The sequence below is a fragment of the Mesoplodon mirus genome (assembly GCF_964341445.2).
Source record: "Mesoplodon mirus genome assembly, contig: HAP1_SCAFFOLD_993, whole genome shotgun sequence".
Classification (NCBI taxonomy): Eukaryota; Metazoa; Chordata; class Mammalia; order Artiodactyla; family Ziphiidae; genus Mesoplodon; species Mesoplodon mirus.
Genome location: NW_028295057.1, coordinates 61,969 through 134,057, shown reverse-complemented (window position 1 = coordinate 134,057; position 72,089 = coordinate 61,969). Strand labels below are relative to the sequence as shown.

Below are 72,089 nucleotides of genomic sequence, written 5' to 3'. Positions count from 1 at the left end.
CTATTTCTTCCTGATTCAGTCTTGGCAGGTTGTGCATTTCTAAGAATTTGTCCATTTCTTCCAGGTTGTCCATTTTATTGGCATAGAGTTGCTTATAGTAATCTCTCATGATCTTTTGTATTTCTGTAGTGTCAGTTGTTACTTCTCCTTTTTCATTTCTAATTCTATTGATTTGAGTCTTCTCCCTTTTTTTCTTGATGAGTCTGGCTAATGGTTTATCAATTTTGTTTATCTTCTCAAAGAACCAGCTTTTAGTTTTATTGATCTTTGCTATCATTTCCTTCATTTCTTTTTCATTTATTTCTGATCTGATTTTTATGATTTCTTTCCTTCTGCTAACTTTGGGATGTTTTTGTTCTTCTTTCTCTAATTGCTTTAGGTGCAAGGTTAGGTTGTTTATTCGAGATGTTTCCTGTTTCTTAATGTGGGATTGTATTGCTATAAACTTCCCTCTTAGAACTGCTTTTGCTGCATCCCATAGGTTTTGGGTCGTCGTGTCTCCGTTGTAATTTGTTTCTAGGTATTTTTTAATTTCCTCTTTGATTTCTTCAGTGATCACTTCGTTATTAAGTAGTGTATTGTTTAGCCTCCATGTGTTTGTATTTTTTACAGCTCTTTTCCTGTAATTGATATCTAGTCTCATAGCATTGTGGTCGGAAAAGATACTTGATACAATTTCAATTTTCTTAAATTTACCAAGGCTTGATTTGTGACCCAAGATATGATCTATCCTGGAGAATGTTCCATGAGCACTTGAGAAAAATGTGTATTCTGTTGTTTTTGGATGGAATGTCCTATAAATATCAATTAAGTCCATCTTGTTTAATGTATCATTTAAAGCTTGTGTTTCCTTATTTATTTTCATTTTGGATGATCTGTCCATTGGTGAAAGTGGGGTGTTAAAGTCCCCTACTATGATTGTGTTACTGTCGATTTCCCCTTTTATGGCTGTTAGTATTTGCCTTATGTATTGAGGTGCTCCTATGTTGGGTGCATAAATATTTACAATTGTTATATCTTCTTCTTGGATCGATCCCTTGATCATTATGTAGTGTCCTTCTTTGTCTCTTCTAGTAGTCCTTATTTTAAAGTCTATTTTGTCTGATATGAGAATTGCTACTCCAGCTTTCTTTTGGTTTCCATTTGCATGGAATATCTTTTTCCATCCCCTTACTTTCAGTCTGTATGTGTCTCTAGGTCTGAAGTGGGTCTCTTGTAGACAGCATATAGATGGGTCTTGTTTTTGTATCCATTCAGCCACTCTGTGTCTTTTGGTGGGAGCATTTAGTCCATTTACATTTAAGGTAATTATCGATATGTATGTTCCTATTCCCATTTTCTTAATTGTTTTGGGTTCATTATTGTAGGTCTTTTACTTCTGTTGTGTTTCTTGCCTAGAGAAGTTCCTTTAGCATTTGTTGTAAAGCTGGTTTGGTGGTGCTGAACTCTCTCAGCTTTTGCTTGTCTGTAAACGTTTTAATTTCTCCATCAAATCTGAATGAGATCCTTGCTGGGTAGAGTAATCTTGGTTGCAGGTTTTTCTCCTTCATCACTTTAAGTATGTCCTGCCACTCCCTTCTGGCTTGTAGAGTTTCTGCTGAGAGATCAGCTGTTATCCTGATGGGGATTCCCTTGTGTGTTATTTGTTGTTTTTGCCTTGCTGCTTTTAATAGGATTTCTTTGTGTTTAATTTTTGACAGTTTGATTAATATGTGTCTTGGCGTATTTCTCCTTGGATTTATTCTGTATGGGACTCTCTGTGCCTCCTGGACTTGATTAACTATTTTCTTTCCCATATTAGGGAAGTTTTCAACTATAATCTCTTCAAATATTTTCTCAGTCCCTTTCTTTTTCTCTTCTTCTTCTGGAACCCCTATAATTCGAATGTTGGTGCGTTTAATGTTGTCCCAGAGGTCTCTGAGACTGTCCTCTGTTCTTTTCATTCTTTTTTCTTTATTTTGCTCTGCAGCAGTTATTTCCACTATTTTATCTTCCACCTCACTTATCCGTTCTTCTGCCTCAGTTATTCTGCTATTGATCCCATCTAGAGTATTTTTTATTTCATGTATTGTGTTTTTAATCGATGTTTGATTCATCTTTAGTTCTTCTAGGTCCTTGTTAACTGTTTCTTGCATTTTGTCTATTCTATTTCCAAGATTTTGGATCTGGGAAATAGAATCTTGGATCATCTTTACCATCATTATTCTGAATTCTTTTTCAGGTAGACTGCCTATTACCTCTTCATTTGTTAGGTCTGGTGGGTTTTTATCTTGCTCCTTCTCCTGCTGTGTGTTTTTCTGTCTTCTCATTTTGCTTATGTTACTGTGTTTGGGGTCTCCTTTTTGCAGGCTGCAGGTTCGTAGTTCCTGTTGTTTTTGGTGTCTGTCCCCAGTGGCTAAGGTTGGTTTAGTGGGTTGTGTAGGCTTCCTGGTGGAGGGGACTAGTGCCTGTGTTCTGGTGGATGAGGCTGGATCTTGTCTTTCTGGTGGGCAGGTCCACGTCTGGTGGTGTGTTTTGGGGTGTCTGTGGACTTTTTATGATTTTAGGCCACCTCTCTGCTAATGGGTGGCGTTGTGTTCCTGTCTTGCTAGTTGTTTGGCTCAGGGTGTCCAGCACTGTAGCCTGCTGGTCGTTGAGTGAAGCTGGGTGCTGGTGTTGAGATGGAGATCTCTGGAAGATTTTCGCCGTTTGATATTATGTGGAGCTGGGAGGTCTCTTGTGGACCAGTGTCCTGAAGTTGGCTCTCCCACCTCAGAGGCACAGCACTGACTCCGGGCTCCTCAATTTGGGATGTTGTGTTGTCTATTCATGTATTCCGCAGATGCAGGGTACATCAAGTTGATTGTGGAGCTTTAATCCGCTGCTTCTGAGGCTGCTGGGAGAGGTTTCCCTTTCTCTTCTTTGTTCTCACAGCTCCTGGGTCTCAGCTTTGGATTTGGCCCCGCCTCTGCGTGTAGGTCGCCGGAGGGCGTCTGTTCTTCGCTTAGATAGGACAGGGTTAAAGGAGAAGCCTCTTCGGGGACTCTGGCTCACTCAGGCCGGGCGGGAGGGAGGGGCACGGAGTGCGGGGCAAGCCTGCAGCGGCAGAGGTCGGCGTGACGTTGCACCAGCCCGAGGCGCGCCGTGCGTTCTCCCAGGGAAGCCGCCCCTGGATCCCGGGACCCCGGCAGTGGCGGGCTGCACAGGCTCCCGGAAGGGCGGTGTGGGCAGTGACCTGCGCTCGCACACAGGCTTCTTGGCGGCGGCAGCAGCAGCCCCAGCGTCCCACGCCTGTCACTGGGCTCCGCGCTTTCAGTCGCGACTCGCGCCCGTCCGTGGAGCCCCTTTAAGCAGCGCTCTTAATCCCCTCTCCTCGCGCACCAGGAAACCAAGAGGGAAGAAAAAGTCTCTTGCCTCTTCAGCTGCTCCAGAGTTTTCCCGGACTCCCTCCCGGCTAGCTGTGGCACATTAGCCCCCTTCAGGCTGAGTTCTCGCCGCCAGCCCCAGTCCTCTCCCTGCGCTCTGACCGAAGCCCGAGCCTCAGCTTCCAGCGCTGCGCGCCCCGGCGGGCGAGCAGACAAGCCTTTCGGGCTGGTGAGTGCCGCTCGGCACCGATCCTCTGTGTGCGGATCTCTCCGCTTTGCCCTACCCAGGTATGTGGGGAGTTTCTTGCCTTTTGGGAGGTCTGGGGTCTTCTGCCAGCGTTCAGTAGGTGTTCTGTAGGAGTTGTTCCACGTGTAGCTGTATTTCTGGTGTATCCGTGGGGAGGAAGGTGATCTCCGCGTCTTACTCTTCCGCCATCTTACCCGGAAGTCCCATCTGACGAATAAATTTATCTTTTAAAAAGTAATACTCAGGTTTGAGGCATGAGAAGTTTGATGAGGAGAAATTAGCTAATGTTTGCAGAACTTTTAAAATATCAAACTCAGTCTCTAAGATTTTAGCATTCTATACAACATCGGTTACTTATTAGTGGTTTGGGAAGGCCAATTTAAAATTTTCTCATCTTACTGTATTGAAATTCACGGCCCTAATGTTTTCCACGTTGACTATATGAATGATGAAGAAAAGTCAATCATGTATTTCATTTCCAACTGGACAGAAAACAATATTTTAAAAAGTGTTTGGCCTACTGACTTTTGATTTCTTCTAAGGCAAATGGATAGGTAATTTTTATTCCCTGATTAGGAGAAAAATGGTGGAAGAGGGCAGGGTTAAGAATTAAGATTTCAAGAGCATGAGAGGTAGATGGCCAACCATAGTTCCTAAGGTTCGGTGCCTGTAACTGTTGCCGCCGCTTACGCGTGCCAAAGCAGTGGTACGGCTGCTGCGCTCGTGTTTGCTACCACTAGAAACATTCTTGCCAGTAGTGGCGGCAGCGGGACTCCATTACCCCCTTTTTTCACTCTCTCCAGAAGCTCCAGATGGCGTCTTCCGTGGGCAACGTGGCCGACAGCACAGAACCAACGAAACGTATGCTTTCCTTCCAAGGGTTAGCTGAGCTGGCACATCGAGAATATCAGGCAGGAGATTTTGAGACATCTGAGAGACACTGCATGCAGCTCTGGAGACAAGAGCCAGGCAATACTGGTGTACTTTTATTACTTTCATCTATACACTTCCAGTGTCGAAGGCTGGACAGATCTGCCCCCTTTAGTACTCTGGCAATTAAACAGAACCCTCTTCTAGCAGAAGCCTATTCGAATTTGGGGAATGTGTACAAGGAAAGAGGGCAGTTGCAGGAAGCAACTGAGCATTACCGGCATGCATTGCATCTCAAACCAGATTTCATCGATGGTTATATTAACCTGGCAGCCACTTTGGTAGCAGCAGGTGACATGGAAGGGGCAGTACAAGCTTATGTCTCTGCTCTTCAGTACAGTCCTTCTTTGTACTGTGTTCGCAGTGACCTGGGGAACCTGCTCAAAGCCCTGGGTGGCTTAGAAGAAGCCAAGGCATGTTATTTGAAAGCAATTGAGATGCAACCGAACTTTGCAGTAGCTTGGAGTAATCTTGGCTGTGTTTTCAATGCACAAGGGGAGATTTGGCTTGCAATTCATCACTTTGAAAAGGCTGTCACCCTTGACCCCAATTTTCTGGATGCTTATATCAATTTAGGAAATGTCTTCAATGAGGCACGGATTTTTGACAGAGCTGTGGCAGCTTACCTTCGTGCCCTAAGCTTGAGTCCAAATCATGCAGTGGTACATGGCAACCTGGCTTGTGTATACTACGAGCAAGGCCTGATGGATCTGGCAATAGACACCTACAGGCGAGCTATTGAATTGCAACCACATTTCCCTGATGCTTACTGCAACCTAGCCAACGCTCTCAAAGAGAAGGGCAGTGTTGCTGGAGCAGAAGATTGTTATCATACAGCTCTCCGGCTGTGTCCCACCCATGCAGACTCTCTGAATAACCTAGCCAATATCAAAGGAGAACAGGGAAACAGTGAAGAGGCAGCTCGCTTGTATCGTAAAGCATTAGAGCTCTGCCCAGACTTTGCTGATGCCCATTCAAATTTAGCAAGTGTATTGAAGCAGCAGGGAAAACTGCACGAAGCTCTGATGCATTATAAGGAGGCTATTCGGATCAGTCCTACCTTTGCTGATGAGTACTGTAATATGGGAAACACTCTATGGGAGATGCAGGATGTTCAGGGAGCCTTGCAGTGTTATACTCGTGCCGTTCAGATCAACCCTGCATTTGCGGATGCCCACAGCAATCTGGCTTCCATTCACCAGGATTCAGGGAATATTCCAGAAGCAATTGCTTCTTATCGCACTGTTCTGAAGCTTCAACCTGATTTTCCTGACGCTTATTGTAATTTGGCTCATTGCCTGCAGGTTGTCTGTGATTGGGCAGACTATGATGAGCGAATGAAGAAGTTGGTCAGCATTGTGGCTGACCAGTTGGAGAAGAATAGGTTGCCTTCTGTGCAGCCTCATCATAGTATGCTCTATCCTCTTCCTCATGGCTTCAGAAAGGCTATTGCTGAGAGGCATGGGAACCTCTGCTTGGCTAATATAAGTGCCCTTCATAAACCACCGTATGAACATCCAAAAGACTTGAAGTTCAGTGACGGTCGACTGCATGTAGGATACGTGAGTTCTGACTTTGGGAACCATCCTACTTCTCACCTTATGCAGTCTATTCCAGGCATGCACAATTCTGATAAATTTGAGATATTCTGTTATGCCCTGAGCCCACATGATGGCACAAACTTCCGAGCGAAGGTGATGGCAGAAGCCAATCATTTCACTGATCTTTCTCAGATTCCATGCAATGGGAAAGCAGCTGATCGCATCCATCAAGATGGTATACACATCCTTGTAAATATGAATGGTTATAGCAGGTGTGCTCGAAATGAACTCTTTGCTCTCAGGCCAGCTCCTATTCAGGCAATGTGGATGGGGTACCCTGGTACTAGTGGCATGCTTTTCATGGATTATATCATCACTGATCAGGAAACGTCACCTGCTGAAGTTGCTGAGCAGTATTCTGAGAAACTGGCTTATATGCCCCATACGTTCTTTATTGGTGATCATGCTAATATGTTCCCTCACCTGAAGAAAAAAGCCGTCATCGATTTTAAGTCCAATGGGCACATTTATGACAATCGGATTGTGCTGAATGGCATCGGCCTCCAAGCATTTCTTGATAGTCTATCAGATGTGCAAATAGTCAAGATGAAATGTCCTGATGGAGAAGACAACGCAGACAGCAGTAATACAACTCTTCCCAATAGTGTACTGTGGCTGTTGCATTTTCCAGCAGCAGGAGAAGCTAATATTCAACAGTACACACAAAATATGGGCCTTCCCCCGAACCGTATCATTTTTTCCCCTGTTGCTCCTAAAGAGGAACATGTTCGGAGAGGCCAGCTGGCTGATGTCTGCTTGGACACTCCACTCTGTAATGGCCACACCACAGGGATGGATGTCCTTTGGGCAGGGACCCCCATGGTGACTATGCCAGGAGAGACTCTTGCTTCCCGAGTTGCAGGTTCCCAGCTCACTTGTTTAGGCTGTCTTGAGTTGATTGCTAAAAATAGGCAAGAATATGAAGAGATAGCTGTGAAACTGGGAACTGATCTCGAATACCTGAAGAAAATTCGTGGCAAAGTCTGGAAGCAGAGAACATCTAGCCCTCTGTTCAACACCAAACAATACACAATGGAACTAGAGCGGCTCTATCTACACATGTGGGAGCATTATGCAGCTGGCAACAAACCTGATCACATGATTAAGCCTGTTGAAGTCACTGAGTCGGCCTAAATAATGACTGTGTGCCCAGGAGAATTACCCCTGTAGCTGAGCCTCAACCTTCTGGGGGAAAGGGAACTACTTTTTCCATATCATGGTGCAGATGGGTGACAGACAATGATAAGAAATAGCACAGCCAGACTTGCTTCCTGCATGATCACGATAGGGAGAGACCCAAGAGATGCGAAACTGCTGTTCCACAAGGAGTCTCCATCGAATTTTGCAGCAGCCAGGTGTCTGGAGGGTCTGGAAGGTAAGTCTGGAAGGTCTGATCTCCCTTGGTCTCCCAGGGGATGGATGGTTAGTGTGGAAGGGAGATAGAGATTGCCCAGCCGTTTTGTGATTATCACGGATTGATTGAGTCTTCTGAATTAAGTTTTTTCTTTATATTTTGGGTATTGGAGCTTTTAAAAATGTTTGGTTTCAGGTATTTTTATTCATGTGAAGTGTATATGATTCTCTTGAGATAAGGTTTTAAGCTAAAATATTCCTTGTTTTAGTTTCTGAACTCTACCGATAAATGGGGACTTTGCTGGTGTAGTCTTTTTATAGGTTTTATAAACCACTTGAGCCTCTATCAGTCACTTTAGTGTCTGACATAATGTTTGGAACTCTCAGTGCTTTGTTGGTCTGTAGATGATGGCTTCAATTCTTTTTCTGGTCCGTTTCCTTCTTCCCTTCCCCCCACTTTAAAAATTCTCCTGTAACTTGGCTAACAAAATACCAAGTGTGATTCACAACCTCCCAGAGTGTTTCTCTTCAACACATCATCTGGTGCCAAATGAAGATTCTTAGGAGTGCTTATTAATTATGAAGGGCAGAGTTGTGGTACTGTCACTGACGATAATAATAATGGATTTTTGGCCTAGAGTTTTGACCTATTTCACCAGTGTTTTACCGTTGACTGCCCCTCTATGCTGCTTCCAAAAGTGAGAGTGTGTGATAAGATTTTTACTTTCATTTCTAAAGATTGTTTTTTTTTAGGTGAGTCCTGTTCTTCCTTTTTCTTTCAGCAGAAATGAAATCCCAGGTAAGTATAAGTATTCAAATATTTGATCAGTAAGTCACAGTTATCTCCAGTACATTAAATAACTTTCATCAAAAAACATGTTATAGGTGAAAAGCTCTGAAGGACCAGCTATGTATATGATAATTATGTTTCAGGCCTTCTAGGGTATTATATATAATAACTTGTCTTCTGGTCGTGGTCTTGAAGTCTTTATGGATTCAGCCTCAGTAGTAGCGAACTGCACTGCTACTTGGTTTGGAGTACAAATTAGACTTTAGCCCTCCTGGAGGTTGAGTTTTTGGTATTGAAAACCATAGGAATGAAATTATTGTATTTCCTCAAAGGATCGAGGGCTTGAGGCTTAAACAAGCCAACATATGTGTGGGAAGCAGTCAGCCTTGAGAGCAGGCTATGGACATGCCAGGCATGCCGCCGCTGCTCGAAGGGACTGTCCCTACTTGTTCCCCTCCTTGTTCCATTCCATGGGAGATAAATCACCAGGGCCCAGAAATCAGAAAGAATGGAAAATGAGACAAGCCAATCTGTCTCCACCCTGCACGTGCAGGTTATTTTGGATGATTCTGGGTTTATGGGTTTTCTCCCAGGGAAGTTAACCTTGAGCCGAGACAGTCATTAGATAATGTAAACCACCGTCTGGCAACCTTCCCTTTTCTAGTCTATATAATCTGCAACTGTAGCATAATAAAACTTGCCTTGCAACCATCAGTTGTCTTGGTCCTTCTGACCCCATTCGTCGGTGCTACTTCAGTTCCTTACCCCGTCCCTTCTGACCCTGGGCGGTGAAATCCTCTTTCTGAGGCTGGTCCGTGGCAAGTGGCGCCCGAACAGGGACCTGAAGCGTGAAGCCAATGAAAAGAGAAAGAAAGTGCAGGTAAGAGAACCCTTATGCAAAATATGTGTGGACACGAGTAAAAGTGAAACTAATAGAGGCATAAGGCAACAGTCAGAAGTAAAATAAGATGGGGCAAAAGGGCTCAAAGGAGCGTGAATTATTTGCTCCGGTTTTACTTTTGATGCTTCAAGCTCGGGGTAATAAAGTTTCTACCTCACAGTTGACTGAATTTTTGCAGCATATCCATGATGTATCTCCCTGGTTTCCTGATGGCGGCTCTGTGACATAGAAATCTGGCAGAAAGTTGGAGAAGATTTAAAAACTTATTATGAGTCTCGAGGGCCTACTCATACTGCCGTTGTTACATTTAGTTTGTGGAATCTGATAAAAATATGTTTAGGTTCTTCTCATGATAGTGTTGATTTGAATGTAAAGTTAGAAAAACATAAGCCTCTGACAGAAGAAAAGACTGTATTATCAGCTACTGTGTGGCCACTTCCTAAACCGAAAGAGCTAATCAATTTAAATATTTCAGATGAAGAGGAATATTTTGACTTAACAGATGAGGCTTTTAAACATAAAAGAGAGAAATATCCTGAGGATGATTTTCTAATGGCTATAATAGATAAGTCAGTGCAAAAGCTGCAAATTAGTAAGGACTGTCTTCCTCAAAATTCTCCATCTTTAAAAATGCTCAGTCCCTTGCAACGTGCTGTACAAGCAGCAATAAAACGAGGAGAAGATCCTATTTTCTGTTGTCCTGTCACGGAAAGACCTGATCCTAATAATCCTCAACAGGCTATTAGGGAGCATCAGGCTCTTCCTTTTAAAGTTTTGAAAGATTTAAAATCTGCTTGTGCTCAATATGGGCCCACTGCTCCTTTTACTACTGCTATGGTTGACACTATTACAGGAGAAGCTCTTCCCCCTGCTGATTGGCAGTCTATTGCACGAGCTTGTTTAAATGGTGGAGATTATTTAATATGGAAGTTTGATTTTTATGAACGGGCTGCTGAACAAGCAGAAAAGAATGCTACCCATGATATTCCAGTTGATTATCATCTGCTGATTGGGGAAGGACCATATATTTCTTTACAAGATCGATTAACTTATCCCTTTGTTGCTTATCCTCAAATAAATCATTTGGCATTACAAGCCTGGAGGAAGTTATCTTCTACACACAAAACTGAGGATCTTTCAAAAATTAGACAGGGACCTGATGAACCATATGCTGATTTTGTAGATAGATTGTTACAGCCGGTGGGGAGGCTCATTGTGGATGGACTCACTGGTACAATTGTAGTTAAGCAACTTGCTTTTGAAAACGCTAATAATGCATGTCAGGCTGCGATTCGACCTTGGAGAAAACGGGGAACATTGGAGGATTACATTCACCTTTGTGCAGACATTGGGCCTGCTTATATACAGGGTGCTGCTATGGCTGCAGCATTAACTAAAGTGGGGTTTAAAAACAATCCAAAGAGAACAAAGACTAGTTTTAAATGCGGAAAGGCAGGTCATTTTGCTGGAGAATGTAGATCTTTTCACTGTAACCCTGGTCCTTCCTTCCCTACTCAAAACCCTCCAGATGGTCAGAAAATCCCTGGTTTATGCCCTAAATGCAATAGGGGAAAACGTTGGGCATGAGATTGTCGCTCAGTGGCCCACAAGGATGGAACACCACTGTTGGGAAACTCCTCCCGGGGCCTTCCCCGGCCCCAACAGATAATAGGGGCAATGTCTGTGTATCCTCCTCAAACTATCAATCAGACATTAACCAAAAACAAAAACATTCCATATATTTGCTCTCCAGAGAAACAGCAGGAAGCGCAGGACTGGACCACAGTACCTCTGCCTGATATGTATTAACTCCTGAAATGGGTCCTCAGGCCTTCTCTACGGGCATCTATGGACCTTTACCCAAGGGTTTGATGGGACTATTATTGGGAAGAAGTAGTGTCACCATGAAGGGTTTAACTATTATGCCAGGAGTCATAGATTGTGACTACAAAGGAGAAATAAAAATCATGGCACAAACTATTAAAAATATAATAATGATTTCTCCTGGGGATAAAATTGCACAATTGCTACTTTTGCCCTTTGTACCTCATGGACAAATTTTACAACATCAAAAGAGAGACACAAAGGCTTTTGGATCATCTAATGCTGCCTACTGGATTCAGAAGGTAGGGAAAGAACGTCCAGAAAGGAAATGAACCATTAATGGAAAGGTTTTTTCAGGTTTGTTAGACACTGGAGCTGATGTCTCTGTTATGACACAGATTCACTGGCATAAACATTGGCCCGTTAGTCCTACTATTACAGAACTTCAAGGAATAGGACAGAGTTCTTCTCCTATGCAAAGTAGTCAGTTATTATTATGGCAAGATAGTGAGGGCCATTCAGGATACTTCCAGCCTTATGTTTTGCCTAGGCTGCCTTTAAACCTCTGGGGCCGAGATATATTAAAAGAAATGGGAGTATTACTTTATAGTCCAAATTCTCAAGTCTCTAATATGATGTTGGATCAAGGATTTCTTCCCACAAAAGGGCTGGGAACAAATCAACAAGGAACTGTCTATCCTATTGATGTGAAAATAAAAAATGATAGACAAGGTTTGTGTTTTTCTTAGGGGCCTTGGATTCTCCTCCACTCACTGCTGATCCAATTACTTGGCTGAGTGATGACCCTGTATGGGTGGGCCAATGGCCCCTCACAAAGGAGAAATTAGAAGCTGCAGAACAATTAGTACTGGAACAATTAGGGCATTTAGAAATTTCCAATAGTCCTTGGAATACTCCTATTTTTATTACCAAGAAAAAATCTGGAAAATATAGGTTATTACCGGATCTAAGAGCTGTTAATAAAACTATGCTAATAATGGGAGCTCCTCAAGCAGGCCTACCCTCTCCAACAGCCATACCACACAATTATCATCTTTTAGTTATAGATTTAAAAGATTGTTTTTTTCACTATTCCTTTGTTTCCTGAAGATAGAAAACATTTTGCTTTTAGCTTGCCTTCCTTAAATTTTAAGGAACCCATGAGGAGATTTCAATGGAAAGTATTGCCTCAGGGCATGGCAAATAGTCCTACATTATGCCAAAACTATGTGGCTCAGGCCTTAACTCCTGTGAGAAAAAGGTTTCCAACGTTATATCTCATACATTATATGGATGATATACTTTTAGCCACAGATAATATTTCTTTATTAGAGACTGCTTTTCAATTTTTACAACAATCCTTACAATCATTTGGCTTGGTCATTGCCTCAGAAAAAATTCAAAGACAATCTCCATTTTTCTATTTGGGAAAATATATTGATAACACTACCATTAGGCCTCAAAAACTGCAAATTCGAGTTGATAATTTAAAAACATTAAAGGATTTTCAAAAATTACTTGGAGATATTAATTGGCCAAGGCCTTCCTTAAAACTTACTACTGCTCAATTAGAGCCTTTGTTTGATATTCTTAAAGGTGACTCAGATCCTTCTACTTCATGCTCTATGACTCCAGAAGCACTTCAAGCTTTACAAATAGTTAATAGAGCTATCAGCTCTGCACAATTAACTCGAATGCATACTCACCTGCCAATTTCTTTAATTGCTTGTCCAACACCTCATGTGCCTACTGCCATCTTATGGCAAACTGTTGGAATTATTGAATGGATTCATATGAAAACTACATCCTCTAAGGTTATTAACCCTTATTTTGAACTTAGTAGTAAGCTAATAATGCAAGGTAGAACTAGATGCTTACAACTTCTGGGTATAGAACCTTCTCAAATTATTATCCCTTATTCAGTTAGTCAACAAAATTGGCTTTTTCAACATAGTAATGAATGGGGTCTTGCTCTTGCAGGATTTTCAGGTACCTTGGAATGCCATTACCCTGCTGATAAATTGATCCAATTCGACAAAGTTAACTGTTATATCTTTCCTTCTATAATTAGGCAACAGCCTATTCCTCATGTACCTTTGGTTTTTACAGACGGTTCTTCTTCAGGAGTGGCTACTGTAATCATTGACGACGGAACCAAACTCATTAAACAAACTTCCTTGACTTCAGCTCAACGTGTTGAACTGTATGCTGTCATTATGGCTTTTAAACATTTGCCTTCTATATCTTTTAATTTGTTTTCTGATAGTAACTATCTTATCAGCTTATTATTTCTTCTGGAGACTGCGACCAGAGGACATACTAATGACCCTGAATTATCATCCTCTTTTCGTTTGCTTCAACAGCTTATTCGTTCCCACGATGGTCGTGTTGCAGCTCTGCATATCCGTGCTCATTCTAACTTGACTGGTCCATTGTCTAAACTTAATGCGACTGCAGATGTTTTAACTCGATCTACACGTGATCTTTATCCTGTGTGTTTGCCTCCCAAAAATAAAGTTAAAGTTCCTCTTCCTCCTCAATCTCTTTTCCCTAAAGCAGGACATATCCCAATTTACCGTCCTCCTCCTTTCCGTTCGTCATGCTGTCAAGAATGGCTACGGTATTGCATTCATTATCTTCATACTGTTGATACTCATGGTCCATGTCCTGGACACCCTCATATCATGGTAAGTTATGATCAAACTGCTTCACAAGCAGCACAGCAATCGCATGCTTTACACCATCAGTCGGCGGCTACGTTACGCAAAGAATTTTCCCTTACTCGTGAAGCCGCCCGACAAATTGTTAAGCAATGCCCACAGTGCTTACCTCACCTTCCTGTTCCACATTATGGTGTTAATCCTCGTGGATTATCACCTAGTCATTTATGGCAAATGGATGTTACTCATATCCCGTCTTTTGGGAAATTACAATTTGTTCATGTCACTATTGATACTTATTCTGGTTTCCTCTGTGCTCCAGCACAGACCCGAGAAGCTACTAAACATGTTATCACTCATTTATTACACTGTTTTGCTTTCATGAACCTTCATTTTACAGGAACCAACATGACTCTTACAGGCCCGGCTACCAGCCGACGAGAGGATCTTAAGGATACCATCATTTGGTATAAAAATGGGCAAGCTATTAATATTAGAGGTCGAATCTCATATGCCTCACCACTTCGGGATTCCGCTATTACTATAGCCAAGGTTCCAGGTGAAGATTCAGGAAATTATTTCTGTATGAAGCATTTACTTGGAGGACAAGGGATACTTATAGTTGGACATAAGGTTACTATTCTTAACAGAAAATCAAAACCTCAATTTCCTCCTTTTATGACCATTAACTTTGCTGGATCCAATTTTGAATGTTGCAATGCATCTTGGAATAATAACCAAATATGGTGTACTACAGATCATACCAAGGGGTCAATTCTTCTCTCTTCTATTCCCATCATAGATAGGTTTATCACATTTCAAAAGAACTGGGATATATGGAAACTAGCTCTAACTTATTCCAATACACCTGTTATAACTTGTGTTGCTCCTCCATATACACTTTTGATTGGTTCTATTAACATTGGTAATTCTTCCAAAGGAGGATATAATATTAGCTGTGTTCATTGTATTTTTAGCAGTTGTATGTTCCCTTCTGCAGGAACACAATCTGTGCTTATACTAAGGCAACCCATATATGTTATGGTGCCTGTACATCTGAGAGAACCTTGGTATGAAGATACGGGAGTACAGGCATGGGTGGAACTCTCCAAAGCCTTGCAGAGAAGGAGACGCTTTATTGGGTGGCTAATAGTAAGTTTACTTGCCTTGGCTGCTCTGTCTGCTACCGCGGCTACTGCCCGTCTTGCTCTTTCACAGAGTATTAATCATGCTCACTTTGCTAATCAATTATCTCAAAATACCAGTCTTGCTTAATCTTTACAAAGTCACATAGATTTACAGATTAATAACAAGTTAGATGAATTTAAAAATGCAATTTTGAGGATTGGAGATCAGATGGCAGCATTAAAATTGAGGATGCGTTTAGCTTGTCATGCAAAGTATACGTGGATTTGTGTTATTTCTTACAAGTACAATGACTGTGTTTGGGAATGGGAAGAAGTAAAAATGCATCTGCTGAGTGTTTGGTCAGATAATATTAGTCTTGATCTTAAGAAATTAAATGCTGAAATTCAGGATATACAAAATGCACATCTTGATGATATTTCACCAGAAGATGTAATTCAAACTTTACTGGATCATTTAAAGTGGTTAAACCCTTAGTCGTGGATTACTAGAGGATTGTCAGGATTTATTACCCTGGCCATAATTTGCCTATTATTGATAATAATCTTCTCATGTCTGTTTCGTATCCTCATGCAACAGTATACTACTCTCGGCACTAAGGTTCATGGAATTATTTTGCAGCAAAACTTCAAAAATAAAAAAGGAGGACCTGTGGGAAGCAGTCAGCCTTGAGAGCAGGCTATGGACATGCCAGGCATGCCGCCGCTGCTCGAAGGGACTGTCCCTACTTGTTCCCCTCCTTGTTCCATTCCATGGGAGATAAATCACCAGGGCCCAGAAATCAGAAAGAATGGAAAATGAGACAAGCCAATCTGTCTCCACCCTGCACGTGCAGGTTATTTTGGATGATTCTGGGTTTATGGGTTTTCTCCCAGGGAAGTTAACCTTGAGCCGAGACAGTCATTAGATAATGTAAACCACCGTCTGGCAACCTTCCCTTTTCTAGTCTATATAATCTGCAACTGTAGCATAATAAAACTTGCCTTGCAACCATCAGTTGTCTTGGTCCTTCTGACCCCATTCGTCGGTGCTACTTCAGTTCCTTACCCCGTCCCTTCTGACCCTGGGCGGTGAAATCCTCTTTCTGAGGCTGGTCCGCGGCACATATGAATATGTTTCTGTCTTGCTGTCCTGCACACATGCTGTCTAGTAACAGATATTTTGTCTGCTATTAGTGTTTTAGATTATGTCTTTCCAAAGCGCTGAGGCAGTGCACCTATTTTGAAGTTGCAGCTGATGCCTGAACGTATCCTAGCTGACAAATTATTGATTAATAAAAACATGAATTTCTGAAAGATTTGTACTGTTAACCAAAATCTGGGCAAGGAGTCTCAAATGTAATTCTTAGCCAGAATTACATGTTAATGAACCATTTAACAGTGTAAATCAAGGAACATCAATGTAGGGATTTCTTTTCATTTATTTCTTACCTGCTTGAAATAGCAGTTAAAGGTTGCCAGCTTGGTTGCAGATGAACGGACGTTTGAAGTTCCCTGAACTACTTAATGTGGAATAGGATACTAGACTTCCAACGCCCTCAAGGCTGTGACCTTGCAGCCATTTTACATAGCACATCATCCTCCTATAGGGATGAACCTTTCCCTGGCCCGAAAAGTAGCCACTCCGTTGAAGCTTTGCTTATTGTAACAGGCTTTTGTTTCCAGGTTACATGTCTGTGGAAGACTTAATTCTGAATAGAGATATAGATATTACTGGAAACTAATTGTTTTTGCTATTATACTCTGCTTATACTCTGTTTTACTCTGTAAAACATTTAAATTGTGCTACAAAAATTCAGATGTTGTCTTGCAATCTTTAAACAATAAATGAATGAATTGCCCTTAAAAAAAAAGAATTAAGCAGTTAGTTAAGCTGTTGGTCCCACATCAGACAAATTATCCTTATACCTCCTGTCAATATTGTTAACAGAGACTGTTATTTTATTAATCCTTATGATCCCGTGATTCTTTCTTTCATGTTTCAGGGCACAGCAGGTGAGAGAGTGGGTTTGTTAAGCTGGGTGGGTTTATCCTTCTTTTATGCGTTCATTCAATTTTCTGTTCATTTACTTATTGTATACATATGGCAATAGAAGCTGCTAAGGCAATCATTGCTATTCTGCAAAACAACAAGGCACAGAAGCAGATGTCTTATTTCCGAGATTTCTCCCCCCAGGATTATTATTATTATTATTATTTTTTTGTGTGTGTGTGTTCACTTACTTTAATAACACTACATTTACCATGTTATCACCATGGAATGTAAATTCAGGTTAGACGAGAGAATTTCACAAGTACAACAAAGCATTCTGTAGTATACCAAAGTTTGTATAGTGTCTGACCAAACCAGCTTGCTCATAAATCACTTCCATTACAGGCAATTTATTTAGTTTAACATTTATGATTCTTTCAGAGAAAATAAACAGACTGCACACATTTAAAAAGTATTTTTCATTTACCTTTGCATTAGCACTTAAAATACACATTTCTATTTCAAAATGCCATTTAAAAATTATTCTAATATAACAGCAGCAAACTATAATTCTGCAATTACAAAACAGCTAAACGGGGATCTACAGTTAAGTTATTCTCATGTTTACAACTATGATTCTGAAACAGATACTACTTCAAAGCAGCTGTTACCAGCTCTTTAGGTTTGGTTTAAACACACACACATAGTTGCTGGGAGGTTTATAATTATTCCGTGCAGTGTTCTGAAAGGGTCCTTCAAGAGCCAACCAGACCTTAAAAACAGTACTCAGTCCACAAGGCAGTCAGAAAGAGTTAAATTAACTGGGGTAAATAGGATTCCTACATTACATCAAAAGCATATGATATTCTGCAACAACTGGGAGCATTTTCAGGTTTGGCATGTTGTCCTCTTTACAAGCAATTTTATCAGAAGAGTTTAAGAAGGTGGACACTGTACCACTATCAAATGCATTTAAAAGTGACATGTTTTTCTGCTAATCTGACTCCCCTGAATGACCTAGCGAGTGAACTAGTCACTAGGCAAATCAAGCCTACAAGAAAGGAAGCCAATATTCAAATTACTATGTTATTGTCCGACCCACAGAATTTATTTTTAACATAAACATATAACCTCAATATGAGATGTCTAAGTAAAGCAAGCACCACCAAGACCAAGACAGCATCTCCTCTTCTAAGGTTTAGGTTTTGCCCAGAATTCTTGATACATGGAATAGCCCATACCAAGAGTCATTGCTCCCACAACAAAGCCTTGGGCTGCCACGCGCATGTGGATCAGGTGAACAGACATTTTAGTATTGCCCCTGCTCTTCAATTTATATAATCCATATGCAACGATTGCTGCAAAACCTGCCACTCCAATGGGGACAAATGGTGCCTCTCTAGCTTTTCGGATAAGTTTAGATCCCTGATCTTCATCATATGAAGAAAGAGAAACATCTGTGTCACTTGACATAGTGATTGAAGAATCTTCAGACAACTAACTGCACGACGTCCCAGGATCCTACCGGCTTCTCCCCCCAGGATTATTATGATTAAAGATCCTTTCCCCCCACTCCCTGGAGAGGACAAGGGGCTGCTCGCTGGAGGATTTTTAATGACTTGGGGAAAGGCTCAAATATCCCCCCATTAGGGTAATCCACCCCAGGGGCAAACCACACAAGAATATTATGAATTTATTTTATTTTTCTATCCTTGCAAAGGTAATACTCAGCTCATTAGAATATGAAAACTATACTGTCAAATTTCAGAATTACATGGATGAAGAAAACCACCAAAGTGGCATCATATCATGTGTGTTATAGTTGTATTTACTATATTGACTATATTAAATATGTTGTGTTAACAATGTATTGTATAACTATATATTGAAAAGGCAAAATGCTGTAACGTATTTCAGAGAAAATAATGTTGGCCAACCCCAAATTGTACATTGTAGACGGGTCCTAGGAAAAGAAGATTTAATTCATAGTGAACAAGAGGTTAGCTTCTGTTTTCAGCCATGTGCTATTTCAAGAATTAAACATCATGAATAATACAGGATATAAGAGGAATAGTCTAAAGATGGAAAAGCACATTTTGATTAGGAAAGAGAATTTAAGGCTTAAGTCTTTTTTTTTTAAGGAAAACTGCCTTATTACTATGAGATAAGAAAATTGTTTCCTTCTTTTCTTCCTTGCTTTCTTCTTCTTTTTTTTTAACCTTTTTAATTTTGGATATTTGACCTCTAAGCTGAGATGACTGAAAATGCCTCCTCTGGGCATCAACCTTTTTGAAAGACTTTTTCCCCCTCCCTGAGGCCTATTTGTCTCTTGGAGGCTTTGTCTACATTACTCCTCAAGAGGCAAGCATTTGTCCTTGCACTAAATGCTGACATCTCCTGATAAGAGGGAAGCTGCAAAGTAGAAGAATTGAAGGTCAGTATGTTGATATTGGTCTCAAGCGCATTGATGCACATTTGTGTATTGGGGAACGGGAGTGAAGCTTGAGAGTGGGCCAGTGGGGAGGGGTAAATATTTTGTGATGCTGTCTACCTATGGGCTTATAAAGTTTACAGCTGCATTAGGAGGACAAGCATTACCATTAGCATGAAACCTCAGTTGCAAAAGCTTCTAGCCATACACATAGGGCAATACGTAAATGATACACCTTATTGCATTCACCCATTCACCCTCCCCTGTTCACGCTAATTGGAAATTTCCATCCATTTCAGAGAAGTAACACAACTATCAATCATTTTCCCTGGCACGAATCTTCCAGGAGGAAGAAAATGGAATACACCTAGCAACAGAGCTCACGCACTAGTAGTCCATGTGTCTTAGATTTAATATCTGATGACTAGCTGCATTGAAGCCAAGAGGTGGTTCACAAAGTTGCTGCACATTAGAATCACCTGGGGAACTCTGAGACCTCCCCGTGCCCAGGCTCCTCCCTAGACCTACTGAATCAAAATCTCTGGGGCTGGGACCCAGACACCAATGTTTTTCTTCCAAGCTCTTTAGGTAATTCAAACGAGCAGCAAAGCTTGAGAACCAGCCCAATAATGGGAACAAACTTATTTCACACAGATAAAGTGGGGCAATTCATATGTTAAAAGAACGTGAATATATGTATATATTTCTTTTTTTCGCTTTGTTGTGTTTGTATTTCAAATAGGCTTTTTTTTCCTTCTGCAAAAAACGTTACTGTTTCCATTTGGTCCAAGGCTTGGGAGAGGGCTCCAGGGCGGTTACAAAGCTGCCTAGTGGCTGCAGAGCGGGGCTTCAGGCAGAAGCTCTGACGCCAGAGGGTCTCCTCAGACGCGGCTGGACTTCAGAGACTCCTGTTTGGCTCAAGGGTGAGCCTTTCAAAGAGATACTCGCCCAGCACAGCCTGCGGACCAGCCAGCCTGCGGAGGTTGGTCAGGTGGTCGCCCATCTTCTGGATGAGTTTCACCTGCTCCTCCAGGAAGCGGCTCTCCAAGAAGTCACAGAGCTGGGAGTCTGCACGGGCAGGACCCAGGGCGCGCAGATCCGATAGTGCCTGGTTCAGATTCTTCTCCCTAAGAATGGCGGCTTCCACAGCATCCTGGGTTTTACCCCACTCATCCTGAGAAGGCTTCCGCGCCTCCTGGAAGAGGGCGCGGCCGCAGCACTGGTTTTGCATTTTCAAGAGGCGCTGGGCGCCCTCACACTTCTCCTTAGCCAGTTGGCGAAAAATGTGGCCCATACTGTCCAGAGTCCCATTGTTGCTGTCGAAATAGATGCTCAGAGAGAGGTAAGTGTCCACAGATGCATGTTGAACAGGCGGTGGGTGGCGGCTTCCACCTCGGTGGAATAATTCTGACGAACCTGGGAACTCGTGGTTGATCAGTGATAAGGAGCTAAGCTCAAAAACTGGTGTTGGCCTGTCCTGGAGGCTGAGGATAGCTGAGTGTCTGATTCCAAAGGTTGCAAAAGGAAGAAAGGTTGGAGGGTGGTCGGGGGCTGGAGCAAGGAGCGTCCCTGGGTCTGTTCATTCCAAACACTGTTGAAGCAAAAGACAGATCTGCAGGACTGCCGAGTGCACTGCCTCAAATAGGCTTCGATATAAATGAACAAGAAGTCCAAGCAAGGACAAAACTTACCCTTCCTCCCACCAAAATAGCTGGTGATACTAGAATCTAGATCTGGGAAGGGATTCTTCCATTACTTTCTTAACATTCCAAGCCACTAGAGCAGTGGTTCTCAAAGTATGGTCACCTTGTAACCAAGCAGTACCCTATGGGGCCTTCCTAGGACAGACCCATCCCCCATATCCTCTATTGTAGTTTCTCTCTGAAGTACTCAGATAATAGTATCTCAGGCATATTTCTTGAGTTTTCAGATGCTAAAAACCACCACCCAATGGAAGAAATGAACTCTTTGATGATCATGAGCATGTAGCCCCCAGACCTTCTGGCACCTAAGGATGGATAATGTTACCTGTCTTGTGGCCTCAACATCAGCCAGTCAGAGGATTGTGCACGAGCTGATCACATGCCCTGGGATGTCCCTCCCTCACCTGGCCTTTAAAAATGCTTTGCTGAAATCCTTTGGAGATTTCAGGGGTTTTGGAACACGGACCACCCCTCTCCTTGCTCGATCCTGCAATAAACCTTTCTCTTCTCCAGACTCCAACTTTTAGGTTTTTTTTTTTTTAATTTAATTTAATTTTATTTTATTTTTTTTATTAGTTTCTGCTTTATAACAAAGTGAATCAGTCATACATATACATCTGTTCCCACATCCCTTCCCTCATGCATCTCCCTCCCTCCCACCCTCCCCATCCCACCCCTCCAGGCGGTCACAAAGCACCGAGCTGATCTCCCTGTGCTCTGCGGCTGCTTCCCACTATCTATCTACCTTACGTTTGGTAGTGTATATATGTCCATGCCTCTCTTTCGCTTTGTCACAGCTTACCCTTCTCCCTCCCCATATCCTCAAGTCCATTCTCAAGTAGGTCTGTGTCTTTATTCCTAAAAAGAAATGAAACTGAGCTATTTGTAATGAGGTGGATAGACCTAGAGTCTGTCATACAGAGTGAAGTAAGTCAGAAAGAGAAAGACAAATACCGTATGCTAACACATATATACGGAATTAAAAAAAAAAAAATGTCATGAACAACCTTTAGGTTTGTTTGGCCTCACTGTGCTTCAGACACACGAACCTGCATTCGGTAACAACCTGACCAGCTTTACCAGCGTCCCCTGATAATGTGTCAGATATTCAAGTTTTAGGGCCCTATCCCAGCCCTATGGAATCAGCAACTCTAGAGGGGCTCAGTGATCTCTGTTATAACAGGCCCTCCATATGATTTTTATTCACCTTAAAGTTTGAAAATATCTGCATTGTCAGCTGGCCAAAGCGTCCACCAGCAGGTGAAGGGGAGTGACGCCTGGAAAAGATAGGGAGTAGCCAAGGCAAGTACAGCAGCATTTGCCGTGGTAGTAATGGAGAATGCCTTTTCTCCACTGGTTGGCACAGACTAGTATCTGGGAGCAGTGGCAGGGTTACTTAGGATGCTTTACAATTCAATGTAGAGTGACCACTGTCCTGGTTTGCCAGGGACTTCCCTTGTGTGAACACTTAAAATCTCATCCTGGCAAACCCCTTAGCCCTGGGTTTGAAAAACTTAGGGAATAACATGAAATTTAGGGGAAACATGATCTAGGATTTGGGCAAGTCACAAGTGCTAATTAAAGCTAAGCAAGTATGGACAACATCTAGCCTTCTTTACCCCTTTGTGGGAAGGTAAATCTGATTGGGTGAAAGGACTTATTGTTAAGAAATCTTTGTAGAAACATCCCCTTCTGCTTAGTCTGCTGGTTCTCAGTTCTGGCTAGACACTGGCATCGTCTGAGGAGATTTAAAGTTATTTTATTGGTCTAGGATGACCAACAGTCAGTGTGAGGGTTTTTAAAAAGTGCTTCAGATGATTCTAATATGCAGCCAAATTTAGGTGCCACTGCTTAAGCTTTTGAACCACTGCTACTTTTTTCACCTCATCTTCCTATGAGAATATCCAACTGTAGTTGAGGTGTGTTGTTTTTTCTTTTTCTTTTTTTAACTCTCTTATTATAAGATTTACTGTCTTAAATAAGATTGAATGTACAGAAAATCCTGCTAGTCCATCTGGTATAGCTAGATACTTAGAAAAATATCGTTAAGATATATACCATTTAAGTACTGTGACTGGCCTTTTTAAAATTAACATATGCATTGAATTAGTACAATCTCTTTTGAAGTTGTCATGTTGGGGAGCTATACCTGTAATCTGCTGCCATTGCTAAATATCTGGACAACTCTTATTAGGAATTGTTTTTTAAAATCTTTAGGGATTAAAACCAAGAGTGCTGTATTATTTGTACTGGGACCACAAAAACCTCACAAAGTTTCCCCACTGTACCTTCTACCCCCATCTCTAACCCTTGGCAACTTCTAATCTGTTCTCCATCTCCACAGTTTTGTTATTTTTTTTTCAGTTTTGTTATTTTAAGAATAATATGTAAACATAATCATGAATTACTTAATCTTCGGAGATTGGCTTCTAAAAACTTTTTCTTCGGCATCATTCCCTTGAAGTTCATTTTAATTTTTGCATATATTAATAATTTGTTCCTTATTGTTGCTCCGTAGTATTCTATCATAAGATTTTATCACAATTTGTTTCAACATTCATCCATTGAAAGACATTTGGGTAGTTGCCAGTTTTTGGCTATTATAAATAAAACTGCTATGAACATTTATGTGTAAGTTTCTGTGGGAACTTAATTAAGTTTTTGTTTCTTTTGGATAAATGCTCAAGAGTACAAGTACTGCGTTGTAGGGTGAATCTACTTTTAGGATTAAAAGAGACTGTCAAGCTGTTTCTCAGAGTGGCTAAACCATTTTATTTTCCCACCAGTGACGTGATATAACTTTTCTACGTACTCGCCGGCATTTGATGTTGTCACTATAATTTTAGTTATTCTCTGATATCTCATTATGGTCTTAATTTGCATTTCCCTAATGCTAATGATGTTGAGCATCTTTTCATGTGCTTCTTTGCCATGTGTATATGCTCTTCCATGAAATGTCTGTTCCTGTCTTCTGCCTATTTTCTAGTTGGATTTTTTTAAGTTGTTTGGAGCGTTCTTTGTATATTATAGATACAAGTCATCTGTCTCATATGGGATTTTCAAATATGTTTTCCCACTGTGTAATTTGAGTTTTCATCCACTTAAAAGGATCTTCTATGAAGCATTTTTAACTCATTTTGATGAGATCCAATTTATTAGTTTTTGCTTTTATTGATCATACTTTCGGTGTCAAGTCTAAGAATTATTCACCTAGTTCTAGATGCCAAAGATTTTCTCCTATTTCTTTTTCTAAAAATGTCCTGCTTTTACATTTAAGATTATGATCCACTTTGATTTAATTTTTGTGTAAGGTGTGGAGGTTTAGGTTAAGGTTCATTTTTTGTTTTTGTCGAGGGATGACCAACTGTTTCAGTACCATTTTTTGAAATGTCTATTCTTCCTTGATAGCTTTTGCACTGCTGTCAAAATCAGGTTAAATGTATTTATGTCAGTCTATTTCTGGGTTCTCTATTCCATTCCATTGATCTATGTATCTACCCTCCAAAATTACTGCAAAGTTTTGAAATTGGGTGGATTAATTCCTCCCATTTTAATCTTCCTTTACAAATTGTTTTAGCTATTCTTCAGCCTCTTCTTACCATATAAATCTTAGAAAAAGCTTGTCTATATCCGCAAAAACCTTGAGGGCATTTTAAGAGTAATTGTGTTAAGCCTCTTAAATTGGGGAGAATTGACATCTTTATTATGTTGTGTTCTCTAATCCATGAACAAGGTATGTCTCCCTATTTGTTTGGGACTTTAAAATTTTTCTTCATCAGCATTTTGTAATTTTCAGTATAGAGGTCCTATAAATGTCTTCTTGGGCTTGTATTTAAGTACTTATTTAGGTCAGTTGTAAATGGCATCACATATTTTAATTTAAGCTTCTACACATTTGTTATTAATATATAATGTGATAAAATTGTGTTGATCTTGTACTCTAAAACATTTACAAACTAATATTATTTCTCAAGCTTTTTGTGGATTCCTTGGTATTTTCTCCATTTAGATTATCATCTCATCTTCAGACACAGACAGTTTTACTTTTCCTTAGGCAATATAATAGGATATATTACTCTTCAACATTCAGTAGGATATATTCCTTCCTATTCAACATAGTAGGAATAGTCCTTTTATCTTTTAAATGAACTTTTTAAAAATTTAACTTTTAAATGTATGTATTTATTTATTTTTGCTTTATTTTCTTACTAGAACCTCCAGTAATATATTTAATAAAAGTGGTGAGAGCAGATATCCGTGCCTTGTTTCTGATCTTACAGAGAATGCATTCAGTCTTTCACAGTTAAATATAATGTCGGTATAGGTTGTTTGTAGATCATCTTTATGAGTTTCAGTATGTTCCTTTTCTATTCCTAGTTTGCTTGGAGTTCTTTTTCCTTCTTTTTTTAAAATCATGAATGAGATTGGATTTTGTCAAGTGCTTTCTCTGCATTATTGGATAGGATCACATGACTTTTCCCTTTAATCTATTGGTTATGGTGGATAACATTGTCTGATTTTCAAATATTTAACCAACTTTGCATAACTAGAATAAATGCCACTTGGTCATGGTATATTATTCTTTTTGTATATTTCTGGATTTAATTTGCTAATATTTGGCAGAGGATTTTTACAGCCAATTTCATAAAAAATATTGGTCTGTAGTTTTCTTCTTTCTATACTATCCCTGTCCAGTTTTGGTATCAAGGTAATACTGGCTTCATAAATTTAATTAGGAACTGTTCCTTCTACTTCTCTTTCTTATCAAATCATGTAAAATTGGTGTTAATTCTTTATGTCTTGGGTAAAAGTGAAATATCTAAGCCTGAATATTCCTTTTGGGAGTTTTTAAATGAAAAATCAGTGTTTCTAATGGTTACAGGAAAATTGAGATTATCTATTTCATCTTGGCTGAGTTTTGGTAGTTTTGAGTGTAGAAGCATTGGCCCATTTCATCTACATTTTTGAATTTATAGTGTAGACTTGCTCATAACAACTTGTTCCTCATTAACCTGCAGGATATGTCATGGTATCCCTGTTTGCATTTCTGATATCTGTGATTTGTGCCATCCATCTTTTTATCTTTATCAGTCTTGCTAGATCTTTATTGATTTGATTGTTTATTTCCAAGAACCAGCCTTTTGTTTCATTGATTTTTCCCCCCTATTTTCCTGTTTTCAGTTTCATGGATTTCTATTTCATCTTTATTATTTCCTTCTTTCTGCTTGTTTAGTGTTTTTTTCCTCTTCCTTTTTTACTGTTGTAATATAGAAAATTAGATTATTGCTTTGAAATACTTTCTTTCCCAATTTAGTGCTATAAACTTCCCTTTCAGCATTGCTTTCACTTCATTCTGCAAACTTTGATCTGTTATATCTCCATTTTCTTTTATTCTATGCATTAAAAAATATTTCCTTGCTGCTGTCTTTTTTACCCATGAGTTATTTGGAATTGTGATGTTTAGTTTTCACATGATTGAAGATTTTCCTGTTGTCTTTCTGTTATTGATTTCTAGTCTGATTCCATTATGGCTAGAGAACATACTCTATGATTTTAATTCTTTTAAATCTGCTAATTTTTTATGAATATATAAATGAAAGAAATAAGAAATCCTCTGAGTCTTAGCATCCAACACTTAGGCACATTACAATTTAAATCTGCTAAGGTTCTTTGTATTGTCCAGTGAATATTCCATGGACACTTGAATATGTATTCTGCTATTACTGAGTGTGTTCTTTAAATGTCAGTTATATCCTATTGATTGATGATGTTTTCATTTCTTCCATATTCTTGCTGATTTTTCTCTCTGGTAGTTCTATAAATTGCTGTGCTGAAGTCTCAAATAATAATTGTGGATTTAAAATTTTCTCCTTTTACTACTTTTTTCAGTGTTTGCTTCATGTATTTTGAAGTTCTGTTGTTTGGTGCACACACATTTAGTATCATTAGGTCATCTAGGTGGATTATTCCTGTTATCTTTATGTAATGACCCTGTTTGCCCCTAATAATTTCCTTTGCTCTGAAGTCGACTTTATCTGATATTAATATAGCCATTCCTACTTTTTCTGATTAACATTCACATGATATATCATTATCTTCCTTTTACTTTGAACTACCTATATCATGATGTTTAAAGTAAACTTCTTATAGACAGTATATAGTTGGATCATGCTTGTGAATTTTTAATCTACTCTTCCAATCTCTGTCTTTGACTTGGTTATTTAGATCATGTACAGTTAATGTAATTATTGCTATGTTAAAGATTAGGTCTACCATTTTATTTTTTGTTTTGTCTTTTACCTTAGTTTCTCAATCCTGTGTTTCTCTTATTTTGCCTGGTGGGTTACTTAAACATTTTTTAATAAGTCCATTTTAATTTACTTTATTTATAATCATTTGTGTATACTGTTTGTATAGTTTTCTTAGTGGTTGCTTTTGGCATCACAGTATACATATGTAACTTACCATAGCCTACTGGAATCAGTGTTTTATTACTTCAAGTGAAGTTCCAAAATTTTACTTCCATTTAGTCTCTTAATATTCCCCAGTTTTAAAGTATGATTTTCTGTAGTATTTCCTTTCTCTACATTGAGAACCACATCAGATGGTGTCATAATATTTGCTTTGACCATCAGATAGTATTTAAGAAACTCATGAGGCTAATGATAGTCTCTTATATATACCCCATTTGTTTTCACCCATTCCATTGTTCCCCTTTTCTTTCTGAAGTTCCCAGTCTTCTGTTATTGTTTTTTTTTTAATGTTTTCATAACATTAGGTGATATCTGGGCTTTCCAGTGCCTTTGGATATGAGTTTCAGGAAACACTGAGTCTGGCTCACTTAATGCTGCTGAGTTGGAGGGTTTGTATATGTTGGGCCTGTTGGCGCAGCAGGTGCTAGCAGATTAGACTAATGTTGATGGGACTAGTGCCACAGGAGGATGGGTTCCCATTCAGGCTATGCTGCTGCTACAGTAGATCGAGTCCCCCTCTACCCCAAGTGTGGGGCAGTGACCTGCTGCTGTCACTGCTTTGTATTAGGCTGCTTTTGCCTCAGGTGTGTGGTGGGATCCCTTGGAAGCTGCTGTCAATCACAAGGTTAAATTCATTTCAGAAATACTTAAGTATAAATATATAGCCTGGCTCCTGTAGGACCCCTGTAATAGTTTTTTATTGCTTCCATACAAATGACCACAAATATAGTGACTCAAAACAATGTAGATTTATTACCTTACAAGTCTGACATTGGTCTCAATTGAGTAAAGTAAAAGTGTTGGCAGGATCTACAGATGAATGGATAAAGATGTGGCACATATATACAATGGAATATTACTTAGCCATAAAAAGAAATGAAATTGAGTTATTTGTAGTGAGGTGGATTGACCTAGAGACTGTCATACAGAGTGAAGTAAGTCAGAAAGAGAAAAACAAATACCATATGCTAGCACATATATATGGAATCTAAAAAAAAGAAAAAATGGTTATGAAGAACCTAGGGGGCAGGGCAGGAATAAAGACGCAGCCATAGAGAGTGGACTTGTGGACACAGGGAGGGGGAAGGGTAATCTGGGATGAAGTGAGAGAGTGGCATGGACATATATACACTACCAAATGTAAAATAGATAGCTAGTGGGAAGCAGCCGCAAAGCACAGGGAGATCAGCTCTGTGCTTTGTGTCCACCTACAGGGGTGCGATCGGGAATGGAGGGTGGTAGGGAGATGCAAGAGGGAGGAGATATGGGGATATATGTATACGTATAGCTGATTCACTGTTATGAAGCAGAAACTAACACACCATTGTAAATCAGTTATACTCCAATATAGATGGTTAAAAAAGAAAAAGAAAGTGTTGGCAGAGCTACATTCTTTTCTGGAGGCTCTTAGGGGTGTTTCTGTTCCCTGGACTTTATCCGCTTCCAGCGGTCACTTGTAGTCCTTGACTCAGAGTCCCCTTTCTCCACCTACAAAGCCCAAAATGTTGAATCTCTCTGATTCTGCTTCTATTAGGACATCTCTCTCTTTCTCTTTCTACAGTTGGGAATGGTTTTCTACTTTTAAGGACTCATGCAATTAGATTTGTTCCATGAGGTAATCCAGGATAATCTTTCTATCTCAAGGTCTATAACTTCAGTCATATCTGCAAAGTCCTCTTCACCATGTAAGGGAACATATTAATAGGTTCTAGGGATTAGGGTGAGGGCATTTTTAGGAGCCATTATGCTCCCTACCACACCCTTAACAAGTGACCTTGAGAAAATTACTGAGATTTTTAAAGCCTTACTTTCCTCAAACATAAAATGGAAAGAAAGCTAACTAGTTAACATCATGAAAGTGAAACAGTATATATGAAATCAACTAATTCAAAAAATAAGATTTCTTCTTTTTCTTTATGATTTACATGATTCTCAGAGTTCAGTTACTTGAAGAGTTACTTTTTTTTAAACAGAACTAAGGAATTTCAGGGTTCAGGTGCTGTAAGATTGTCTGAATTATCTGAGTAACAATTAGCTAAGCACAGGTGTAAAGCATTTGATTTACTCCCTGGTTTTCTTTATCTTCTCATCCCAGTAAATGCATATCCTTTTCTAGCTCCAGCCAGTAGAGTCAGAGCTTGTTTTACTGTTTAACTAAAGTTGAATTTAAATTCTCTCTACATCTCCAGATTCTCAGCCCTGGTTGCATATTATAATCACCTGGGGAGATTTCAAGAACTACTGATGCCAAATTTCTACCTATCATGGATATTTGAGGAGGGACCTGGAATGAAATGCTCTAGCTTATGGTTTTTGGAACCAAATCATAGTCTACACTGAGCCAAATTATTTGCGAGATCACCTCTAAAAAGGAATTTATCTGTGGTAACTAATGCTCTTCCTTTGTCAGTATGCTTGATTTGTCCCTCTTTGGGGGAAAAAAGAGGGGGAAAAAACCCCCAGCACTTGTGCTCCCTGAATTATAACCTGATGCTGTGGAATTAGTGTTGGCTTAGAGCACACATCTTCGGATACCCATTCTCTCTCCTGCTTCCTTGCATGAACTTATATCCTTGGGCAGTGTTTCATCCACCACCCTCTTTTGCTTCTAATCTTAGCAAGTAAAGTCTCCCCTTAATGAAATAGCATTTCATGAGGCTTACTGGGAGCATAGGTCTGTTCCAGACCTATCCTATGTTAGCTAAAGCAGATATAAGTGATGTATTTTTGGCATTCATCCTTGTGGGTTGGAAAGAGAAGACAGAATTTTATCCTTTAGGTGTCATCTGACTGGACAAATGGGCTCTTTCCCTCTGCTGCCTACCATGTAAAACCCTGAGGGTGTTACCTCTAGACGGTATCTTCTAGTTATCAAAATAGTTCAGATAAGTCAAATTTCTCAGTAAAAGATGACAAAACTATGGCTTAGGTGGTTAATTTTCTATGTCAATTTGTCTGGGCCACCATGCCCAGTTATTTGGTCAGATATTATTCTGGATATTTCTGTGATGGTGTTTTCGTGTTTTTTACAATTTTTATTGATTGATTGATTGATTGATTGATATTTTTGGCTGCGTTGGGTCTTCGTTGTCACACGTGGGCTTTCTCTATTTGCAGCAAGCGAGGGCTACTCTTTGTTGTGGTGTGCAGGCTTCTCATTGCGGTGGCTTCTCTTGTTGCAGAGCATGGGCTCTAGGTGCACGGGCTCAGTAGCTGTGGTGCACGGGCTTATTTGCTCCACGGCACATGGGATCTTCCCAGACCAGGGCTCAAACCTGTGTCCCCTGCATTTGCAGGCGGATTCTTAACCACTGTGCCACCAGGGTAGTCTCTGTGATGGTGTTTTTGGATGAAATTCATATTTAAATTGGTGTTGGACTTTGAGTAAAGCAGATTATCCTCCATAGTATGGGTGTGCCTCATCCAATCAGTTGAAACTCTTAATAAAACAAAGACTGACCTCCCTGTCGCAAAAAGGAATTCTGCCAGAAGACTTACAGAAATTGAACTGCAACTCTTCCTAGAGTCTCTAGACAGCCTAACCTGCAGATTTTGAATTGACCAAGCCTCTATTATTGTGTGAACCAATTGTTTAAAATATCTCTCTTTCTCTATCTTTATATAGATATGGATATTGATCTAGGTATCAATATTGATATCTAGATCTAGATCTATCAATATATATGGGCACATTGTATACACATGCTGTTGGTTCTGTTTTTCTGGAGAAGCTTGACTAATATAGTGGCCCATATAAATAGAAGGATGAACTCAAGTTCACCCAGGTAGAAAGTAGTACAATGAGAACTGGAACTTAAGGCCTCATGACTCATTCAGCTGTGAACACTGACCCAGAACTGGGGTCCGCAAACTCTGGCCCACTGATCAGATCTCGCTTGACTCCTGGTTTTATACATAAAGTTTTGCTTGAACACAGCCACACCCATTCATTAACGTATGGTGCATGGCTGTTTCTGTGCTACAGCAGCAGATAGGCAGTTGCAACGGAGAGGTATGGTACACAAAATCCAAAATATTTACTATCTGACCCTTTACAGAAAAGATCTGCTCACCCTTGCTCTAGGATGCCATCTGATTTCTGATAACACAGAGGAGAATAATTCATGCACATTGGGGTTGATTGTTAATCTCCTGTCCTCCTTAGGTCAAAGATCTCTTAAATGCTCACCCTTGCAATAGCCAGCTTGGGGAGCATTGTCTGAGGATGCAGAAATATTTCTTGCCAGGTCTTTCCAATCCACACTGCTCCCTGACTATGGTTCTTAAAACCTATTTTTTAAAATAATTTTATTGGAATATAGTTGATTTACAGTGTTGTGTTAATTTCACGTGTACAGCAAAGTGAATCTGTTATACATATACATATATCCACCTTTATTTTTTTTTAGAGTCATTTCCAAATAGCCCATTACAGAGTATTGAGTGGAGTTCCCTGTGCTAATAAGAAGAGCAGGTTCTTATTAGTTATCTATTTTATGTATAGCAGTGTGTATATTTCAGCCCCAATCTCCCAATTTAGCCTCCCCACCACAATCCCCTGGTAACCCTAAGTTTGTTTTCTACATCCCTGCCTCTACTTCTAAAACCTGTCTATTTTAACCAACTACCACTCATTGCTTACTGTCTCTGGCTTCATGTACTTCATAATAAATCTACCTCTTGTTCAATCCTGGATGACATGTTCCAAAGACTGGGATAATATCTTATTCTACATAACTTGTCCTTGATATTGTCTAACTTGGGGTCTTTATCTATGTCCCAAAGAAGACAGTCACACTCTGTCTTCTAGTACTACTAATAATACCACATTTTAGGGCATGAATTTGACCCAATGCACTGAACTATCCCTTTAGAAACTGTATGCAACCTGTCACTGGGTTTTAGCACCGGGATAGAGCTCAAATTAGTGTTCATATTTAAACAAATCTACTTGACCAGAAACTTTTTGTCTCACCATTTATTTTATTACACAAGTAACTTCTCTCTTTGCATCTATGATGTAAATATTTTTAATTTCCTAAATTATCTGAAAAATTATTTAGAGCTTCCATTTCAGTAGGCATTGGAATTGCTGTGTTATGACTATTTCATTATTTTATTTCCAAATGCTAAATTAGGCTTCAAGCTTTGGCCAGGAGTAGACAGGAAAGGGTTTTAAAAGAAATGAAGAATGGGAAAGACTTCTGATGCAACGGAGACTTAATAAAGATTTGCTTTTGAATCAAGAATTTATAATAAAGGTTTGATTTTGAATCAATAAGTTATGTCATTGCAAAATAGCTCCCTGGTAAAATTCCATTCTTTTGTAATCATTAAGTACAGAAATTAACCATCAAAATATGCAGTGATCTTTTTCATTTTCTAAAAACAAACCTATATCTAGATGAGAGGAGAATTCATTTCATAACTCAGGCTCTGGACTTACGACTCCAAGTCCTGTTTTCTTTCAACCATGCCTGCTAAGTTTCTGTCTAACTTCTTGAGCATGAGGTAATGGCTTCAGCTTTCATCTCCTTACTCAGTATATAGCTTGGTGACTAAGAGTAAGGGATCTAAACCTTGAGAACTTGGGTTCCAATCTTGACTCTAAAATTTACTTGTTGAGTACTCTTGAGCATGTTATCTGTTTCTGCCTCAGTTTTCTCATCTATAATATAGAGATAACATTACTTCTCTCAGCGAGTTGCTATGAGGGTTAAAAGAGAAAATTCATACAATGCAAGAATTTATCAGTTCTTGGAACACAATAAATACTGAAAAGAAATGTTAGCCATTATCAAGGGCCCCTCATTTTATGGATAATATAGATTAGTTTATATAGGTCTAATATTTACATATACATAACTATTTTGTACCTATATGTGTGTATACGTTCTTCTTAGAAATTGAGCAGTCAACATTCACATCTAAAAGTATGTGCTCCAGGGAGATCAGCTCGGTGCTTTGTGACCGCCTGGAGGGGTGGGATAGGGAGGGAGGGAGGGAGACGCAAAAGGGAGGGGATATGGGAACATATGTATATGTATAACTGATTAAATTTGTTTTAAAGCAAAAAATAAATAAATAAATAAAAGTATGTGCTCTGTGAAATGTAGATCTCCTGTGTACAGACACAGTGCTGTAGTTATCTATTGCTACATAATAAAGAAGTCCAAACTTAGTGGTGAAATAAACAAAAATTTTAATATGTGCCCAGATTCTGTGGGTCAGCAATTCAAACAGTACGCAGAGGAGATGGCTTGTCTCTACTCTGTGACTGATGTCTGAAACCTCAGCTCAGGAGGATTCAAATGGCTGGGGCTGCAATCATCTAGATAATTTTAATTCACATGTCTGGCCCTTGAGATGGGATGACTTGAAGACTGGGCCCAACAAGGACTGTTGCCTGGAGTGCCTATAGATGGCTGCCCATGTGGCTTGGACTTCTCATAACGTGGTAGTTAGGATTCAAGATAGAGTATCCCAAGAATGAGCGTTCAGGGTTGAAGCATTCCAGGAGAATCATGCAAAAGCTGCATGACCTTTGATGACCTAGTCTTAGATGTTACATAGCATCACTTTATACTATTGCAGGCGTTGGAGACCTTTTTCCCTAAAGTGTCAGGCGGTCAGTATTTTAGGCTTTACACGCCATACAGTCTCTTTTGCAACTACTTAGCTCCGCTGCTGTGATGTGAAAACAGACACAAACAATACATATACTAAGGAACATGGCTGTGTTCCAATCAAGCTTCATTTATAAAAGCCGGTAGAGGCCTAGATTTGGCCCACCAGCCATAATTTACTGACCCCTGCTCTACTGTTTGAAGCCATGGAAAGCCTGCCCAAATTCAAGGGGAAATGCCCATGTCTGGATGTGAAGAATGGCAACGAATCTGAAACCCTGTATTAAAACCACTACATATGGGATGCTTAGAAGAAGATCTGTCTGCATACCTTGTTTCTCCCATGTATGGTGGATATGAGGTATTGGCACATGTTACATCTCTGTAAGCCTGGGTCAAGGTCAAAGTTGGAATCTGAACTCAATGACCTTGATTTCTGGAAGAATTGGTAACTCTACTTATGATATCCTTACACTCCTTACCCATATAAATACACCACAAAAGATAGATTTCAAGTAAACAGTTGCTTTATGGCAGATTTTTATTATGTCTCCATTGACTGAATTATTCCATTTTGGTTAGAAACATGAGTTTTGGTTCTTTCCTAAAGAGATCTGCAACTTTTCAGATGTGGCATTTCATTCTAATGAGAGGATGATGTAGGTTTTTATAAACGGAAAAAGCAGGGCAGGCTGAGTTCACTCAGATCATACCAATGCTTACAGGAATAACCGAAACTGGAACACAGGCTTCCAGGTTTTCCCGTCCTGTGCTCTTTCCGGTAGGTGCCATTGTCTGCTGGGCCTGGCAGTAATAACTCTTGACCTTTACCTCTCTACACTCTTGTGAAGTGGTTTTGGGCTTTGTTAGCTTTCTTATGAGTTTGTACTAAATTGTGTCCATAAAGTAGGCTGAATTCCTCAGGGAAGGATGATAGCTGTTACTGTGTTATTACTGCAGATGTTGTGTTGGTTACTTTTTTTTTCTTTTCTTTTGTCCAGTTGTATCCTGAACTTAAAAGTTATATTATCTGAAATGAACGATGTGCCTCTGGTGGAAAACACTAATTTAAGGGATGAAAATTCCTGATGATTGCTTCAGTCAACCCTTAATACACACTGAGCTTCATTAGTAAATAGACAACTCTCAGACCTTTCCCTTGGAAGAGGTCGCATAATCAGGCTTTGTGTTGATTTCGCATTCTGTTCGTTAGAGACAGAACAAAGTAGAATAATTGGCTGGTACAGGGAAAGCAGAAAGAACTTTCTTCTATTTTGGTGATGCATCCCGTAATAAGGGTTGAAAATGAGACTGGAGGTAAAAACGTGAAACTCAGAAGAGCAAAGGAGAGAGGATATTGTTTCTTTGAAAATATTCTTTCAGTGTTGGCCCAGATGAAATATGAAGCTGAAGAAATTTTTTTTAAATGATGATTTTTGTGTTAACAATGTGAGTGTGGAATTAGTAAGAATCAGAAAGCAAGCATCCTTTTCCACCAAGGACTTGGGAGCAAGTGAAACCATAAATACTCCCGGTTCTTGGAAACCCTTTTGGCGCAGTAATCAGAGAAGGGTAAAGGCAAAGCCTCAGAGCAGAGGTGTTCAGAGCAAAGGGATAGGAGGAGAACAAAAGGAGAGTGGATATTTTTAGAGCTGTCATTTTGAAATTTACCTGCTTCTGATTCAGTGCTGCTTTGCTACTGTGTTGATCCCGTGGAAATCCTCAAAGCAGGAGCAGCCCTATTTTAAAATAATAAGGTTAGAGCAAGTGACTTGAATCCAGGTCTCTTTAGCTCAAGAGCACAGAGGAGAGTGTGAGGAAAGAGTGAGGCCACAAGGAATTGTTCACTGGGTACATTTTCCCCAAACCTCACTAACTGGGAGAAACTGACCACTGGATTATGTGGCTTGAAGGAAAGCAAAAATGTTGAAAGCAAAGAGTGTGGAGCTTGTTTAGAAAGCAAGCTCTATCGTTTGGTCACCTGCTGATGATAATAGCATTGGCTGAGTCCTGACCATTTACAATGAAGGCACTTCTGTAGGTCATAAGTTCCAGGAGGGCCAGATCTGAGTATGTCTGTTTCAGCATTTAGCATGGTTTAGCATCTTAGAGCCCGGTACATTATTGGCATATAGTAGACTTAAAAATGAATATTTGTGGATTGTCTGAATGAGTGGATGGATGTGTGTGATTCATATCCTATTTGCAGGTCCTATGCCCTACAGTGGATTTTCAGTGTCAGATTGGGAACGTATTTATGATGGGGATTGGCATTGTTCCCTATCTAATGGATAAAGATTACACATCAAAGGACTTTACATTGACATCCCAAAAACCTCATAGGAATTACTTAACAAAAAAATAAACTTGGATTCTGTATAATTTCTAATTTATAAGCTGGCCAGACCACTGGTATTTCTGCCAGTCCTCTGGTAGTTCCGATGATGTCCCCATGATGACCCAGGCATAATCAGAATGGCTTTAGGATTTGGGAGCCAAAATGTTCCTCAGTATTTACTGCTTTGCTAGTCCATTTAAGAAAATGGACTATTGAAAAAATAGCTTCAGACACAATATGGCATTTTATGATTTAGCATAAAATCTGAGAAATATAGAGGTTATCTGAAGCCTGCAGTGGTAAAGTTCCCTCTGCTATTGAAGTTATTGTCTTTAAATAAAGATTCTACATCAGTAATGCTATATATATATATATGTTTTTTTTCTGATATTCAGGTTAATTTCCTATTCTCTATAAGGAAGTAATTAGTTGGTTGGTATGAGAGATAGTGTGGCTTCCAAAAGTGAAAAGTATTATTTTGTTGTAATTTCCAGCTACCTAAGGATGGGAGAGGCCCAGGACACTGCAGTCAGTATATTATGTGGAGCAGGTTATATTGTGGTTTATTTATGACCTTTTACATGTTTATTTTCTATGCAATTTTGTGTGCTCCTTTTTGAGTTTTGGTAGATAAGTGTTTTGTAACTTCAGAATACTTGGAGTTATATATATATATATATGACATATATATATATATATATATATATATATATATATATATATTTATCATAGTAGTTAAAGCCGTGGACAGTGTACTAGTCTACCTAGGTTCAAATTCTGGCTTTACCCTATGACTTCCCTGTGGCTTCCTCTGCTCACCTATTTAAAAGGAGTATAATAAGACTGCTGTGGTGAGTTATATACTAAGTGCTATTTAAGCATTTGCTATAATGATTATGTATACTCGAAGGCAAGGAACTTGCCCCTTGATTGTCTCTGTATTCCTAGTGCTTAAGAATTCCTAGTGCTTTCCTAGTGCATTGTCTTAGGATAGAGATAGCTCAGTATAGTTCTTCTCACTATAAAGTACTGTTACGTTGAAAGTCTTTGCTTGTGTACTAATAATCTATGACATATCTGCTGAGGACAAGGAAAGGAATAGTTTTAAAACTTCAATGGATAACAAAAGATTGTATGATGTAATGCCTTTATTATGTAATTATAAAACTAACAAATGATCATGGTAGAAAATTTGAAAAACTCCTAGACAAAATAGAGATCAATAAAATTTGGAGTAGCGTTCAGAGTGTAGAGTTGTCCATGAATATTAGTGCTTTCACATTTTCCAGGACTTTAAGTAGACTCTGCTTCTTAAGAGTCTGTTCATGATATTTTATTTTAATGATGTTTTCATCATGGGGACACACACACACACACACAGAAATCTGTTAAAAAAAAAGAAAGACATGAAAATCACTGATGTTTCAGATAGCCACATGAAATAAAGTGAGAAAGGTCAACAAGCTGAAAGAATGTGGAGTAGCATCTCCTTAATTGCTTACATAATTCTGATAATTACCTCTCTGTGGATAATGTAATTAATGGGGAATCTAATTCAAGAAAAATGTATGAACTTCAAGCCTTCTCAAAGCGACGTATTTCTTTCCACAAAAGTTTAATTTCCACGGTCGTGCTTCCTTATTACCTGACAGGGAAAGTGTATTGTATGGCAAAGGATCTTCCCGAAGGAGGGTGCTTCCCACACTGATCGTCATAAATGACTTCGGAATTACTGTTGCTATATTACCAAAATCTTAAACTAGGGTATTTTTGACAAATGTGGTCCTTAGTTAATTTTTAGAGCTACAAACTGTCAGATGGCTCTGCAATAACAATTGTCTGGCTGTTCTTCAGGGTGATCACAATATGGTAATGACCTTGAGGTACCACTAAAAAGCAGGAAGGTGTGAGTCTTCCTTTGGTTCCAGAGTGAAATGCGAGTTGGAGTTGGAGTTGGAAAAGAGGCCGACAACCAAGTGATAGAGAAGGAAATGTGAGGTCATTAATGAAAATCCAGGTTTAAGTTAAGGTGAAGAGGCATGAGGATATGGTCAGCTGTTACAGTATTACAAAGATCAGGAAGAAGCATATCCATGAATGTGGTTTGTATTGCAATCTGCTGAAAAAGAGACAAGTATCCTGGCCTGGCCTTCATGGAGATTATTTTTATTGATTCTGATAATAGATTATTGTTGAAAAGGGCCTCCTATAAATTATAACCATGCAAAGGCAGCAAGATAATTTGTTTTTTCTTTATGTATGTGTTTCTCATTCCTACTCACTTCTCTCTTAGGGGAAGAGAAAATCACAAAACACAAAAATGTCAAATCTCAGCTATTCTTTTTCAAACTAATTTCTTTTCCAAATTCCAAAGGAGGCAATAGGTTAACTGTTAAGATTTGTAAGCCTCAAAAAACTAGATTTTTACAAAGTGTAGCCAAATTTTATTCCATAAATAGTAGCTTTGGAAAGAATATGTGATGATGCAAAGTTGGAAAAAGCTGGTTTTTCTTCCATAAATGACTTCACCGTGTGGGAGAAGAGGCAGAGAAGAAATCAAAGTAATTAAACATGGGGTGAGTTTTTCTGATAGGGGACTCTAGTGCTTTAAAATAGACTAGATAATCCTTGGGATAATCTGAGGGTAGAACAGACCAGTGCCTCATTTCCAATCTGGTACCCTGGAAGAAAACAGTGTATTTCCTTTGAGGTCTTGAGAGGTTTTTCTTCTTCTTTGTTTTGTTTTTGGTTCATTTTGTAATCAACTTTATTAAGGTATCATTTACACACAATAAAATGCAGACATGTTTAGTCAATGGTTCAATGACTTTTAATTAATGTACACATTTGTATAACTACCACCCCCATAAGATCGATAACAATTCTAAAACCCTAGAAAGTTTCCTCCTAGGCTTTTGCAAAAGTATCCCCATCTCCCACCCCAAGGCAACCACGGATCTGATTTTTATCTTTAGAGATGAATTTTGCCCAGTTTAGAATTTCATGTAAGTTGAATAATACAGTAGGTGCCCTTTTGATCTGGCTTCACTTGCTCAGCATATGGTTTTTGAGATTCATTCATGTTGGGATGTTTTAAAACCAGGACTTTAGCCTGGGTGGCCGATGTTGTCTGAAGGCACCTATAGGTACATCTGAGTCTCTGGCATTGTCACTGTCTGTTCTTGGCTCAGTATTTTCAACTTTACTAAGAAGCACAAGGTTGAAGTAAGGAAGATCATTGTCAGTATAATGGAGGTGAAGTGGGTTCTGTTATATAATATTCTCAGCATAAATTGACCTGCTTGGAATCATTGTGTTGATAATCGACAAGAATACTCTTCCTCCAAAAACCTTGATACTATAAAACTTCTAAAGGACGCTGTCCTAGGACTCTTTTAGTTTTCATTTTTTGGGAAACATTTCTGGAAAATTGAAATGCTCACAACCTGAAAGAAGCAATTATTCACCTGAAGGCTAACTCTGCTAAAGTTGAGTTGTCCGACCTTTACATGCTGATAGAACCCAAATAGCCTTGCAAAACAATGCTCTCTTATTGGATATAAGCATATAGATTGTTTAAGACGGACGTGTATATGCAGTAAAGTGAAAAAACAAAGAATCTTTGAGTTTTCCTTGCTGTTTTTTTTTTAATTTTTCATTTACGCTTCTATATCATACGCTAATAGTTTAGGGTAACCTCAGGTTAGTTTTAGGTCCACTCTTTACGTAAATGTTGATGTACTCCATACGCAACTTTTTTCTACCTTCCTTCTTTTCTTCCATCTTTCCTTTCTAACTTCTTATAATCCATTATACTTAATCCTGCACTTGTTGAGGTGGCAAGTACTGTAGGAAAATTGAAAGCAGTGTGAAATTTTGCTGTTCAGAATGCATGTTGACCAAATTCTATATTGAGAAAAGGTCTGAATTTACCCACAGTATCTGTTTCTCAGCGTCTCTGAATAAAGGCCATAGAAACTGGGCTCTATATAATATCCTGACAGGTATGTAGAATTCATAGCAATTGCCCTCAAAGAGCTTACCTAGCGTAGATGCACATGAATGCATTTAATGATTGCTTTATTGGCATCAGTGCCAACATACACAGTCTATTTTGTTTTATATCATTATCATTACCTGCTGTTTACCACTGTATACATTGCTAATGGTGTGGTTTCTATGGCTTGTGAATTTCACGGCCCAATATTATGTAATTTATTGCACACTTTAGTGTAGAAGATGGAGACTCCATAAATTTTCGTGTGCTCTTTGGCCCTTTGGAATGTATTACACTGAGATCAGGCAAAGTAATAAATTTATTTCAAATGTGCGTGATAGCTAAACATCAATTAGGACTTGATGGGAAATATTTCTTCTTCCAGCAACATAACAGTTTTTAAAGACTAAGCCATTGAGCGTGGAGTTCCTGAACATGGGACTCAGTTCACTGGGATCCCTTCTTAGAAAAATAAAGGAAAACTTGAATTGGATATGTGTGGCTTATTCAAGTAGTAACTAATCAGCTACATCTTTGTTAACTTAATTTGTCACAATGGTTTGGTATTTTATTAACTCTCTTCCCCTTCTTCCCCTGACTCTCACGAGAATGGATCATGAGTATCTTAAAACATACTAAGTCGTCTTCCATCCCTGTTAATCTAACTACAAAAACACACTTTCCTTATCCAATGTAACATACTGTCTTTTAGAGTAGCTGTGGTTTTAATTCTCTACAAAATTAAAACCAGCAAAGAGAAACATTTTCAAGGAGCCACCACATTGTAGAGCTTTAGAAAGAAGACTTTAGAATTAAGGGCAACTATATCATTTTATAGCTAAAGCACCTGAGACCTAAAGTAGGAAGGTAACCATCGAGGTCAGGGAAAGGGGTTGAAGATCAGGTTTCAAGCTGAGAAAGAGTCTACAGGGACTCAATCTGAGCAGGTCAAAAACTGAAATGAGACCACGAATGTTCTGGGAAGGGTGGCACCTGGCCTCGAGGGTGGGATTCAGACAGGGAGTGGGCCTGGGGGAACTGAGCTTCTGCAGTAGGCAGAGAAGTCCACCTCATCTGTGGAAAGTGCCACTGACATCAGGGAGTTGAGGGGAAAGAGCAGTGAATTCCAGTCCCCCTGAGAAAGCAGGCCAATCTGATTAACTCTGAATTTAGGCTTATTTCAGATACTTCTCGAGAAAGAACTTGGACAAGAGCAAGTCCCACACAGCCTCTTTAAATCCATGCCCAGTATTTTCTGGTGGAGCTGCTTAAACCCTCCAAGTGACTCCAGTATTTTAATTTCACGTTATATTTAATTCCGACAGTTCTATGATCGATTATTTAATGGGCAAATAAGTAGGGTCACAAAAGAGTGTGAATGTATTTTACAGGATGAGGATGGGCGGAGTGGAGCAGTCTGGAATAGGACACCAATAAAAAGGGATCTTGGTAAATAAGAACGTCTATTAGAAATGGAGAGGAAATTGCAAGGAAATTAGTGCCTGACACCACGCCCTTCTCTCTGCATGTTTAGAAGCTAGTTTCTAATTTTATTTTCATAGGAGATGTCCCTGTGATGAATTGTCTTTTACTTCCACACTATTTATCACGTGACATATTGTGAAGTTTGTGTGAGAGAAAGTAAGTATTAGCATTTGTCTTGGAAGCAGCTATAAACATTTCCTGGAACAATCTAGGGTAGAAGGAAAAGGAAAGGAAGGTGGAAACAAAGGAGAAAGACAGCTAATGCTGCTGGAGTCTCTCGCTGGGATTTGTGGTGTCTCTTTTTGAAACTAAGTACAGAAAGTCAGAACTTGACCGATTGTTTCTTGATCACGGTTTGTTTTCATTTTTGTTTTTTTCTTGCTCTCTCATCAGTTATTCCAGCCAGTGCTATGTCATTTTCAGTTTCATTAAGCATGCCTGTCTTGTTTCCATTTGCATTATTCATGCAAACGTTGATTGAACTGATGACCCCGAGTTATCACGGAAACATTAGATACACCAGTGGATACATTTCTTAATTTTAGAAAAAAATTACTGAGTGAAGGTTAAAATAACTCCTCTTAAATTTGTCATTTAAAAAAAACTTCTCCTAACATACAATACCTCATTGCCTAATAATGTCAGATAAATGAAGAATTCCTATGTATTCATGAATGTAGGCTAGTCTGTATATTTTTCGGCAGGTATGACCATTACCGAGGGTAACGGCCTGGTTTGCTAGCCATGTCCTGTCTCCTAGAAAGTTGTAGTTTCTGTTGTCTTTCAGTTGGACCATTGGATATCAGAGGTGAATTTATAAAACTATACTTCCCTTTACACTTACTTTGTTTTGTTTTGTTTTTTACTTGAAGTATAGTTGATTGACAGTGTTGTGTTTCAGGTGTACAGCCAAGTGATTCAGATATATATATATATATATATATATTTTTTTTTCTTTTTCAGATCCTTTTCCACTATAGGTTATTACAAGGTATTGAATATAGTTGCCTGTGCTATAGAGTAGGACCTCGTAGTTTATCTACTTTATATATAGTGTACACTTACTTTGTGTGATCCAGGCTGGTCAGACCACATAATTATTTTCACTTCTGATATAATTTTTTCAGGTTCAACCTCAAATCTTTGATAAGAAGATATTTTAAAATAAGGTTAGCATGTGTGTGCTCTAAATCCAACAGTAGTTATTAGAGATATGGTTTTGCACTAGGTATTCCTCTCTTTTTTGTTCTTGGCCAACCAATTGAAAATTAGCTTTTATTTTCTGGTTGGTTTGCTAGATGTTTATGACTATAATAAAAGTCTTAAATTTTGTCTCATATCTTAAAACACAATCTGAATTAGCAATGGATATTGTGCTATACATAGGGGCTGTGATATAAATATAGTTTCTAACTTCAAAAACATATAACCTAGAAGGGAACACAGACACATATGCAGCAATTATGGCAACTGCATTTGTTTACTAAGTGAAGTAGTACTGAGATGGATAAAGTGCTAGCAAGCCTTGAACAGACAAATCAGCTTCAAAAATAGATGTGCAGTTCTTTAAAAATATTTTTAACATTTTTCCAGCTACATGTAGAATATAACAGCATAAAAATGGTATGGGTTTTATTTTAAGTAATTAAGCATTTTGACATCCTCATAATGAAATTAAATCCAGAAGGAGGTTTCTCTCCATGATCTCTTGAAATGGTCCTTGATCATCCACAATATTTCCCATCATCACAAAGGTGATACCAATGGCAGGGAGCTCCAACATTATTAAAGTTTCATAAAGCAAAGTCAATTTTAAGAATATAATGTCCCCAAACTGATAAAGGTCTTGACAGATAATTTCAAGGGAAGCATAAATTATTTTCTGTTTGTCAGAGGGCAAAAATATTTAGATTGAGTTAATGAATGGTAGAGTTTTTGAGTGGAGAGTGTCCTTAAAATATTATGCAGATCTGTACTGTCAACAGATGCTCGCTATGTGGCATTATTTATATGTAAACAAATTTAAAAATAAGATTAAAAATTCAGTTCCTCAGTTGCATTTGCCATATTTCAAAGATGTTTATTAGCTCCATGTAGCTATTGAATACTGCTTTGCATAGCACAGATATAGAATATTTTCATTATCACCAAAAATTCTATTGAGCAATACTAAAATTATACCCAGGTATTCACAGAGAAGGCAACCAAGTCTCAAGGAAATAATATAACTTCCCCAAGGTCACACAGCTATGTTTTTAAAGAAAAACAAAATGACACAAAGGAAATAGTAACAGAGGCATTAAAGAAACCTAGTAAGTTTCTGGAGCAGTCAAAGTAGGGTTTAAAAGTGCATACTTAGCTGTTAGCAGGGTTGAAGCTCTTGATGGTTGGTAAGATCTACCTGCCTGAATTTGGACATTAGCATTTTATGCAATGAATTAAAAGCAAAAAATCATTTCAACGTGTGGCTGCCAGTTCCATATTTTTAGCCACTGCCATGCTTCCAGATTATGTTTATCACTTTCATATACAGGGCACCACTGTGAAATGTGATGGTTTATCTGACCCCAGAGAAATCAAGAAATCTTGTGGGGGCTATGGCTCTATTTGAAAAGGTTGATTTTTAAATGCATCATGCAGACTGGCCCTGTTTTAAAAGGGATTCCTGCCATCAATAATCACAATGTAAACTCTCTTCTCACCTTGAAAAAGTCAAAGATAGTCCCTGCATCTTTATTATTTCATTGAAATCCAAATATTATTTTTCCATTCTCTAACTTGTTTTCCTCACAGTGTGATCAACTATTGCCAAGGAAAGAAAGGTTAGATTTATCAATCAAAGTTTGCTGAAGGTCCCCTAGGTAATTGAACGCTCAGGAAAAACAATCCTCATGTATTCTTTTTCTGTTGTTTCAATAGCTTTGTTTCAGTATGTTTTGTTCTATAGCAGAGGTTCTGTGACGTGCTTATCTTCCTCAGAGGTCCAGAAAGCGTGCGAGTCTGTGGGTAAAGAAGGGTAAGGAGAGAGAGGGAAGGAGGATAGAGAGAGGCTCAGGGCTGAGATAAGGACAGTGATCTACAGCCTCCTGGGGGTGAGGCTGGGGTGCACAGACACCCACGACTAATCTAGACAGAAACTGAGTAATCAAGGGGACGACCACTGTGAGGTCATGTGGTCACCTCTCCCTCTAGAAATAAACATTGCCTTCAGTAAGTCTCCTCCCACCCCAGAAGAGAATTAGGAAGGTCTGGAGAGGGGGCTTATTGGCAGAAATGGAAAAAGCAGGTTGAAGGGATTAGCCTGGAGCAGAGAGACCAAGAAACCCAAGCCAGTAGGTGGAAGGCAGACTTTTCATGGAAGTCTCCAAGCCCAAGTCAAGTTCTGGGACCACCAAGTACAAGTCAAAGAGTGCTCATTTAGCCCCTTTGGGCCCCCATGGGAGTGGAGGAAGACTGGACAGAGAGGGAGAATTGGAGGTACAGTATATACTAAGGGATTTAACTCCTGAAAGTTCTCCCAGTAGCTTCAGATCTGCTCAAGAATCCTTCATGTCCTGCTGGTTTGCAGTGAGTGGCTCACAGCTTCAAGGCCTCCTCTGCCAGATGGAGAACTATTTCAAATATCCTGCCTCTATTTTGGACTGTAGCAATGCAGACAGGAAACCTGACCCCATTTTCAGGTTCTAAAGAGAAATTCTAAGTACCTGAAAGACTGAGGAACATGGTGGCTTTTATTTAAGATGGGGAGCTAGAGAGCACATACCTGGACTTGGGCCTGCAGCAGCACCAAACTGCACCACGAGTTCCCTTTAGTTTCTCTCGCATCTGTTTCTCCTTTTCTCTCTGCTGGATTAGCCACGGGGACTCCAAGTTCTTCATTGTGTGGTCCTGGTACCAAGATTCTCCTGGGAATTGTAAAGCTATTCACCTTCTACATCGAGCACTTATTTTTTCCCCAGCAAAGTTAAGTCATCCTTAAGAGGAGTCAGGGTGCTAGCTCTTAAATATATTTTAGTCATCCCTTTGTACATTAAATGCTCTTTCTTGGAGACTGCTCCTGATGTGGCGTTCACCATGCTCTCAGCTGGCCTCCTGAAGTTCTGCCCTGCCTTCCCCACCAGGTACAGTTCAGGAGCTGCCTACCTCAGGGTTATAGGTTATCTTCTAGTTGCTTTATTCCTTTCCCTTTTACATTTAGAAAATATAATTTGAATACATAACCTTCTCTGTGACCACAGCTTTATTTCTAACCCACAGGTTTGGTTATGGCATATTTTCATTATCATTCAATTAATAAAATTCTAATTCCCATTGTGACTTTATCTTTGACCTACATAATGATCAGAAGTATGTTTTTAATATCCAATTATTTGGTAAAATATTGGTTATATATTTTTAAATTTCTTGCTTATTCGGAGTCTTGTTTTATAACTGGAATATAGTCAATTTTATAAATGTGCCATGTGCACCTAAAAATTTCTGCGAAATATATATATTCCATCATTGTTGGTGCAGTTTTTTATGTAAATATAGGCCAAAGTTATTAATGATGGTATTCAGATCTTCTCTAATCTGCTGATTTGTTGTTGTGGTTCTATATTACTGATCTAGGTAATTTAGATTTTTCTATTTCTACTTAGATTTTTGGAATTTCCCTTCACCTATTGCATTGAAGTTTAGATTTATAATATATTCCTTGTAAAGTAACGGTGGGTTTTATTATCCTGCCTTATCGCCAGTGATACTTTTTGCTTTCAAATCTATGTTAACATTAAAAAATCTTCTTCAATTTTACTTATTGTTGTTAGGACATAAGCTTTGAATCCTTTGATTTTCAATCTGACTCTTGTCTCTTGTAGGTGGCATAGAATTAGGTTTTTTGTTTGTTTCAATAATGCTTGTCCTTTAATTTGAGTGTTTACAGTTAATGTATTTTCTTATAGACCGTTTACTCCTCGTTTACTATTTGTCCCACCTTGTTATGTTCTTTTTCCTCTTCTTTCTTCCTTTTAGATTTCTTCAAATTCCATTTTCCCTTGTATTAGCTTGTTATTTTTACATAAGTAGCAGTTACACATGTACCATGACTTATTAGCTCTTTTACTGCTTCTCAAGCAATGCTGAGATCTTAAATTTCTTTTACTACTTTTCCTCTTCCATTTGTTTTAATGCATTCTAATTTTTGATATATTTTATTATTACTCTTTTGTGCAGTTAGATTTTATTTAGGTTTATCCACTTATTTATCCTTTCTGTTATACATAATTCTTTATAAAGTCCTTATTTTCATCTGTGATAATCTTCCTTCTGCCTGCTGGTCTCTCTTTATAATTTAATTCAGTCAGTTCTGCTGAGAACATATTTTCTAAATTTTCTTTGTCTGCAAATTTCTTATTTCATCTTTCCTTCCAAACAACATTTTCTCTGCCTCTAGAATTCCCAATGGGCAGTTCTTTTCTTGAGCACTTAAAAATGTTATTCCATTATTTTCTAGTATCCAGTTTCATTGAGAAGAAAGCTGTAATCTTAATCCTATTGTTCCTTTGAAAGTAATCTCTCTCTTTTTCGTTGGGCTGCTTTTAAGATGTCATGTTTTTCTTTACTATTCATGAATTGTACTGTGGTGATCTTAAGTGTGCTTTTCTTTGTATTTGTTCTTGTTGCATTCTTTAGTGCTTATTGAATTTATGGCTCCACATATTCTTTTTAGTTTTAGAGAACTCTCAGCTGTTAATATTTCTGAAATATTGTCTTCATCCCAATCTCTCTCTCCTTTTTTCTGTGGACTCCAGTTTACACATATGATAAAAATGTTTACTGTGGCCCATATGTCTCAAATGCGCTTTTGTGTACTTTTTATTCTTTTCGTTTCCCATGTTTTAGTCTTAATATTGTTACTACTCTATCTTCCAGTTCACTTACCTCTCTTTGCCTGTGTCCAATCCACTACCGAGTTTTAAATTTCGTATAATTTTTAATTCTATCAGTTCAAATTCAATCAGTTTATAGTTTCTAGTTGTCAAGTTAAGTTCTCCACCTTGTCATCTATTTTCTTGAACTTGATAATATTTACCAAAATATGTATGAACTTTAATGTTTAGGTCATCTGTGATTCTGATTCTGTTTTGTTTTTTATTCTAATTCTCCTTTTCTTTGTAGTCTTCTTGGTTCTTCAGTGAATACCAGACTTGGGATATGACAAGTTGTAGAGAATCTGAATAACATTACCATCATTAAACAACCTGGGTTTGAACTGCACAGATCCACTTATACATGGATACTTTTTCAATAAGTAATACAGTACTACATGATCTGTGGTTGGTTGAATCCTCAGATTCAGAACCACAGATAAGAAGGGCCGACCATAAAGTTGTATGTGGATTTTTGACTGCACAGGGAGTCAGCGTGTCTAACCCCTACATTGTTCAAGGGTCAGCTGTATTTACTTGAGGAGAGAATTTCCTGTTCTTAGGTAGGGAGCAGAGGGGAAGATCACCTCAGTCACTGGACCAACTTCATACTCATTTTCCTTCTTTATAAGGTTCAATGTAGATGTTGCCTCAACCTTCCTAACACACAGACACACACACACACACAAACACAGAGACACACACACAGACAGACACACACACATATGTAGAGACTTTCAATGTCCTAGTTCATATCATTCATTTTCCATTGGGCCACAAATCTTTCATAGGTTCTGTACCCCAATTTTGTCTCTTCAGCATTATGAGCCAACTAAGTCTTTGCTTTGACTTCAGTTAGCTTTTGTTTGACTTCTTAGCATCTTGCCTTATCTACCTATTATACATGGAAAATACTGCAAGGGAACACTGTTGCTGAATCCAGCTCTGTTCTCTGAATCTTTACTCTCTCTGTGATTTTGGTCCTTAAAATTCTAGCTGCCTTGTTATTTCTCAATTCCAACTCTGGTTTCCTTAATCCTATGACATTGTCCTAAGATCTACTGGTTTTTCTACCTCTTAGGAACCACATTTGGTTTCTCAGACATTTGCTCTTCATCAGTAGTTTCTAAATGACTGGGCTAGAAAAGCATGTGCTGAATATTGTTCTCACTTCAGTGAGTTTCTTTCTCTATTTTAATTTTCTAGGTCATGGCTACCTCAGTAGCTTTCTAACGCTCACAGTCCAATGTTGCTTATGATTTATCTGGCCTTTCTAGTACGTTTTCCTAAGGTAAACTGACATAGTTGGAAACAGAAGTTTGTAGCCACCATTTAAAAAATGCTGTTTTGTCTTTCTATGAATTCTTTTTTTGTCCCATCTTCTGTCACTTTTTCCTACCCAAAATTCCCATTCTCACAGATAGATTATTTTAAGATTAAAAATTACGATTTTTAATTTTATTTTTAATTATTTTAATTTTTAATCTTATTGTAAGATTAAAAATTAAGGTAATATGATAATTTTGGAAGGAATTAATTTTGCTTTGAACAAGAACACAGATTGTTGAATGGAATACAGAAGGTTCCTTAAGAGGTTTTTCATCTCTAAGAGTAGTATCCAACCATCGGTACCATTATAAGTTTGTCAACTATGGAATAAAGCATTCTTTATAAAATCAGCATTATTCAATAATCTCAAAAACTGCTTCACTTTCCTGCTCATGCCACCAATTTCCAAATGTTCAATAGGAGCAGAGAATCATGGGATGGGACGTGGAGAAATGGCCTGTCATAGTAACTATCAATATTGGAAGAATGAAATTACAAATATAGAGGGTTTTCTATGAATATATTTGAAGTGTTTGTTCCTAAAGAACTTCTAGAATAAGACTCAAAAGTTTAACATAGAAACACCTCTTGATAAGTATGAAACTCAGTAAAATTTATCTCATCATAGTTTTTTCTTTTGTATTATGTGATTGTCAGAGTCACACAAAACTATGTTTTTCTGGACTTCACAGATCTTCTTATTTTTACTATGGGATCAGTGACCCTACATTTTTCAAACGTGGTAAAATCGTTAAAATTGGAACATTTCCCCAGAATCCAGGGCATATCATTACATTTCTGTAGAAGGCAATATTATATTTCTGTCTAGTTCTGGGGTAAACATTTTCATAACTGCCAATCCAATTTGACTAATGTATCGTTTTTACAGTGCATTAGTGTAAATTAAATGGTAAATTCTGTCACAGTCATTTCATACATCAAAAAGGAAAATCAGTCAACACAACTGTCTGACTGAAATGAATGAAGCAAACAATTCAAGGCAAACAACTGTCCCAGTAGACTTGTATAAACACAGTAGTGGTGTCATGTGCAGAATTAATCTTCCCTCACCCTTAACTGGAGAACACTCTGCCAGCCAATTCAGTCACTCAAATGATACTGAATTATAATATTCCAGTTTCATTTACTCTCAGTTACTGCTGACTGCCCTTCCTTCTCCTTCATCTGTCCATCAGTGGAGAATGTCAGAGCAGGAGAATAGTAATATTGGCATATTGTAATGTACTGTCTTGAATTCTACAGCTTCAAAATTCTTAGGCTAACTCAATGATCTTAAGAGTCTGGTACAGAAAGGATATGTGAATTAAATCGCAGACCACTGGCTGACCCTTCCAGCACTAACATCCCTTATTCCTGGTTCTAATATATCACAGAATACTCAAGAGGAAGGTTTTGAGTGGTCAACAGAAATATGGCTCCAAAGCAGGCACATGGAAAAGAAATGTTGTCATCTATGATCCACTTTAAAGTTGACTTGTCTTTTACTCATAAACCAGATTCAGTGTGAATTCTGTTCTGCTAAAGGTTAGAGAATCTGTTGGAGGAGTGTGGCCAATTCTTTTGAATTTTTCTACTCTCTAACTTTTTGTTTTTTTAACATCTTTATTGGAGTAGAATTGCTTTACAAAGCTGTGTCAGTTTCTGCTTTATAACAAAGTGAATCAGCTATACATATACATATATCCCCATATCTCCTCCCTCTTGTGTCTCCCTCCCACCCTCCCTACCCCACCCCTCTAGGTGGTCACAAAGCACCGAGGTGATCTCTCTGTGCTATGCGGCTGCTTCCCACTAGTATCTATTTTACATTTGGGAGTGTATATATGTCCAAGCCACTCTGTTACTTCATCCCAACTTACCCTTTCCCCTCCCCATGTCCTCAAGTCCATTCTCTATGTCTGCGTCTTTATTCCAGTCCTGCCCCTAGGTTCTTCAGAAGAATTTTTTTTTTAGATTCCATATATCTGTGTTCGCATACGATATTTGTTTTTCTCTTTCTGACTTACTTCACTCTGTATGATAGTCTAGGTCCATCCACCTCACTGCAAATAACTCAATTTCATTTCTTTTTATGGCTGAGTAATATTCCATTGTATATATGTGCCACATCTTTATCATTCATCTGTCGATGGACACTTAGGTTGTTTCCATGTCCTGGCGATTGTAAATACTGCCGCAATGAACATGGTGGTACATGTCTCTTCTAATTACGTTTTTATTAGGGTATATGCCCAGTAGTGGGATTGCTGGGTCGTACATTAATTCTATTTTTAGTTTTTTAGGGAACCTCCATACTGTACTCCATAGTGGCTGTATCAATGTACATTCCCACCAGCAGTGCAAGAGGGTTCCCTTTTCTCCACAGCCTCTCCAGCATTTGTTGTTTGTAAATTTTTTGATGATGGCCATTCTGACTGGTCACACAAAGAACTTTGGCATGGTGTTCATCATCTAGCTTATCCTAACATGCAGACATTTATGAGAGTAAAGTCAGGTCTTTGCCAGAGTGGGTTGCTTATTTGGGCAACTGGGTCAAATCAAGAAGGACAAATGTAGGCTGCCAGAGTAAATAAGGAGAGGAAAAACAAAAAGAATGAGACATATCATTCAGCAGTGATTTTCCCCCAATATTCTTAGCCTCCACCTATCTCCATCTTACTGGTAACACAGGAACTAGACTGAACTATCAGGTAAAAGGTCTCTACAGAAACTGAGGTAATATAGAAAATAAAAAAATAAAATATAAAATTGTAAACTTTCTTCCTAAGGATAATTGAGATGATACTTCAATAATAACATAAGATCAGGGGAAGTCTAAGGAAATTTTAGAAAACTTGGATAAAGTAAGAAAACATCTGTTCACCAGCATCCGAATGTTTGAGAGACACCAAGACATGTGGGCCAAGTTCTGGAGAGAAGGGAAACACAGACACAAGCTTGACATTTGGTGCAGCTTTTCTCCTTGGGGCATTTGCTGATTCAACTCATACAGCCTAGGAGCTGAAAAGCCAAGGAGTTCAAAAGACTGTAACCACAGAAGCCAAACGGCAAGAGCTCAAGCTAAAGGCAACAACTAATGGAATGACAAGCTACACGTATTCGTAGTCTCACGGGGCTGGGGGAACCATTACATTTAAAGCCTAACAAATACCAGTGTAGTTGGGAATAGGGAGAATACAAACTTTCACATGGTAATCCCAAAGGGCAACCAACACCTGTAGAGGAAGGACAAGACAGAAATAGAGCACCCTTCACACAGACTGAAAAACAGCTTTCAATGAGCTCAAACTGAGAATGGACTAAGGTTTCCAGTCCCTACAGTAACTGTCTGCCATGGGCAAAAGGAAATCTTTTCAAGAGAACAATAACAACGTCCAGAATGTGGAGGTATCTTTATAGTTTCCTAAAATAAGTTAAGCCCAATTTTAATAGAAAAAATAATTGGACATACCAGGAAAAAGACTAAATGATCAAAAGCTCAAAAAAAAAATAAAAGAAAGAAAGAAAAAAGACAATATAAATAGAAAAGGAGGACAAGAGTTAGTAGGCTTTGGTTAAAAAACAAAACAACTATGATTAAACAAAGAAAATAGACACATGGCAAATATGCATATGAAAAGATGCTACACATTCCATGTCATCAGGGAATTTTAAATTAGAACAATAATGAGATACCACTATACACCTATTCAAATGGCTAAAATCCAAATACTGAAATACCAAAGTTGTTGACGATGCAGAACAACTGAAATTCTCATTTGTTGCTAGCAGGATACTTGGCAGTTTCTTATAAAACTAAACATACTTTTACAATACAGTGATTGAGTAATCATGCTCTTTGGTATTTACCCATAGGAACTGAAAAGTTATGTCCGCATAAAACCTGCACATGGATATTTATAGCAGTTTCTTTCATAATTGCCAAAACTTGAAATCAACCAAATGTTTTCCAATAGGGGAATGGATAAACAAACCATGGTATATTGGTACAAAGGAATAGCATTGAGCAATAAAGAGAAGAGGCTATAAAGCCATGAAAAGACATGAAAGAAGCTTAAATGCATATTGCTAAGTGAAAAAAAAGCCAATCTGCAAAGGCTACATGCATATTATATGATTGCAGCTATATGAGCTTTAGGAAAAGGCCAAAGTGTGGAGACAGTCAAAAGATCAGTGGTTGCCAGAGGTTGTGGGGAGGGAGAAAAGGATGGGTGAAGCGCAGAATTTTAAAGGCAAAGAAACTCCTGTGTATGGTTCTGTAATGGTGGATACAGGTTATTGCACATTTGTCAAAAAATCATATAATGTACAAAACAAAGAGTGAAGTCTAAAGTAAACCATGGACATTAGTTAGTAATAATGTATCAATATGGGTTCATTAACTATAACAAATGTATTACGCTAATGTAAGATGTTAATAATAGGGGAAACTGGCTAGAGAGGTAAGGAGGTATGAGAACTCTGTCCTTTCTGCTTAATTTTTCTGTAAACCAGAAACTGCTCCGAAACAGTCTGTTAACTGAAAAAACAAATCTAGACCTGCATACAAAACTTGCACGTAAATCCAACCACAGCAGCATTATTCATAAGAGCCCCAAAGTGGAAATAACCCAAATGGCCATTTACTGTGAATGGATAAATGAAACATAGTAATATCCACACCATGGAATATTATTCAGCCATAAAAAGACATCAAGTACTGATGCATGCTACAACATGGATGAAACTTGAAAACATGCTAAGTAATTGTATGATTCCATTTGTATGCAATGTCCAGTCTAGACAAATCTGTAGAGACAGATTAGTGGCTGCCTAGGGTTTGGAGAAATAGGGGAGTGAGTGACCTATAATAGATTCTTTTTCTTTTGGGGGGTGGATGAAAGTTCTAAAATTGATTGTGGTGGTAGATGCATAACACATGAAATTGTACACTTTAAATAATATGGAAAGTAAATTATATCTCAATGAAATTATTATTGAAAATTATGATTAATGTATTAAAAGAAGGGCAACATGTACAATTTAAGCAAAAATTATCTGTGAAATGCAACCAAAAGAAACTTCTAGAATTAAAAAAGCTGAAATTAAGCACTCAGAAGATCAGTTGAACAGTACCTTAGTCAAACAAAAGAAAGGATTACAAATGTCAATTAAAAAATAAGTACACAAAAATTTGGAGGGAAAATGATGGAAACCAGAGAAATAAGTACTTAAGACATATAGAGTATATGTAAAACACTGTGTCTAGCCAGCCCCAAGTCACACAGCCTAGGGAGGAGACACACAGCCTACCTGAATCACAAGGACTTCTCCAAAGTAAAAATGAGGTTCTGATGCCAGAAGTGGAAGGAATGAATTACAAAGAAAAATAACAATGGTAAACTATAATGTAGATATACATCGGTAAATACATAGGTTCCCTGGGGTTGTGATCTGGTACAACAATAAAAAAAAAAGATAAGACTCATAGTAGAGGCTGCTAGATTCTGCTGAGGAAAATGTCCACAGAGGGAAGAGTTGATTTATTTCATTATTTTTTAGAGTCCACATATAAGTGACATCATGCACTATTTGTCTTTGTCTTATTTCACTTAGCATTGTGTCCTCCAGTTTTCTACATGTTGACTTAAATGATAGGATTTTCTTCTTTTCTAAGGTTGAATAATATTCTATTGTATATATATACCATATTTCCTTTATCCATTAATCTACTGTGGACACTTAGGTTGTTTCCATACCTTGGCTCTTGTGCATAATGCTAAAATGAACATGGGAGTACAGATATCTCTTCAAATCATGATGATGTTTCCTTTGGATATATACTCAGAAGTGGGAGTGAGGAAGAACTTATGACACAAATCGACCATATGTAAAAGATGTTGTAGGAATGAAAAAGTCTGAACACCTAGAAAGAGTGTGGAGTATCTGGAAAGGTCATTGTTCAAGGTCATACATAGTTTAAAGTTATGACATTTCAGTGAGCCTGTGTGCATGAAGGCTTGCTTATATTTTGGGATTTGAATACAGTGCAAAGAAGTGTTGCTAAATTTTCGATCAACATCAAAAAAAGGGTGGAAATGTTTTTTCTTTGATTATGAAACTACAGGAAAGGCAAGCCTAGAATTCTAGGCCCACTAGAATTTTCCCTGATGATAGTGCTAATTTAGGAGAAGAAGAAGGATCCAAGGCTATAGAACAATTTTGAAAGCAAAATAAGACTGCTGAGTCTTCACCCAGTGTATGAGATTAAGTTTTAATGGCATATGATGAAGTGGCCATGACACAGCTGGCAGAGCTCATTGAGTTGTTGAAAATGCCTCTTGAAGCTACAGGAAATGGACAGTAGACATAGGAAAAGAACAAGGTAAATCCCAAAGAGTAGAAGGACAAAATTAATCAAGAGAAAAGTCAAAAATAGAGAAGAAAAGCAGTAAACATGACAAGTAAAACCAAAAGCTTGTTCTTTACAAAGACCAATAAAATAAGCAATATTTGCCAAATATGATAGAGATGGGACTAGCTATAAAACAGAGTGAATTTTTTTAATTACAAAAGAATACTATGGTAGCTTTATACCAACACATTTGAAAATCTGGAAAAAATGGCTGATTATTGATTAGTTACATGAAGCCATTATTTACACATGTTTTGAGAATACAAGAAGCTTTATGAAAATAGAAAATATAATCAAAGATATACACCTTAGAAAGACATGAGTTATTTTCCAATGTATATAAAATTTAGAAGAGTCCTAATACAAGAATCAGATATGGGGCTTCCCTGGTGGCGCAGTGGTTGAGAGTCCGCCTTCCGATGTAGGGGACACGGGTTCGTGCCCCGGTCCGGGAAGATCCCACATGCCGTGGAGTGGCTAGGCCTGTGTGCCATGGCCGCTGAGCCTGCGCGTCCAGAGCCTGTGCTCCGCAACAGGAGAGGCCACAACAGTGAGAGGCCCGCGTAACGCAAAAAAAAAAAAAGTGAGTGACAACTTAAATGATATATGGAATATTTTGCTGACTTACAAGAGCATGCAGAATTAACTATGACCCAGTTGAAATGTTAATTTTATTTTAATGTGTATGCTGGGGTGGAGTCTTCAAGGTGCCATAAAACAAGCATTCACCCATCCTGTTTGGAACTGCAGCACACAGACACCTTCAGTTACCAGTTCTGTTCACTCCACAGAATCATCTTGAGAAAACATACTGTTTTTTATGGACCTGGTATATATCTTAATTAGTTTGAAGAATTTCCCAAATACCTGTTAATATGTAGTGCTCCAATTCCAATCTTGCCACGTCCTGTACCAGTGGCACAGCACATAGGAGTTTTATTTCTCTTTCTTTCTCTGGGTTGTTCAGAACCCAACGAAAGAACAATGGAATGACATCAAAGAGATCAGGGTTCTTGACTCAGATTTACAATAAAATAATAGTGTCCTGTTGGGAAAATTATAGTTATTCTAGGCCCCTTTCCTTTTCTTTACTTTGACAGAGCTGCACTAGATGACCCCAAGTAACATTGCACTCTTTGCAGTAGTAGCTTAGATGTTATTGGTTTTCTGAAACAAATGAAGACAATGACGCATGAAACTGTGCAACATCTCTGTAACTATGTTTTCTTAGAGTTGCCTCCATTTTACAGATGATAAGATGGCTGAGCACAGAAGTAGATGTCTTGACCAGAGGTTGCAGAGTAGATGGAACTGAACCACAAGTTTCCTTCTTTCCTGAAGCTCACTTAGCCAAAACATAGGCTTCTGAATATTAAGCTGTAAACCATATTATCGGTATGCTTTAAAAGAAGCGGTTCTTCTAGGATTTCCAATTAATAGCAGGAGGTTTTGAAATTCTTCAAAGATCATCTAATTTTGTGAGATTTACAGCTCAATGTTCCTGTCAAGCAAGTTGTATTAGTGCCAATCATCTGAGCTTCTGGATGCTTCTCTGAACTTCTTGAAGTTTTCTTCTTGCTCTCTGAAATTCATGCCAGATAAGCCTTTTTCTAGAGCGCATATACAGACTTGTGTATTTTTATACAGAAAAGCAATGCAGTGAGTCAGGACGGGGGTTAAGCCCTCATTCTCAGAGTGGTATTGAGCTCCTGGTGAAATATAATCATCATTTCCTCAGAATCGAAAAGCAGTTATCTCTAGTTTTTAATCCCATTAACTATTTATACATTTATGTATGATACATGTATTTATTGTACCTACTAGGTGTGTTCTCTTTGGGAAGTACAAAGCTCTTTGAGATATAGGTTGTTCATTTTTTCGTTTTCCCACAAATACTGTGACCTTTTGAGCAGGAAGGTCTATATTTTACTAACATCTAGAACCAGCAGTTAACACGGTGTCTAAGATGTAGTCAATAAATATGAAATACATAAATGAACACATTTTTAAGGAAGGGCCAGGGAATGAACAAATAGAAATTTTTCATTTTCAGTCACAAAGCAACCAGAGACATAAAAATGATACAGACAACGAGTGCTACGGTCATTCAAATAAGGCATAGAATAGATACAACAAGGATCTCCTTATTGGCACAGGGAACTCTACTCAATATTTTGTAATAACTTATAAGGGAAAAGAATGTGAAAAAGGAATCACTGTGCTGTACACCTGAAAGTAACACAACATTGTAAATCAACTATACTTAAATTAAAAAAACAAACAAACGAACAGACAACAACAACAACAAAAAACCCGAAAGAGGTCATAGAAGTTTTTATGAGATTCCATAAGAGAAGCCAAATGAGGACGGGCGAGACGGCTTTTGAATCAATTCAGAGGAGAGGTCACAGAGAAACTTGTCTTTGACCTGAACTTGAGTTTCCATTAAGATTGCAACACAGGGATATTACAGATGAAGGTAATCACATAAACTTACTACACTGAAACTTGCAGAGCTTATGAGTGTTGTTCAAGATCCCAAAGCAAGTGCATTGTGGAATCAGAATTTTAAGTGAGACCTAATGAACTAAAAACAAACAAACAAAAAAACAAACCTTTTCTGTGATACCATGTTGCCTTTGAAGTCGTTATTTTGGTGGGTTGGTAGAAAGTGGTTCCCGTGTTTCTGGCAGCAATGACTAGTTCTGTCCCCCCAGCAGCCCCCCACCTCCGAGTTGATCCTCAAAGTTTCCTTTAGAATGGACTTGCTAAAATGCAGACATGCAAGTATTCATGACGCCTGTGTCCAATCATTTCTCCTGCCATTGCCTACTTCACTTCTGGATTATATGAACAATTCACTGTCTTCATTTATGCTTTTCCCTCCTCCAAGAATTCCTTTCTCCCTATGGGGCACCTGGGAAACCCACTTCAGTTTTCAAACCTCAGTTTACATATTATGTCTTTTGTGCAGTCTTCTTTTTAGTGTTGTGATCACATGCTCCTTTTTGCTACCCTTGCACTTCTGCATGCCTGATTGTTGCACTCGCTACACTGTATTGTGATTGTGTTGTTTACATATATCTGTGTTCTCCTGGGCAACATTCCTTGGGGCCAGGGACTACCGTTTTTCATCTATTGATGCTGCCTTAGCATGTTACTTGTTGCGAAGTAGTTAGTTATAAAAATGAGATTTGTTTAAATTGAAAATTGTTATGTACATATTAGTTATTATCATTTACAGATATAACAGGAAAAAATATTAATGCTGGTGCTGAAAGTTCACTTCTAGTAAATGATGGTGGTACTTGACTTCACTTATATTATTTTCCCCACTATTTTATATCTTTCTACCTGATATCTCTTCTTTATTCCCATCTCTTTCTTTATTACTAAACCAAGAAAAACAGGGATGAGGGTAGGGCTAGGCCATACTTGGCTGGAATAGTAAAGAAATTGTGTGGGGCTTTGGTGAGAAAATCCTGAAGCATACAGGTCTGCATCTTCCTTTTATTTTTATTTTTTTGCAGTACGCGGGCCTCTCACCATTGTGGCCTCTCCCGTTGTGGAGCACAGGCTCTGGAGGCGCAGGCTCAGCGGCCGTGGCTCACGGGCCCAGCCGCTCCATGGCGTGTGGGATCTTCCCGGACTGGGGCACGAACCCGTGTCCCCTGCATCAGCAGGTGGACTCTCAACCACTGCGCCACCAGGGAAGCCCCTGTTTGAAGTTTTTTGATAAATTAGATTTGATAACACAGTTTTATAAAAACTTAGTTTGGACATTTCTGAACCTCTTTTTTTGTTTCCTTATGTAAGAAAGCTGCTTGTTTAGGGTTAATACTAATTCAATGGGGGTAAGATTTACACAGGACCAACCCTAACATTCATAGTGTGTGGCACAGGAAACAACTTTGAATGGCCATTTCAAGGAACAATATACTTAAGTGTATACAATGAGTAAAATGGATGAACTACACAAATTTATGAGTTGAAAACCATAGAATCATAGAATTTTCTCACTGTAAAGGCTCTCACTTTTCCAACTGCTTAACTTCAACCTCTGTTAAAGCGCTTCAGTAACAGGGAGTTCTTGAGTTTAAAATGCAGTCGGTCCATTTTATAGTTGAAAGGTTCTACTTGTCAAAATATTCATCCTTTTATCAACCTAAACCTGTCTACTTGGTCTAAAATCTTCAGTGTGGGACAGTCTAAACCCTTTTTCATAGGACAACTCCTAAAATAGTTTAGAGCGACCACCTACTTCTCTCCTGGTCTTGCTTCATGTCATCTATTCCCAGTTCCTTCAATTACTTCTTATTTTAGATTCCAGACACTTTACTGAATTCATCACTTTCTTCAGTATAATAACTCATTTGCTGAATGTGATATTTTAAGCCTAAAAGGATTTGTTTACTGTTTTCTGTAAAGAATTAAAACATAAAATGTCCAATCAACCAATAATTCTTCATCTAACATGATTCATATACACCAATTGATAAGGAAAATTTAAAAACTCAAATTACTTCATTCTTAAAGAGTGATCATAGTATGTCCTTATTTATAATGTACAGGAAATATGAATTTTCTTTCTGTGCATCTATAACAGTGCCCTCTTGCAGGGTACAGAGGATCCTCCATTGGTGCTGCCTAATGATGTGTATGTGATATCCTGATATTTACTAAGAAGTTAGACATTCAGGAGGATTTTTTGTTCCCAGCAGACATACACATATGAATTTTTCTTCTCTATGTTTGTGTGTTTCTAACTTTTATTATTCATCTATTGGCACTTAAGTGCATTCACCAAACTGCATCATAAACATCAAAGTAGATTACTTCACTTTTCCTTTTATGAGATTATTATACTTATCAACCAATATTTGAGCCCTTAATATGGGCAAATCATCCTAGCCTGTTAAGCACAGAGGTAAAGAGCATGGAGTTGAGAGGGCACACACCAAGATTTGAACAAATTACTTAATCTCTCTAAGTCTTCATTTTTGTATGTGAAAAATGAGAATAATTACAATGATTGAACTCATAAGGCGGATCGTAGAAAACATCTAGGTGCTACGTGCAAAGAGCTTGTTTGACTACCTGGCAAATATATCCCTTCTTTATTAACATGATGGTGATGATGTTGATGGTGATGATGATGATGATGCAGCTACCAGCAGGTGTCCTTATTAGGTTGGTAAGGATGGTGAATAAGCCACAAGATCATGTCTGTGAACATTTGCATTCTAAGGCTACACTGCCTTTGCCTTCCCAACTCCGGCTCCACTCCTCATCTGTTTAAACATCTCCCAAGATAGCTCAGGTCTTCTCCTCTGTGAAGCTATTCTGAACTACTCCTCTAGAATGAACTTAAAATACATTGCTTGCACTTATATTAATTTATATCAAGTACAAACTTCTGCAGTGGAATCACTCATCCTCCGTCAACCTTATGTGGACCTTTACCTCCAACACTGATACCTAGCAAATCCTTCCACTACATTATAAATTACTAACCATAAGGTTTAGCATGTTCTCTCTTCCAAGGTATTTAGAACTTTAAAGGAGAAAGAAGCCTGCCCAAGTGGACAAAGCTAACACTTATCAAGCATGAGCTCCCAACATTTGCACCAGACAATTTCACATCATCTCATTATAAACTGACAATAATCTTTGTGAGGTTGGGGTCCTAACCTTCTTTTTACTGTGGATCCCTTTGACAATATGGAGTAGCCCATTTAAAGAGTCTTAAAATAACACTTTTAAATTCATAAAATATAATACATAGAATCTCAAAAGAAACTAGTTACTATGTTTTAAGTGCAGTCATTAGACTATTTTAAAAACCAAATTTGTGATATAGAAACGAATGGGTATTTAAACTCATTAAATAACGAGATACAACAGAGACTCTATTAACTACTATACTTAAAAATAGTGATGTTGGGGAGATGGGTTCACAGCTCTGATACATGTGTACTGAAATTGAACAATTAAATAAATAGATGGTGGATGGTGGTAGCCACATTTCTCAATATTGAAGTATGAATTTACAGATAAACAAGAGGAGAAGGCTAAACTAATCTCAGCGTTAATGCATTATAGTTGCAGACATCAGTATACACTCAGCTCAATATAGATATAGATAGTTATATATAGAAATATTTACTGATATGTGTATATACATGGGTTAGTGTACATATATATTTCTTTGTTCTCTCAGTCAAGAGAGCCTAATCAAATAATAGCCCATTAGCAACAGCACATCTAGAGCCCAGATCTTGGTTTCTATTACTACTCTCCAATAAAAGGAATCAGGGCTCCTCAGAGAAATGACTGATTCTAGGACTGGGGCAGGACATACACAAAATGAGCCTGGAGCATCTTGTGGTACCAGAAAGTCAGGAAGTGTTAAACACACACACAAACATGCATGCTAAACACAGATACACAGACACACACAAACTCACACACCCCAAAGGGAGTATGTCAAAGGAGCACAGGCGCCAGAAGCAAACGCTCCCAATGGCCAAAGCTGGAACAATTCAAACAACAAAATAAAGTAGTATTGGATTATAACCCAAAGGATAAAATAGATATCCATGAGTCTATACTGATATAAATAAATATCAATAATTGAATAAATTAATGTTTAGGGGAAAATAGACAAATCTGTGTGGAAGAATTCCAAATACTTTATGTACATACTCTGTCCTCAAGGAGGTGGATCATAACTCTCCACTCTTTGGGTTTGTGCTTCACATAGTGACTTCCTTCCAACAAGTGTAGTGTGGAAGGGGTGGAGGAGTAACTTTACAGTGGAGAAATCTGAGACACGACCTCAGCCAGGTTATCAAGGTCAACATCAACAGGCAAATCACGTTGATAGCATGTACCCTTGATAAGATGTTATAAAAAAGGCACTTTATCTGGTTGTCCTCCCAATAAACCATAATCCCAGTCTTACCATGAGAAAAGCATTGGACAGTTTACATTAGTGAGGTATGCTACAAAACACTTGATCACTGCTCCTCACAACCGTCAAGGTTGGGGCTTCCCTGGTGGCGCAGTGGTTGAGAGTCCGCCTGCCAATGCAGGGGACACGGGTTCGAGCCCTGGCCTGGGCAGATCCCACATGCCAGGGAGCAACTAAACCCGTGCGCCACAAGTACTGAGCCTGCGCTCTAGAGACCGTGAGCCACAACTACTGAGCCCATGTGCTGCAACTACGGAGGCCCACGCGCCTACAGCCCGTGCTCCACAACGAGAGAGGCCACTGAAATGAGAGGCCTGCGCACTGCAACCAAGAGTAGCCCCCGTTTTCCGCAACTAGAGAAAGCCCACGCGCAGCAACGAACACCCAACACAGCCAAAAATAAATAAATTAAATAAATACATTTAAAAAAGAAACTGTCAAGGTTATCAAAAACAAGAAAAGCCTGAGAAACTACCACAGCCCAGAGGAGCCTAAGGGGGCTTGATAACTAAATGTAATGTGGTGTCCTGGATGGAAGCCTGAAATGGAATTAAGGACACTAGGCAAAAGCCAAGGAAATCTGAATAAAGTACAGACTCTGGTTAATATTATTGTATTAATATTGGCTCGTTAATTGTAAAAAAGGTACCACACTAGTGTACGGTGTCAATAATCGAGGAAAGTGGGAATGAGATATATAAGAACTCTGTATTATCCCCTTAATTTTTCTGTATATCTAAAACCATTCTAAAATAGATACAGTCTATTAGATAAAACAAAAAAGGTAATGATGATTTGATTGTAACATCAGACTAGTGATACTTTGAGATAACTATAAAAACTGCCTTAGGAAATTGTCTGTGGTATCTGCTGGGGATATAGTCACAGGTACTCCTAATATTATTGTGGTTTGTTGTCTGCATTTAGATTTAAAGGACATGCTAAATACTAAATTGCAGCTAGAGGTTAGTGAAATTAAAGATGTAATATTCCCATCCAGATTCCACATACACTTTGATACATATTAAGAATCCCCTGCTCTTTGGTGAGGTCTAATTTTATGAAAGTGAAACTCAGAGAGATGAATTAGGTTGTTCCAGCTTTTAAAAAGCCCGCATTCTAGGGTCAAGAATTCTTACCGAGCCTTGTTGAAACTGTTTGCTACACTACCTCCTAATCTGGGAACTGCTAAACAGAGAGTTGGGAACTCTTCCTAGATTAAAAGTACTGCCTTGGCCTTGTGCAATTATACTGTTTAGGTTGCTGGACAAATCCAAGGATAAAACTGGCCTGGACCTAGTGATGGGCAATTCCAAAAGCAAGCTGAATGTGAGAAGTTCACTCACAGAGAACCCTAGTGTCAAAAAGCCTCTCTACTTGGGAATGGCTGAACACCGGGAAAATAAGCCCTGGTTCAGCTGTAAAGAGAGCACATCCTTGGCCTTTTTTCCCCCTTAAGTCCGGAAACTGATGATCTGGTCAGCTTAGGAGAGGGAGGGAGGGAAGGAGGGAGGGAGGAAAATGAGAGAGAGAGAGAAACCTGTTAATAGCTGGTGCCAATTTAAAGAGAGAAGGAAAGGGTTTATTATATACGTATATGCTAATATTATTCCTAAAGCCAATTCTGATAAATCCTTCGGGAAAGAAAGAGATGCAGCCACCTGTTAATGTGGCTTCAGCTTCTTTGTTTCCAAATGTTACAGCGGTCACCAGACCAGCCATTCCACTTGGGGCGGGGCCAGGGGGTTAGAGGGGGAACATCTGTCCACTAAGGACACTACTGAACAGCAACAAAATCTTGGGGCGACCCCTCTCTCTTTCCTCGAGTGCTTTCGCTAGCCGGTCCTACTTCCCCACTCCTTTGGGAGTTTCCTGTTCCATTACGTAGGCAAGAGGGCGAGAGGTCCCAGCTTTCCTAATTGTGAGTGGTTTGGCTGGGTGTGTACGTGCGAGTAACTGTGTGTGTGTGTGTGTGTGTGTGTGTGTGTGTGTGTGTTGAGGGAAAGTGGAGCTTGCTACAGGGGCTTAGAAAAACTAGTCGCCAATTTAAAATATTTTCGGAGTGTTTGAATGATATCTTCAAAGCTAATCCCACTCTCAAATTCAGCGAAATGAACAATACAGATAAGGAAGATGAAGAGGGTGGAAAACCCACACAGCGGAATGGAGCTGTCCATGCCGCGGGAGTGACAGGGGAGCGCTCAGAGGTAAGGCGCTCTGCAGAGAAAGTCACTCTGGCTCTTCTCTCTCGGTCCACCAGCCGGCGACGCTTCTTCTGTAAAAGCATTCCTAGAAAATAACCCTACAACCGGGAAGGGTAGCGATCTTTGAGCGCAGTTTCCAGGAGCCGGTCCCCGCAGCAGGGAGAGGCCCCTCTCCCCCCGCGGCTGGCGCGGAATGTGGCGATCCGGCCCGGCGCGGGGGATGACTTCCTGCGGCCGGAGCTCGGCGGCGGGAGCGGCGGGAGCAGCTGCTGCAGCTGGCAGGTGGGGTGGGGGCCGGCCGAACTGACCAAGCACAGACCCGGCGCGGCGGCACTGCGGCCCCGGGGCAGCCGGCGCGGGGACATGCGCTGATTCGATCCCTCCGGAGAAGGTAAGCAGCCCGGCTATTATTAGCCTCGGCCACACTGCGCGGTGCTTTCTGCTTGGTTAGTAATGGGGTTTGTAATACAGAGGGAAGAAGGGGAATATCCCTGCCGCCTTCTGCAATGGGAAAAGGAGCAGCAACTGGAATTGAAATATTAATCAGCCAAGTGCTTGAGATGATTGGAGGAGCGGTGTTACTGGGCAAACAAAGAAGGCGGTCAGCCTCTGTAATCTTAAGATAATCAACCATTGCTGTGCCACACTCGCTTCGATATTGAAGAGGATTCAGAATGGAAGATAATTTGAGTTTCACTTTTACGTTGCTACCTTCAACCTTCGCTTGGTTAATTTCTGGTTTGCGAGCAGCAGGTTCTTGTCAGCAGCCTAGAGAAGTAATCGGAAATCTTCCCTCTCCTTTTGCCTTCCTCAGTCTTCTCCCTTTCCAGTTATTAGAATGGGTCTGCACATTTCAACGTCAAACACCCACTTCAATACTGAACCTTTAGAAAGAATCTCAAATTAGAGGAGAAACTTACCTCCTGGAGTTCAGCTTGGGTTGAGCAGCACTTGTCCCCACTTCTCCCTTCATTTACCATCTTCTCTTGTCAATCATTTCATTGATTCCCCCACCCCCCACCCCGGGGATGCTGTGCTCATTAACAAGCCAGCTCTTGTCAGCTCCTGTCCACCACCTCTGTTCCGTGACTGATTTTTCAAGGACCCAGAAAGGACATTGCCTTATACCATGCTTGGACTATTATCTGTGTCCTTCCCCAAAATGCATGGCATGAAAAATCCTTTAAACCCAGTACCAACATGGTTTCCGATAACTCCCTTCATTGTAGTCACTGCAGCTACCAGATGGGTTTCGAGGACAGCAGAATCTGTTGGGGTGTGAGAAAGAGGGCTATACCTACATATTTTGCTCCACGTGCATAAGACTAGGTGGAAGTAGAAATGCAAATGTCAGTCTGTCCCGTTTTTCTTGAAGCTTTTTTAGTCCAGCTAGGTTGTGAGACACCTAGCTGGGTAGGGTATGGGGCAAGTCCTCCTGCAAAAGCAAGCAGTGTGTTTGTCCTAGGATTCCCCCAATAACCTCAAAAGAGATTCCAGAGAGGCTTTTCCCACAGGCAGTCAGAAAGCCAGGGGAGGTGGCCAAGGTAAACCTCAGGTTATTTGGGCATCCTCAAGTTAGTCTCCCCTTTTGGGGGTTCTGACCTAGGATTTCCCCACAAACGCTTTGCTGCTGAGCTCAAGTGCCCATTCTTGTTGCCCACCTAGGGATGTACAATTGAATGATATTCTGTGAAATGGTGAAGATTGCTATGGTGGGGATTACAAATGTGCCACTTCACCAACAGAGAACAGTTGCAATAAGCCAGACTGTGTGGTGTCTGTGTGCCAATATTCCATTTAAAAAGAGATTTGTTATCTTTAAATCTGAAATTAAAGAGACAGTTTGACTCAAAAGGCCATGGGTTTTATTTTAACAAATTAAAATAGGAGACCAATGAAAAAGAGGTCCAGGGTTTATAGCTAACCTTCTTACCTTCTTTTATAAATATTGCTTTAGAACAAGATACTGGTTCTGAAAAATCATGTTACTTCTATTATATATCGTTATTGTTTTTCTGATTACAAATTCTCTATTTATAGATACACTTTGGAAAGAGTTGAGTTGGTTTCTTTGTCTCTATCTTCAGTATATGAGGCAGAAGGAGTGGAGGGGGGTGGGCAAATCCCACTCCAAATGGCCCCCTCAGAGAACTGTTCCCCGGACCATGCAAACCTCTGGACCGATATTGTTTTGGCTGGTTGTTATTATCTTTAAATGTGGTTTGGGTTTGAAATATTACATTTTCAATATTCTAAAATTTTGGCTCAGGCACACCAACTAGAAGAGAGAACAAAGAACAAGAATAGCAAAACTATTTTCCACCTTTCTTACCTAATTGTAAAATATTTAATTATATGAATAATTATTCTGAATAATAAGTGAAAAACATATTAAAATAATAATTCATTTTTTAGAAAGTAGCCCAAGGTTTATGAAATACAGGTTAGTGCAATTGATCTTAAGTAAAGTAAAAATTTCTGTAATTTTGAAAGGTGTTTTTATGTTGAGTATTAGTACATGAAAATATGCTAATGATGGTTAGAAATTGAAATGTCTGTTACTTGGTTTCTGAAGAAACTGAGTTCTTTGGCAAGAAATGGGTCAGGATTAGGGGACTGGAGCCGCCAAAGCCGGCATCATACCTGCCAGTGATTGTATAGGTGAGATGAATGCATTAAGTTATGGATTAGGGTTGGAGAAGCCTTCTGGGGAAGAAAGAAAACAAGATAGAAAATAGAATTTGTTATTTTAGTGCAACTAAGATAATTAAATTTAAGGTATTTCTGAATTTGGACTTCGTTATATTTAAACAATTTCTGAGGAAAGTTTCTAAATTCAAAGCCCTAGGTAGAAATAGTTGTATGATTTCCTAACCGAAACTAATTTATGACTCTATTTCCTTTGTTAAAAACGTTTCCCAGAGAAAGGAAAAATTAATTGCCCCGTGTTAAGGAGGAGTAATACCAAATAGAAGGATGTATTCTATTAGTTGCTAAATGAACTGTAGGAACTTTTTTGTAGATATGACAAGATAGAATTGAAATCAATCTGTTGCTTTCCAATCACGTAAAAAAAAACATTTAGTCTGGTGGGTGGTCAGTGTTATCAGTAATTTAAGACTTGAGTACCCACTTAGGATTCACAAAGTTGCCCTCTCTTTACAAAAGGCATTTTCTGGTGCTGCATTACTGCCATTAGCTACAATTGAAATAGACTTATCCTGAGATTTTGGAAAACAGAAAAAGAAATAGTAGGATTAATAAGGCTTTGCCTCCACTGAGAATAGGTAGGAAAAGTGCTATTTTGAAAGTTATCAATGGCCTCTTAATTGCCAGATTTCTGCGCTGTTTCAACCTGCTCTTTATGTCTTTATTTTTAAGTTCTCTTCTAAGTTCTTTTTAAAAAATTTCACTGCTTAGTGTTTTATTCACTAAAATAGCATTTTTAATTGAAGTATAGTTGATGTGTAATATTATATAAGTTACAGGTGTAAAATATAGTGACTCACAATTCTTAAAGGTTATACTCCATTTATAGTTATAAAATATTGGCTATATTTTCTGTGCTATGCAGTATATCCTTATAGCTCATTTTATAATAATAGTTTGTACCTCCTAGTCTCCTATCCCTATATTGTTCTTTTTTTTTAAATTAAATACTTGTGTTCAAAAGTATTATTAATAAGTAATACATAAAGAGATATCTCTTTATCTAGTTTCTCACTAATCCCCTTAAATTACCTCATGACCAGCCTAGAACAAGTGCTGTTTATTTCTAGTTTGTGCCTCATGATATCACGACTATATGTCTTCATTTGTTCCTTTCACTCACCCTGCTACACGTTGAAACCTTGCTCACAGCATACACTGCCTCTTCCATGAACCCTTCCCCATACCCACCTTCCTTCTCATTTCAGATGTGTTTCTCCCTTGTCTAAATGCCTGTGGCACTTTCTATTTTGGTCTATCCTTTAGTTTGAACATGATTTGCTGTTGTAAAATAACCCTAGGGAGCAGAGTCTTTGACTAACAACTTTTTATTACCTGAAACTCATAATACAGTGCCCAGCTATGTATATGCAAAGTAGACGTTCAGCAATTTGATTTTAGTGAAGAAATTAGCTATTATTTTCCAGGGGTGTATATCCACCTACTCTAATATCCAAGTTAGGCTCTAAATAGTGTGTGCAGGTACATTTTAGTTTAAAATCCCTATATAATAATATAGTGAAAGTACATTCAAACAGTTATATTCAACAAAAGTTATTGTGAGCTTACATGCCCTTAAGTGGATATTGGCTCATCCGTATCAAAAAGCATAGTAAGCATTACAAAAGAAAACTTTAAAGAAGACATTGTACCAGCTTTCAGTATGCTTTCATTCTACGGAAAACAAGTAAGCAGGGGAAGATGTCTTGCATAAATAAGTACTAGTCTTAAAGCGCTCTGCTAGGTACTTTCATCTATGGTGTATAATTTCATCCTTCTACTATATGCTAATTTTACACGGAGACTCAGAGATCTTACCTAAATGGCAGAGATTCTTTCCACATTCACATGCTGTTCTTTGAAGTGTTAACGAGTGAAGGAAAACTATAAAAACATAATCAGAGTAGTTTAAAATGGTTTTGTGGTCAGGCTTTCCAGTGCTTTTTAAACTTTTGGGTCTTAACATCCCCTTTAATAATTCAATAAAGGCTATGCGTCCACTCCCCAAGTACATACACAACACACACACATAGAATTTTGCCTGTAATTGCAGGTGTTCGCGGACCTAATAAAGCCCTCCTTTGCAAATGCTTTAAGGACATCTACGCTGGGCTCAGTTTTTCTTTTTGCTTGTTCTATGCTTAATATTTATTTTTGTACCTATTAAAATTAAACACATTGTTATCTGTTATAGTTGAGATATAAACCTAAGCAGCTTCGTACTTTACAACTTTTCTTTTTGCATTTTTGTATTCTGTCCTTCTCTCTCACACAAACACACAAATTTATATAAATGAGATCAAATAATACTTTCCTGTGAAGAGAATGCTTAGAATTTATTCTTAACGATTTTTCTATATATCACACGTCAGTGTTAGCTATAGTCATCATGTTGTACATTATGTCCATAGTATGTATTTATCTTACAATTGGAAGCTTGTACCTTTGACCATCTTCCTCCAATTTCCCCTCCCCTGACCCTCTGTCTCCTGTAACCACAGGTCTGATCTCTTTTTCTATGATTGTTTTCTTTTTTTTTAGGTTCCACATATAAGTGAGATCATATAGTGTTTGCCTTTCTTTCTCTGACTTATTTAACTTAGCATAAAGCCTTCAAGGTCCATTTCTGTTGTCTCAAATGGTAGCATTTCTTTGTTTTCTTACAGATGAATAATATTTCAGTGTGTGTGTGTGTATATACATATCATACGTATATATCTATAAATATATAAAACAACCTCTTTACCCATTTGTCCATCAATGGGCACTTAGATTGTTTCCCTGTCTTGGCTATTATAAATAATGCTGCTATGAACATGGGGGTGCAGATATCTTTTTGAGTTAGTGTTTTCATTTTCTTTGGATATATTCCCAGAAGTGGAGTTGCTAGATATATGGAGTTCTAGTCTTAATTTTTGAGGATCCTCCATACTGTTTTCCATACTGGCTTTACCAATCTACAATCCCACCAACAGCACAAGGCTTCCCTTTTCTCCACATCCTCACGAGCATTTGTTATCTCTTGACATTTTTGAGGATGACTGTTCTAACAGGTGTGAGGTAATATCTCAATGTGGTTTTAATGTGCATTTCCCTAATGACTAGTGGTATTGAGCATCTTTTCATGTACCTGTTGGCTTTTCGTGTGTCTTCTTTGGAGGAATGTCTAATCGGGTCCTTTGCTCATTTTTTTTAATTGGGTAATTTTTTTTTGCTATTGATTTGTATGAATTTTTAATTTATTTTGGATATTAACCCTTATCAGATATATGGTTTACAAATATGTTTTTCGCATTCTATAGGTTGTCTTTTCAATCACTTTGTTGATTTGTTTTTGTTTTCGTTTGCTGTGCAGAAGCTTTTTAGTTTGATGTAGTTCCATTTGTTTATTTTTTATTTTGTCGTTTGTGTTTTCAGTGTCATATCCAAAAAGTCATTACCAAACCCATGTAATGAGCTTTATTCCTATGTTTTCTTCTGGCAGTTGCATAGTTTCAGGTCTTACATTTGAGTCTTTAATCCAATTCAAGTTAGTTTTGTGAGTGGTATAAGATATTGGTCCAATTTCATTCTTTTACATGTGAATATCCAATTATCCCAGGGTTCCCTTGTATGTAACTTCTCTCTTTTCTCTTGCTGGTCTTAAAATTCTTTCTTTGTTTTTGACTTTTGATGATTTAATTGCAATGTGTCTCAGAGTAGCCCTATTTGAGTTCAACCTATTTGGGCTTGTTTGGACTTCATGGATATGGATGTCCATTTCTCATCCTAGGTTTGGGAAGGTTTCATCCATTATTGCTTTAAATATACTTTTTTTCCCTTTCTCTCTCTCTTTTCTTCTTCTGGGATTCCCATACATGAACATTGTTTACATTATTGTGTCCCATAATTTCCATAGGCTTTCTTCACTCTTTTTATTCTTTTCCTTTTTGTTCCTTTCACTGGGTAATTTCTAAAGTCCTGTCCTCCAGTTTGCTGATTCTTTCTTCTGCATGGTCGAATCTACCTTTGAAACTTTCTATTGAATTCTTCAGTTCAGTTATTGTATTTTTAAAATCTAGTGTTCCTGTTTCTTTGATGTTGCTACTTCCTTGTCAAACTTCTTGTCTTGTTCAAGCATTGTTTTCCTAATTTCACTTAGCTGTCTGTGTTTTCTTGTAGTTCACTGAACTTCCTTAGGAGGATTATTCTGAATTCTTTGACAGTTCATAGATATTCTTTTTTTTTTTTTTTTTTTTTTTTTTTTTTTGTGGTGTGTGGGCCTCTCACTGTTGTGGCCTCTCCCGTTGTGGAGCACAGGCTCCGGACGTGCAGGCTCAGCAGCCATGGCTCATGGGCCCAGCCCGCTCTGCGGCATGTGGGATCCTCCCAGACCGGGGCACGAACCCGCATCCCCTGCATCGGCAGGTGGACTCTCAACCACTGCTCCACCAGGGAAGCCCAGATCTTCATTTTTTTAAGGTCAGTTATTGGAGTTTTATTACTTTCCTTTGGTGGTGTCCTATTTGCCTAATTTTTGTGATCCTTGATTCCTTACATTGGTATCTGCATATCTGAATAATTGGGCTCTTCCTCCAGACTTAACTGGGTATTATATTCAGTAGTAATAGTACATGGGGCTATGAATTAGTTTCCTGGCAAAGAATCAGAGCTTGTATAGGACCTGGCTCTGGACAGGACCCAGAGCCTGTAGAGTTCATTGTTTGGGAACCCAAATCAGGCCAGAGTGT

At 38.7% G+C, this 72,089-nt stretch overlaps 1 protein-coding gene and 1 pseudogene across 2 annotated transcripts; both read right to left on the bottom strand.

The window, feature by feature from the left end:
- Positions 1-17,011: 17,011 nt before the first annotated feature.
- Positions 17,012-18,261, bottom strand: LOC309797797 (HIG1 domain family member 1A, mitochondrial). Its single transcript, XM_082646209.1, has one exon. The coding sequence runs from the start codon at positions 18,238-18,240 to the stop codon at positions 17,959-17,961; it is 282 nt and encodes a 93-aa protein (XP_082502335.1). The 5' UTR covers positions 18,241-18,261; the 3' UTR covers positions 17,012-17,958.
- Positions 18,262-20,096: 1,835 nt separating this feature from the next.
- Positions 20,097-65,015, bottom strand: LOC309797796 (ferritin light chain-like; annotated as a pseudogene). Its single transcript has 2 exons — positions 64,876-65,015; positions 20,097-20,621 (listed from the first exon to the last, which is right to left on the bottom strand). The product of its transcript is annotated as a ferritin light chain-like (transcript).
- Between the last annotated feature and the right edge of the window lie 7,074 nt (positions 65,016-72,089).

What these genes read in the sequence shown, in the direction of transcription:
- LOC309797797 (XM_082646209.1), bottom strand. Translation starts at nt 18,240, where the DNA reads ATGTCAAGTGACACAGATGTTTCTCTTTCTTCATATGATGAAGATCAG.